Source organism: Gorilla gorilla, chromosome 7 (genome assembly GCF_029281585.2).
Source record: "Gorilla gorilla gorilla isolate KB3781 chromosome 7, NHGRI_mGorGor1-v2.1_pri, whole genome shotgun sequence".
In the NCBI taxonomy this organism is placed as follows: domain Eukaryota; kingdom Metazoa; phylum Chordata; class Mammalia; order Primates; family Hominidae; genus Gorilla; species Gorilla gorilla.
The window spans coordinates 47,336,666-47,408,754 of NC_073231.2; the positions used below are offsets into that span (position 1 = coordinate 47,336,666).

Genomic DNA, 72,089 nt, shown 5'->3' on the forward strand with positions numbered 1-72,089 from the left:
AGGGAAATCCCCCAACCCCTTGCACTTCCCGGGTGAGGTGATGCCCCATGCTGCTTCAGCTCACCTGCCGTGGGATGCACCCACTGTCCAACCAGTCCCAATGAAATGAACCAGGTACCTCAGTTGGAAATGCGGAAATCATCCGTCTTCTGCGTCAATCATGCTGGGAGCTGCAGACCAGAGCTGTTCCTATTCAGCCATCTTGGAACGGACCAAAAGTTTAAAAAATCAGCTGTGTGTGGTGGTGCGTGCTTGTGGTCTCAGCTACTTGGGAGGCTGAGGCAGAAGGATCACTTGAGCCCAAGAGGTCAAGACTGCAGCAAGCTGTGATTACATCACTGCACTTCAGCCTAGGTGACAGAGCAAGAACTTATCTCAAAAAAAAAAAAAAAAAAAAGGTTCACACCAAGGCATCTTACCATGAAATTCCAGATTATCAGATACCCAAGAATCTAAAATATTCCAGAGAGAAAAAAGTAGGTCATGTGCAAATAATCAGTAATTAGAATTGCATCAGAATATTTATGTAAAGCAACATTTGAAACTCGAAGACAACAGAGCAATGCCTTTAAAATTCGGAAAGAAAATGTTTTCCAAACTAAAATTCTATATCCTATAAAATTATTATTCAAATGTAAGGCAGAATAAGGATTTTTTCAGACATGCAAGATATGAGTTTTCCATTCTCTGTGCTTTTTCTGTGAAGGTACAGGAGGAGGTGCTCTATCTAAACAGGAGTGTAAACCAAGCAAGAGGGTCCAGGTAATAAGGAACACAACCTGGAAGAGAAATGAGGATCCCCAGAGTGCAGACGAAGGGCAAGGTAAGCCTGACAGCTTGCAGCAGGCCTGCAGAGCAGCCAGACTACCTGGGAGCAGGGGCAGGGATGGCTCCAAAAAACAATGCAATCTGAAGGAGGGCCTACATCTTTCATTATGTTCTGAGATTTTCAATTTGGTTGGAGAATTTGGAGATGAATAAGTGACATGTACATAGAAACTACACAGCTCAGGTGTAAAGAACAATTACAGAGTTAACATAATATGAACACTTACTACTGATTCAACAAAAACTGGCATAAACATGCTGAAGGAACTGGGGAGGAGAAGCACATGTGTGAGTGCAATGTGTGTATGTGAGGTGTGGCCGGGCACAGCATCCCATATAGAGGAGGTCAATAAGATGTTATCTCTGGCCAGGCGCGGTGAATCAACGCTTGTAATCCCAGCACTTTGGGAGGCTGAGGTGGGTGGATCGCTTGAGTCCAGGAGATGGAGACCAGTCTGGGCAACGTGGTGAAACCCTGTGTCCTTAAAAACAAAACAAAACAAAACAAAACAAAAAACGGTCGTGGTGATGCACACCTGTGGTCCCAGCTACTCAGGAGGCTGAGGTGGGAGAATTGCTTGAGCCGGGGAGGCAGAGGTTGCAGTGAGCTGAGATTGCACCACTGCACTCCAGCCTGGGCAACAGAGCAAGACCCTGTCTCTAATATTAATAATAATAATCATAATATAATATCTCAAACTGCAAAACAACAAACAGCAGTAAGAGCATGTTTCTAACAAATACAAAAATCAATAGCTAAGGGAAGAGCTAAAAGAGTTGAGAATGGTGGCTTTTAGGAAGCACCAAAGGGTAGTGAAAGGGAAGCGTGTTTTGCATTTTAAGCCATGTGGAACTATTTCAGTTTTAAAAGTGTGAACATGTACTACTTTCATAAAACTGGAAATAAAAGTTTCAGGATGAAACTGAAAATAAAAACATGATCAAAATATGAAGCTTAAATGTGGCATGATACTGAGCTATTGAGGGGGGAAACAGAGAACATTAATTTCCTTTGACGCTTTAGTTGTATGAATTTTGTAATATAGGATTACATTTTTAATGAGTCAACCACACTTCTAGGAACTAATGTGAATAATATACTATATAATCATAATACAGGTTTATTGGTTTCTGATTTTTTAGAATCTACCCACACATAAAGCACAAAATATTTAATTATAATTAGTGGACAGACTGTGTATGAATGGTGAAACCAAAACAAAACAAACCAGCCAACCAACTAACCAACCAACCAACCGCTTGACAATGAAATAGTCATAGCTAACAAAATGAGTGAGTGTTAACATTGGGGACTGCAGATTTCTAATTTCCCCATCTTACTCAGTAAAGCCAAGGAATTCCGTCTAAAGTCAATGGCATAAGAAAGAGTACCTTAAGCAAGTAAAAGGAGAGTAACATTGAACAAAGCATGGGAGGTGCATGGGGAAGGAGGAGGAGGGAGTGTGAGGAAGCTAAACGTCTCATCTTCATCTCAGGGAGTTACTGTAATAGGTTTCAAAAAAAAAATTAAAAAGCTAGGCACGGTGGCTCACACCTGTAATCCCAGCACTCAGGGAGGCCAAGGTGGGTGGATTGCTTGAGTCCAGGAGGCAGAGGTTGCAGTGAGTCATTGCACCACTGCACTCCAACCTGGGTGACAGAGCAAGACCCTGTCTCAAAACAAAACAAAACAAAACAAAAACAAAAACATAAAAAAGAAAGGAATGATCCAGAAATATAGAAAAGACTCTTTAAAAGGGAACTCAAGGGAAGCCGACTGAGGTGTGTTTTGCCTCTGTGCTTCTGCTGTGCTTCATACACATATAGCATGTAGGGGTCACACTGTGCCACAATTGAGAGGCCCCTGGGATGTGTTAAGTGTTAAACACGTTTGACCTACTTCCTATTCAAAATTCCAAATATATAATACAGAGATCATTTTTCTTTTCAGAATTGCTCATCACAGGATTCCTTTGAATAACAGCTCATCAAAGTTGTTGTTGTAACCACTTGGTAGAAGTAAAAAGGGCTGGGATGGCTGGGCGTGGTGGCTCATGCCTGTAATCCCAGCACTTTGGGAGGCCGAGGTGAGATGATGGCTTGAGGCCAGGAGTTCAAGACCAGCCTGGGCAACATGGCAAGACCCTGTCTCCACTAAAAATACAAAAAAATTAGCTGGGTGTGGTGGCAAGCACCTGTGGTCCCAGTTACTTGGGAGGCTGAGGAGGAGAATCACTTGAATCCAGGAGTTGGAGGTTGCAGTGAGCAGAGATCGTGCCACTGCAGTCCAGCCTGGGTGACAGCGTGAGACTCTGTCTCAAAAAAACAAAGACAAAAAAAGAAAAAGTAAGGCTTGGGGCTTGGGATAAGAGGAACATCAATCTGCTTGATGCCATGCCAACTGATCTATAACCAGACACAGAGGAAAAAGCATCTCTGAAATAATGAAAAATACACTTCTACTGTAGGTGCATTTGGGTGAATTCCCATACATTCTACTATCTGCTGCAGCTGCAGAGCTCCACGGGTATCGAGATCACAGGCCTGGGCTTCTTTATAACAAGCATATCAACATGTATAGAATAAAAGGGAAAAGAATTCTACCTGAATAATGAAAAGTTTTAATTGTGGACTATCAGCAAATAAAGTTCTGTCACTTACCAAATCAATTTTGGGCAAGTCAAAATAACTGAAGCTTGATTCCTTATCTATTACATGCAATTAACAATACCACTTTGCCTGTTACTACACCATTCTGCTAATTAATAATACCATTCATCAAAGTTCTGCAAGAATTAAATGAAATAATCCATGCAAAGCAAAACACTATACAAATCTGGGCTAAAACAGATGTGAGTTCCTTGAGGACTTATGTAGAAAGGGAAAAATTATGTATCGCTTTAAATTATGACTTGTAAATATCATCAAAACATTGCAAAATTATTACTCTTTTCCTTCGAGAGTTGTAGGTCATATAAACCATTGCATTTCTTGAGTCAAACTGTCACTTTTTTTTTTTTGCTCTTTCAATATAGATTTAAATGAAAACTTAATGTCATTTTGACATATGAAGGGGTGTGTGTGTGTGTGTGTGTGTGTGTGTTGGGAGTAAGTTGAAAAAAATAAGAGCACTTTATGTGCCAGTTATCAATATAATGGCTCTCAGCTCCAAATCCACCCTTCTCTGCCCTGCTTTGTGATAGATGTACATGGGCTGGACTCTGTAAACATCTGTCGACACAATGATCATTAAGCTTTACCAACAGAGGGCTTTGGAGGGTCTCTGGAGTGAAAGGACAGGAAGACCATTCCCTTCCAGTCCTGGTACTATCATTATTATTCAGTGGGGGGAGTGATGTGGATGAGTTCCAGTTGCCCCCAGGCCACCTTTCCACCCAGCCACACTCTCCTGGGCTGCTGTTCCAGGTTAGCACCACCTGTGCCCTCTGGCCAGTTTCTTCCCCGCTGCGGGCTGTGGTCCAGGTGTAGGCAGGTCCTCTCTTTGAAGAGGTCTGAATCTTAGCCTTGGAGGAAAGGGGGTCCTATACTTCTAACTTCCATTATTGTCTTCTCTTCCTCAGCAAGGGGGGCAGAAGTCAAAGCCCAAGGACACATTGAGATGGGAATAATTAAATGAGGACACTGAAAGACTACATTCTTAGGGGTAGACTGAACCAGAAGTCACCTCAAACCCTCCCTTAAGGCTCAAGGAACTGTGCAGCATTGAATGGGACTACGAGGTCATTGGCAGTCAGCTATCCTGTCTATTTGTAGCCCAAATTCTCATCACCAGGCTGATCTTGGAAAACCAATCTGTTAAGTTGTAAGTGGTTCCATACTTGGAAACTTCCAAAACTGGAAAAAAAGCCAAGAGAATTAAAAGAAGTTCCCAGACTCAGAAGTAATTTAACTGCTTGCCAGAACAAGGTCCAATGAATTTTAAAGGAAGGAAACACACTCTAGAATTCCACAGCAAAGGTCAGGAAACTATAACCTGTGGCTAAATCCAGCCTGTTTGTTGTTGTAAATATAGTTTTATTGGAACACAGCCATACCCACTCATTTATATATTGCCTATGGCTAATTTGAGGCAGAGTACACAGACTGTATGGCCCGCGAAGCCTAAAATATGTACTATCTGGCTCTTTACAGAAAAAGTTTGCCACGCACCTTCTGGCTTAGACCGTTAACATTTGATATAATTATTGATGTGGTTGGATTTAGGTGTACCATTTTATTTCTTCTGTTTGTCCCTGTGATTTTGTTTTTGTTTCACTACTTTTTGTTTCTGGGTTTATTAGTATTCCAAATAGAGTAATTTAGTATTCTATTGGCTATCTATCTATATTTTTGAAAAAATGCTTGCTCTAGGAATTAACAATATTCATACCTAACTTTTCATGGTTGACCCTTGCTGTCGAGTTCTAGATTGTGCTTCCTTCCTTTAAAATTCACTGGCCCTTGTTCTGGCAGGCAAGAGTTCATATTATTTCTAAAATCACACTTCATTGTGAAATGTAAAAGTCTAGCAGCCAGAAACTGGAAACAACTCTGAGACTAGGCATATACACGGACGATGGACGAGCTTCTGTGACAATAGAACTCTCACCCAGACCCTCTGCAGCAACCACTCCTGGAAGCCAAACCACAATCTCCCCAGTGATCCATTCAGAATGGTCAAGACTTACTCAGTTACTGCCATCATCCCAACATTTTGCTCCCTCTTCCAACATGGGACCAATCAGAGAAAGCCAAATAGGTTCCCCAAAGCAATCCTGTAAGACACCTGCAGTGAGGTGATCAGCCTCCAGCATCCTCATGCCAACACCCTCCAAGCAGAGCATTCCTGAACCTTGCCCCTTTCCCCCCACTATAAACCTATCTGCCTCTGAGTCTGCTAAACACAAGAGATCGTGGCTGATTCCTTTGCTACCGCAAGCTCTGAATAAAAAGTCTGTTTTTCTCATGTTTGGTCTTCAATTATTTTTACACTTCAAATGCTCATCAACAGCGTAAATTATTAATAGAATCATGTAGTGGATTAGTGTAGAAATAAAAATGAACAAGCTACAGCTACAATTTGAATTGTACAAACATGCTGATTGAAAGATGGCAAAGAATACATACAGCATTTCACTTAATTTCCTTAACTGTCATGAGTCCAAAAGAACAAAAGATACTGTTTCACTTTGAAAGGTTGAGGCAGGAGGATTTCTTGAGGCCAGGAATTAAACACAAGCCCAGGCAACAAAGCAAGACCATGTCTCTATTTAAAAAAAATAAAATAAAATAAAAAGTTAAAAATGATAATTCTCCCAGGCTTTGTAGATTCGTCCTGACTTGGGCATTCCTTCAGCGCTTAGCCAGGTCACCTAAATTCTGCTTTAGCTTCCACCTCCTACTTCTGTGGAGCCTAAAGATCAGTCAGAGGTGCAGGCCTAGAGTCCTCTCAGGTCTTTTCCAAAAATGTGTCCAGTGCTAGGCATGTGTGTGGCCTTCCGGACTAGCTAGTACAGACAAGGGCCCTTCTGAGCCTTCTCTCTCCCACATATCTTCCTCCCAGTTATTTCCTTCCCAAGCTTTTTGGTCTGTTTGCTGCTTGCCCCATTTGCCGTCCCCAGCCCCAGATGGCTGCAGGTAATGCTTCTGATAAGCACTGTGAGGCTGTTCTAGTGTGGAGGGGGCAAAACAAAGGCAACCCTCTGAGCTAAACCTTCAGGAACTGCCAGGCAGGTCAAAGCACATCCACATTTCTGTGAGAGCAAGATCTGTATTGCCCGTTCTGGTATCAAGATGCACTAGGAGCACAGGCCACTGTCCTCTCAGCTGTTGCCTGGCTAGGAGACAGGGCATGGTAGGTGCGTAAGCAAAACCACAAAAATTCTTTTACCAAAGCTAAATAGCCTCTTCATTAAGCATTCCTCTGGTTGTTGTTTTTATTAGATAGTAGAGATCCAAAAAGTTGATCTTAAGTTTTTGCTAGCAATGGTTGCTTCAGTGGAGGGACAGATCTTTGGAGCTCCCTATTTTGCTGTTTTTGGTGATGTCACTATATAAGATTTTTAAATGATTAACTTTTATAAATAGAGGATATGTTAGTGGCTGTCAGGATTTGGGGAAAGAGAGGTATGTGTGCTTACAAAAGAGCAATGTGAGGGATCCTCATGGTGGTGGATGTATGAACACAAGTGATAATACTGTTTAGATCTAAATACACAGAATACTAAACTGGGGAAATAAGTTGAATGGATTGTATCAATATCAATATCCTGGTGGTGATACACTATAGTTTTACAAAATATTAATATTTGGGGAAACAGGGCCAAGTGTACAGAGATCTCTATATTATGTCTTAACAATTGCATGTGAATTTACATTACCTCAACAGAAATTCTGACTAAAAAGAATTCAGGGGCCAGGGCTCAGTGGCTCATGCCTGTGATCCCAACACCTCGGGAGGTTGAGGTGGATGGATCTCTTGAGCCCAGGAGTTTGTGACCAACCTGGGAAACATGGAGAAGCCCTATTTCTACAAAGAAATACAAAAATTAGCCGGGCGTGGCAGCACATGCCTATAGTCCCAGCTACTTGTGAGGCCAAGGTAGGACAATCACCTGAGCCCAGGAAGTAGAGGCTGCAGTGAGCTGTGATTGTGCCACTGCACTCCAGGCTGGGCAATGAAGTGAGACCCTGTCTCAAAACAAAACAAAACAAAACAAAAAAAGGATTCAAAAAAATAGACTGGAGAAGATGAGGTTTTAGGAATATATTACCCAACTTATTTTGCTTACAATTTCTCTTTTTTTGTATCCACAAGTTATGTGATAAAAATCTTATGTTTAAATACATCTAAAATAGCTCTTCTAATAAGTAAAATTCAAAATAAGAAAGCACCATACTATAGTTGATACCGATTTTTCTTTTCTAGTTGTGCGTGAAATAACAGGACATCTTACAATTAATGGCAACTTAGATTTGATGATTTATAGCAGATGTTTGGAATGAGGTTGACTTAACAAGTCTATTTTGGCTCATGATGACAGCCTTGGCACTAATCATCAAAATAGCTCCAATAAATAGTGCAGTATCTTGTGGTGTAACAAGATAAAGGAGTCAGGAAGCATATGGTACTCATCCATGTTTCTGTTTATATATAGGATAACAAATTCAGAAACAATGGGAAAGTAATATATGAAACCTTAATAGGAAATACAATAGAGATTACAAAACACCACCATTTGATTTTTTATGCAAATACTTCAATATTCCAATATTTTTACTCACTTGCTAAATAAAGCACACGACTCAAAATGCTAAATAATTCTGTTAGTCTAAATCTTTTAAAGAATAAAATGTTGGTGAAAAACCAAAATTGTTTAGTAAGGTATGTATGACCTTGTTTATTATCTATCATAGACATCAAGATGATCATAGTTAATACCAATTTAAGCTTTACAGAATACTGTTTTAGGCCCAATATTGATATATTAAATGAAGGTATCAGAGAATCTTGTATTTATGGCATCAGGTTATAAAGATCTATTCAAAACCATTTTTGTCTAAGTTTAAACACTGGAACAAAAGTCAAATTGTTTCTAAATGAGACACAAAGTGATTCTTGCTAATAGTACAAATTTTGTCCCATGGGTAATACTATTTTCCTTTTTAAAAAAATTATTTCGATTTTTATTTTAGATTCAGGGAACACATGGTCAGGTTTGTTAGCTGAGTATACTGTGTGATGTTGAGGTTTGGGGTACGTATGATCCTGTCACCCAGGTAGTGAGCACAGTCCCCAGTAGGTAGTTTTTCAGCTCTTGCTCCTGCTCCCCACCCTACCTCCCCAGTGTCTATTATTCCCATGGGTCCTCAGGTATTACTATTTTCAAGTTTTTTTCTTTACATGAAACTACTGAAAGCAAAAGTATGTCATGCTTATAGGTTACTCTGTACATTTATCATTCTATTAATAAACATCTTCAGTAATTAAGTAGTATATTAAGGCCATAAACCAAGTCATTATCTTCTATCAAAGGACTACTGTTATTCAATCATCTAGAAAATTCATTTTAGGCAGGACGCAGTGGCTCACGTCTGTAATCTCAGCACTTTGGGAGGCCGAGGTGGGTGGATCATGAAGTCAGGAGTTGGAGACCATCCTGACCAGCATGGTGAAACCCCACCTCTACTAAAAATACAAAAATTAGCTGGGCGTGGTGGTGTGTGCCTGTAATCCCAGCTACTCAGGAGGCTGAGGCAGGAGAATCGCTTGAACCTGGGAGGCAGAGGTTGCAGTGAGCTGAAATTGCGCCATTGCACTCCAGCCTGGGCAACAGAGAGAAACTCTGTCTTAAAAAAAAAGAAATTGATTTTAATGGGTTATGTTACAGGGCTGAGGTCAGCCTACAGACACAAAATAGGTTAACTGAAACTTTTTTTTTTTCGTATCAGGTTTTAATTTTTTCATTGGAACAGGATTTGGGGGTGGGGATACTAAATGTGGCAGGGTTCAACAAATTTACATTTTATCAAAATAAGGTTCTTAAAGAATACAATGATAGCATACGCTTTAACTCTTGTAGCACAAACCCTCATATTAATTGATGGCCACAGAAAAATACTGTAATGCTTTAAACAAAAGTTTTAAATTACATCAATGACACAAGTTTCAAACAAAATGCAGTGATCAAAATACTTAACTGTCCTTTCATCAAGCTTTTACAAACACAATCAGTCTTCGCTGTCTGAGCAAATCAGTTTTAGTTTCTTCATGGTCCTCCATCTGTCTTTTAACATGACACTTGTCCGGTTGTTGAATTTATAATGCAACAGTATTTTAGACCAGTTTCCCTCTCCATATTTCCTCACGCCAGATCTCAAATTCTTGTCTTCTTCCCAAAGCCATGCCTTTTGATAAAAAGTAAAACAGTTATTTACAGAAACAATTATTCAAAAAGAAAATACCTACTATAAATGCCAGTTTTAAAAAATCAAAATAATGCTTAGTTTCTTAAAGACGGAAGACTTCTCTAAACATTTCTTAGATTTTAAAAAGATTTTACATTTATCATAACATTTTTAGGGGTCATTATTATTACTGTTCATTTTATGTAAGCTCAGCTGCCCAAGATCAGATAGCTAGAAAGTGGCAGTGCTACATGTCAACTGAATTTGTCTGACTTTAAGCCCACACTGTCTCTTAAAATGCTCTTCTACAATTGTTAATAGTTGTATTTATTATCCTCCAAATCTCCAAATAGGCTTTGTGAATGTTTAGTAGTTCACTAATGAACTCAGTGAAAAACCTGTTCTGCCTATGGTAGGGGAAGTATTACACACCCATATAAAACTCAAATCTTGTCTAAAATAGACTTTCAAAAACACAACTAACATAAACTAATTAAAAACATTTAATTTTATGCTGGGAGAAAATTCCTAAACATTTTTAAAAATCAAATTTAATACTATACACAGAAAAATTACTGATACTTGGCATTTGCTACAGGCAACTAACTAATTATTCCTTCTGTTGGCATGCTGAAAGAGCAATTTGACCATCTGCATGGTTATTTACTGTGTCTAGACTACAAGAAATTCTCCAGCACTTCACATTTTCTTTAAAAACCCGGTTCATCAACCCACCCTCATTCAGATGGCTGCTATCAAAAAAACACAAAATAAGTGTTGGTGAGGATATGGATAAATTGGAACCTGTGTGCACTAGTGGTGGGAATGTAAAATTATAGCACCACTATGGAAAACAGTATGACAGTTACCCAAAAAATTTTTTAAAAGGACTACCATATGATCCAGCAATTCCACTTCTGGGTACATATCTAAAAGAGTCGAGAGCAGGGACCTGAAGAGGTATTTGTACATCCATGTTCATAGCAGCATTATTCACAATAGTTAAAATGTGGATGCAACCCAACTATCCATCAACTGATAAATGGATAAACAAAATTATATTATATATTATATTTATATAATTCAGCCTTAAAAAGGAAGTTCCGACGCATTCTAGAACATGGATAAACCTTGAGGACATTAGGTTAGACAGAAAAAGAAAAATACTATGCTACTTCTGATATGAGGTGCCTAGAACAGTCCAACTCATAAACAGAAAGTAGAATGATGGTGGCAAGGGGGCTGGGGGGATGGAAATGGAGTTACTCTTTAATGAGTACGGTTTCAGTTTTGTAAGAGGAAGAGTGCTATTGATAGATGGTAGTGATGGTAGCACAATATGAATATATTTAATGCTACCAAACTGTACACTTAAAAATAGTTAAAATGGCAAATGGTAAATTTTATATCATGTGTACTTTACTATAATCGAAGAAAAAAAAATCCAGTTCAATTGTCTGATGCAATATTAGAAAGAATTCAAGGTGGCCTGAAGAATACAAACATGACATGAGAACCATCTCGTGTATGACTCAGTACCAAAAAGCTGGCAGTGACCGTAACCAAACCCAGGCAGAAGTTTGTTTGAGCTACCTTAAACCTGATCCCCTGTTCTTGCTATTCCTCTGCTTTGTGACTTAAATCCAAGATACGAACCTGGTCTCTTCTGTACGTGCTTTTGCTTTTGTCTGTCTGCAGCACACCTATCGGCAACTGTGCTGCTTACAAGTACATGGCTATTCAATTGCTAGACAAAGGCTGACAGCCTCCTATGACCATCTATTACTGCCTGACTCGGCCTTCACTCCTACAAAACCTCACTACACTGCTTGTCATTAACTGACAAAAACCAACAGATGCATTAATAAATTTTTCATGTGTGGGGTGACTGATTAAAAGCACTTCAACAGTGGGTTATTAATCTTTGGGGTCATATAAATCTTACAGACGTACTCCACAGGAAAGTATAGTATCTAAAATTTCATATACAAATTTGGGGGCCACATAAACTCTCTTTAAAGAGCCTATCAACTCCATGGTCTCCAAGTTAAGCATTTCTGTTCTTTCAAAAACTTGTCATATACATTATTCAGCTTTAAAAAGTAGTTTGTGGTTTAGACAAATTTCATACACATATACAGCATTGTTTTCTTGTTCTTATCTGAGCTGTAGTATTTTTAATAAGGTCCACAGACGACGTTTGATACAATACAAAAGCCCCTTTCTTTCAAGAAATGACCAATGTTTTCTGAATCCTATTTGGGGTCCTGGGTGCAGTATGTTTAAGCAGTATTTTCCAATGTATCATCTATAGCAGGGGACAGCAAGCCACTGCCAAAGCCCAGCCCAAGGCTGGTTTTCTACAGCCCCGGAGCTAAGAACCATATTAAAATTTAAGTCATTTAAAAAATATATTTAAAATATGTAACAGAAACTATGTATGTGAAATATACATAAAATACATTAGTAATAAATATATTATAAATCTTGCTCTTTATAGAAAAATTTTGCTCACCCCTAACCCAGAGGAAAGTAGTAATGTTGTCAGTATAGATTAACTGAAAACTAACAGTGTTTAGCATTAAGTATTTTATTTTTTTCTTCTATTGAAAAAGAGTAACTTTAGCTTGATATAGTGTTACTTCATGGTTGATTATGCCTTGATTGTTTTGCTTGATCTGAATGTTTTCAGTCTTTGCTTAATTTTACCTGTGACTGAAAGATTTTTGAAAACATCATACAGAATAAGCTATCGTCTGGCAAGTAAGGAAAGCTGTAATTTTTAAGTTTAGAGGTTCAAGTGGCCTAGTAGTCATTGGTACCAACTTCTACTTTCTATAGCTAGAGTTTAATGAGTGACACAACTGACCTGTGTCAGATCAGAAAGAAAACATAAGGGCAGTACTATTTCATAAAGTCTACTATTGTGCTTAAAACTTTCCATTTCCTCATTTTATACATTTAACTGATTGTACCAGATTCCACTGATAGTAATAATTAAGGGAAGAGTTTAAGATGATATATTTCTGGACATTAAACCCATACAACCCATTTCCTTTGTTTTATTGTCATTTGTCTTTTATTTTCTCAAAAAATCAAATACAAAATCGTAACAACCCCAGCCATGCCAATAGCCTGAAAAGATACAAAGAGCACATAACAAATTAAAACACACCAATCTTTTTCTTTCCCAAGGCTAGAGATTACATAACTCAGATCTGAACTGTATATCCATTCTAAAGAACAAATAATGCTTTTTAATGCCTTAAAATGATACTATGAATAGTAAAAGAAAATACTGCTACAGTATTTCTCATTACATACTGTTCATGGAAAACAGTTTGAAAGGCATTTACTTTTCTTCTTTAATGGAATAAGTTTATAAAAGGAGGGCTCTTTAATTCTGATAAGGAAGGAAGAAATATCTTTAACAGACCAATGCAGCAAAAGAAAACTGTCCAAGTAGACATGGGCTATTGCCGTAAGTTTTTTTTTTTTTAAAACCTCAATACAAAATAAAATTAAGTCTGTCACTTATCTTCTAAAACAAGTATTTTAACAAAAGGCCAACAACGGAAAGCTAAAAAATAAAACCAGGCCCTTGTGATATCCACAGAATTCTTTTTTGGCATAGGAAATGGTGATAGATATTATCACTGATTATGTGGTCGATATCCTACATTTCGTTTTGAATAGAAGAGAAACATCTGTTTTCTTCATATATATCTGTAAATAACACCTCATTTGGAATGGCTGCTGGAAGAACTACAGGGAAAGATCAGTTATATGTATAAGGCAGAGACTTCTGGTTTCCAATCTAACATGTGAAGAGCTTGGAAATCATCACACCAGTCCCCAGAAGAAAAAAGCTGTTGAACAAACTGAAACTCAGTAACTCTTCTTAGATACATCAAAGAACAAATGTCACAGGGCAAACTGCTGCCCTGAAAACTAAAGAAAGAGAGAGGCAGATTGAGAAAATCACAAGAATTACTGGGGACAGAAAGGCCAGGAGCAGAAGCTCACAGCTGGAGCCAATACTGGTAGGAGCAATTAACTGTGACTGAGGAACTGATGGAGGCTCAGTGTGGATAAGCTTGAGGGTTAAAAACTCCAAGGGCCCAGTTTCAGAGGGACTCACAAACTTTTGTGAGTTTTGTCTCCAGGAGCCCCCCCCAGGTCTCAGGGTAAAGATCACACAAAAATTCCTTCCTGCTTCTGACAGGCGGAGGGAAAAAGTAGCCATTTTGAAATACTCCCCAATTAGAAATACTCCCCATTTCAAAATAAATGAGGAAAGCGTTCTGGTCTCCTTAACAAAATCCTTTCCTCAAGAGAAACTAATTTTGCCAGAACCTAACCAACTGAGGTTTTACCAGAACCTAACTTACCTGTGGAAATACTCACTCCACCCCTCTCTAGCCTTCATGTCTCACCCAAGGGGTGGTGGGCTGAGAAGCACTTATGAAGGTCACAGCCTAGGACACAGGCTTACTAAAAGAAGGAGACCTATGCACAGGACTCCAGAACGCTTCACCTCCCCTTACCTTACCACCACATTTAGTCAGGATCCTGGGCATTATAGTTGAAAGAGGTCCCTCAGATTCTTATTAAAAAGCAGTCTCTAGGGAAACCCAGAGACAACAAGAGAGACAAAAACAGGACACTAAAGGAAATTTTAGCCTTTGACACCTACAGCTACAGCAAACGATAACTCCTAGCCAGATAAACATAAAACCTCACATTAAAGGATCATTTATCTCATTTCCTTTTACCTAATATATTATGTCTAGCTATCAGCAAAATATTATAAACATGCTAAAAAGCAAAAAACACAGTCTGAAGAGACAAAGCAAGCACCAGGACCACACTCAAGATATGGCACAGATTTTGAAATTGTCAGACTTGGAATTTAAAATGATTATGATCAATATGTCAAAGGATTTAATGGAAAAAGTGGACAACATGCAAGAACAGATGGGTAAATGTAAATGGAGAGATGAAAACTCTAAGAAAGAACCAAAGGGAAATGCCAGAAATCAACATGGTAACAAATGAACAATGCCTCTGATGGGCTCATAAGCAGATTAAACACAGCTGAAGAACGAATCAGTACATTTGAAGATATATTAATAGAAAGTTCTCAAACTGAAAAGTAAACAGAAAAAAGAATGAAAAAAGATAAAGGAATAACTAACAACAGTGGGACAATCTTAAAAGGTGTAACATTTGGAATCATAATGGGAACACCAGAAGAAGAAGGAAAGGAACAAAAGAAAGATTTGAAGTAATAATGGCTGAGCATTTTCCAAAACTAAAGACAGACACCAAACTATTTCCTGAGATTCAGGAAGCTCAGAAAATACCAAGCAGGATAAATAAACAAACTATATACATGTACTTCATATTCAAACTGCAAAAAAAATCCAGCACAAAACGTATGCATGACTGTGGTCGCATATGGTAGCATAAGGTTAGCATTTCCCTCTTCTCCTTTGGGAATTCACCCAAAAGCAACAAGAAATAAAATCCCAAACTCTAAAAAAGTTAAGAGAAATTTACAACCTGAACCATAATGTAGGTAGAAAGGGTATAAATAATCAGTGCAACTTAGGTGTATGAAAAAGCAACTCTGTCTACAGATCTCAGGAAGTGTGTGCCATCTGTTTTTCTAATGAAAATACCCTGAGGTACACCCCCCAAATCTCTGGTCAGCAACAGCAAGAGCTCCCCTCAACCTACTAAAGGCCAGAGATGGCAAGGCTAAAAAAGGGAATCACAAAGGCAAGTAATATGTATAGGAAGCAAATCAAAAGTAGAAGTTGCTTGCTATGTTCACTGGGGGAGAAATGAAGGGTAACATAACCTTGAGTCACAGAAGATATTCCGAGTAGCGTGCAACTTGACACTATCTTCAACACCTCAGTATGAACTATTTGCAATTAGCTTGTCAAAAAAAAAAAAAAAAAAAAAAAAGGCACCTTCGAGTAAGAAAACGGTTCCAGCCACAAAAGAAAACAAGGGCCTGACTGGGTGCAGTAGCTCATGCCTACAGTCCCAGCACTTTTGCAGCCCAAGGCGGGAGGATCACTCAAGCCAAGGAATTCAAGACCAGCCTGGGCAACATTGTGAGACACCATCTCTACAAAAAAAAGGGGGAAACACACACACACACACACACCACAAAAACAAAGACCAGATTTATCTATCTGCTGTGAACAACTAGACAATCAAAAAATACATAAAATAATGGTTTCAGACACTGGACAGATGGCACAAGACTACAGTCACTGAAAGGGGAAGCAAATGAATCAAGCCCTAAATTGACCCACCTTAATAAAATTTAGTGATCAAACGGTATCTTTTCTTTGTTTTTAAGTAAATAAAACTCTTTTTTAAACTGTATCCCTGTTAGGAAAATTTAAACATCAAAGCTTATAATGTTGAGTTAAGTCCCACCTTACATCTAATAAACAGATTTTATGATAGTATCACAATAATTCCAAACAGATGTCAGTACCAACACCCAACTGAAGACTTTTTAAATGTGGGTGAAGTATTTCATTTTGAATAGGCTGATTACTCACCTATCTAAGACAGCAAAATAAAAGATGGCAAAGGGTAAATATTTTACACTCAAAATTTTGGGGAGGTTGAACAGAAATAATCACAATTATTCAAGTTATAACTTTAATGTCCATAAGTGTTATTCGAGTATTAAAAAAACCAAATACCTGTCTTTTCCTAGCTCGATGTTTTTCAGGAGTTACCGGCTGACTCTTTGAAACAGGTATTCTGCTTTCAGTGGCTCTTCTGCTTTCTTTTTTCTTTTTTGTACCTAAAAGTAGAAAAATAATGTCATAAATATTGTTTTACATTAAAGAAAAAAGAGCAATTATATTTTTAATGATTATCATGAAATTCCTTTTTTAAGCTATTCTAAGAAAAAGTACTCTACATGTTTAATTTTTTCCTTCAAATCTGGAAGCAGCATGGTATAGTGCAAAGATCAGCCTTTGAAATCAGAGGGGGAGTGTTTTGAGTCTTGATTCTTTTATATGTCTTTAAATAAATCATTTCACATCCCTGAACCTGTCATTTCATTATCTGTTTAAAAAAAAAGGAAAAATATTTATTGCATAGGATCATTGAAATTTTCTTACGATAATGTTTTAGGAGTACTAAGAAGCATAATCCTTTCCTCACTCCTTCTTTCTTATTCATAGTCAGTTTGGTAAGACAAATATATGTAACTGAAAAGAAACAGAACTGTAATTACTGAAAAATGATAATTGTTTAGGCAGAAAACCTAACAGAATCTACAAATAGAATTAAAAGATCAGTAAGATCAATACACAAAAAGGATTTCATTCATTAGCAATAGGATTTCTATTCATTAGCAACAAACAGTTAAAATAATTTAATTAAAACAATAGAAAGATATTATTTACAATAGCCACAAAAAAATCTAACATTCTTAGAGATAACTTTTTTTTTTTAAGAGATAGGGTCTCTCTCTTTTGCCTAGGCTGAAGTGCAGTGGTATGATCATAGCTCAAACTCCTGGGCTCAAGTGATACTTCTGCCTTATCCTCCCTCACCTCAGCCTCCTGAGTAGCTGGGACTAGAGGCACCGGCCGCCATGCCCGACTAATTTTTTAAAATTTTTTTGTAAAGACATGGTTTCACTATATTGCACAGGCTGGTCTCTTAATTCCTGGGCTCAAGTAATCCTCCTGCCTTGGCCTCCCAAAGTGCTGGAATTACAGGCATGAGCCATCATGTCATGGCCTCTTAGATAACTTTAGCAAAAGTGATACATTTGTATGTAGTAAATTATAAAGCTTTACTATGTATATAAAACATGTTATGAGAAGCTTTATCTATCTATCTACCTATCTACTTACCTACCTACCTACCTACTGTTGGCCTTCTATATTCGCAGGTTCCACATCTGTGGATTCAACCAACCTTGGAATAAAATATTCGGGGGAAAAAAATATATATATTTTATATATATATAATATTTATACATATAATATTTATATATTATATTATTATACTATATAATATATATTATATAGTATATGTTATATATATTATATAGTATATATGTTATATATTATATAGTATATATGTTATATAATATATATTATATATGTTATATATAATATATATTATATATATATTTATATAATAAATTTATAATATGTTATATATAATATATAAAAATATATATATATATTTCCCCCCCTGAATATTTTATTCCAAGGTTGGTTGAATCCATAGATTCAACCAATATATAAATTTATTATATATAAATATATTTAATATATATTTATATATTATATGTTAATATAACATATATAATATACAATATATATATTTACATATATAATATATAAAAATTTATATGTATTTTTCCCCCCAAATATTTTATTCCAAGGTTGGTTGAATCCACAGATGTGGAAACTGCGAATATAGAGGGCCAACAGTTAGGTAGGTAGGTAGGTAGGTAAGTAGATAGATAGATAAAGCTTCTCATAACATGTTTTATATACATAGTAAAGCTTTATAATTATATATAATTATATTATATATAAATTATTATATTATATAATATGATTATATATAATATATATTATATATAATGAATTATATATTATAATATATAAATTATACTATATATTATATATGGGTTTTATATAATATATAATATATAATATATATTATATATAGTATAATTATTATATATTATATATTATAATGACATATATTATGTACATTATATATTATATATATTATATTATATATAAACCATACTGTGGGCCATAAAACAAATCTTTAAAAAAAAGTCTATGAAGCATATTCACAGACTGAAATAGAATGAAACTAAAAATCAGTAACAGAAAGATATTTGGAAATTAAACAACTTCCCTCATAGGTCATATATATATATTATATATATGTTATATGTAATATATATTATATATATGTTATATGTAATATATATTATATATATATGTAATATATATTATATATATTTATATATAATAACTACAATAATAAAAGTGATACAAATAAAAAAATATAGTCTAACAATTATTTACTACAATTTAGTTATTTATCATTTACATTGTTTTAGTTACTGTAAGTAATTTGGGGATGAGTTAAAGCATGTGGCAGGCGGGTGCACAGGTCTATATGCAAAGACTATGCCATTTCATGTAAGAGACTTGAGCATTTGAGAATTCTGGTATCCCTGCTGTGGGGGCGGGAGGATGGGTCCTGGAACCAATCCCCTGTGAAAACCAAGGGATGACTGTATATATAAAAACATGTTAGAGAAATGTATTTTGTTCATGCATAGGAAACTTAATGTAATGGTGTCAGTTCTCTGCAAAATCATCTATTGTTAACAATGCAATTTCACATAAACATCTCAACAGGGTTCTTTGTATAGTTTAACAAAATTATTCTAAAATTATGTGTTAAGACAGGTAGTCCACTATTGGCTCTGAGCACCCCTGCAATGCCTGTTGAATGTACAAAAGCCTTATTCATCTCCTGAAATAGTGCATTTTCTACAGCCAGTCAGATAGGCAATTAAGCAGGTCAAGGAAACCACAACATGATGACCAGGCCAACTGCTCTCTCCTGGGAGAGGGTACTGGCTTGTTTGCTATTTGTTACAATGTTTTGTTGCTTACTCAAAAAGCACTGGGCCCTTGGCTCTGAGTTTTCCTCAGCTGAAATATAACTTACTGCCTTCGCAGCATCCATTTAGGCCTGTTGCATAGTCCACCGGACTTGGGGTAGGGAAATCTGAACAACTACATCAATGCCATGTTGTTTGCTGTAATAATCTGTCTTACTCTAACTCATTAAGTCACTAAGTCTTGTTGTCTACCTTTTGTACCTATAAAGTAGCAGCAGGTTTACTGCTTATAAAGCCCTATGGCTAGGTTTTTTCCCTGACAATATGGAACACCAAAACACCAGAATAGTCAAGATACTCCTGAAAAATAATAAGATTACCCTACTACAAACATGGGATGTTGACATATATGGGATTTTGACATATATATTGGGTGTGTTCCAGTCAGGAAAATGGAAACCACACTAGCTCTGATGGAGAGATTTTAGCATTAGGAGAAATGTTTAAACAGGTGCTAGGGGACTAAAATAGCAAAAAGCAAATAATCACATAAATGTAAAGACAAATTCATAATTATATTTGGGAGATTTATCACTTTTCTAATTGATACAACAGTAGACAGGAAATGAGTACATATATAGAATACCTGAACAGCATTATTAAAAACTTGACCTAATTGACATTTTAAAACACTTCATTCAACAATGCCAGAATTCACGTTCTTCTCTGTGCACATCCAAATGGACCAAAATAAACCATACTGTGGGCCATAAAACATCTTAAAAAAAAAATCTACGAAGCATATTCACAGACTGAAATAGAATTAAACTAAAAATCAGTAACAGAAAGATATTTGGAAATTAAACAACCTCCCTCATAGGTCAGTAAAAGTCTCTACAAAATGAAAAAGTATTTTGAACTGAAAATCCAACATGGGAAAACAATGCTACAACTATTGATTATATAAAATATAACCAAGAAAATTTGGGGATTGGTGGAAGAAATTTTTGCTAAGGTCAATCAACAGACTAAAGTTGATTAACTAAAGTTGACTGACCTCTTAAAGCATTTCATATTCTTTATTTTACACCGATCATAAAGGTTACTGATAGATTTCTTGTGAAACCACCTTTATCTGAAGTACTGAACCCTTCAGTTTTACATATTAAAAATTAAATGTAAATATATTTTAAAGTAACATATGTAACTTGATGACGTTTTTCTAAAATTTGATTTGCTTTCAATCTATACATTCTTCTATTGAGGTAGTCCATCTAAGCAATTAAAGGCCTGGGCTCTGGAGTCAGACTGTCTGATTTCAAATTTTGGCTCCTGTTCTATTCATACACTGTGTAACCAAAGGCATTTTATTTACCTTTTTAAGTCTCAGCTTCCTCATCTGTATAATGGAGATGATAAAAAAAAAAAAGCACTAATCTCATAAGGTTGTTTTGAGGATTGAATGCATTTACCTATAAAAAGCTTTCAACTCAAATATTAATAATTTCGCTCAATGCTGGTGAGTTTTTCTGCACTGATGAAATCTGGATGGTTTGGCTTTTTCTTTCAACTTTTCTGAATTAACTTGATTTTTTTTCCCTAAGCATATGTCAATTTTACTACACAAAAATTAGTTTTTGAAAAAAAGGTTAGGGCTGGGAGCAGTGGCTCATGCCTGTAATCTCAGCACAATTACAGCGAGCAGATTGCTTGAGTTTGGGAGTTAGAGACCAGCCGGGGCAACATGGCAAAACCCCACCTCTACAAAAAACACAAAAAGGCCGGGTGTGGTGGCTCACACCTGTAATCCCAGCACTTTGGGGAGGCCGAGGTGGGTGGATTGCCTGAGGTTAGGAGTTCCAGACCAGCCTGGCCAACATGGCAAAACCCCGTCTCTACTAAAAATACAAAAATCTGCCGGGTGTGGTGGCACACTCCTGTAATCCCAGCTACTCAGGAGGCTGAGGCAGGAGAATTGCTTGAAACCTGGAAACGAGGTTGCAGTGAGCTGAGATCGATCCACCGCACTCCAGCCAGGGTGACAGTGCAAGACCCCATCTCAAAACAAACAAACAAAAAAATAGCAGGGTGTGGTGGCATGTGCCTGTGGTCCCAGCTACTTGGAAGGCTGAGGTGGGAGGATCAACTGAGCCTGGGAAGGTAGATGCTACAGTGAGCCAAGATCTCACCACTGCACTGCATTCCAGCCTGGGCAACAAAGAAAGACTCTGTCTCCAAAAACAGAAAAAGAAGAGAAAAAAAGGTTTAGCACAAACAAAATTATTATCCTCAAACTATAAAGAGGGGGTACCTGGGTACCACTGAAGTACACTGGATTTTTTTAAGAAAACGTACTTATTACTGACACCTAATAAAATGTGCTAAAACTCAAAGACCTTACAGACTCAATAGCCACAGTCACTGTTAAGCCAGTTTGCAAAGAGTTTATAGTCTTCGAGTTTGCTGATAAACCATGTTTTCTCTTTTTTGAGACAGTCTCGCTCTGTCACACAGGCTGAAGTGCAACCTCCACCTCCTGGGTTCAAGCTGGATTCTCGTGCCTCAGCCTCCTGAGTAGCTGGCATTACAGGCAGGCACCACCAAGCCTGGCTAATTTTTTCTATTTTTAGTAGAAACAGGGTTTCGCCATGTTGCCAAGGCTGGTCTCAAACTCCTGAGCTCTTCAGGCAATCCACCTGCCTCAGCGTCCCAAAGTGCTAGGACTATAGGCGTGAGCCACTGCGCCTGGCCTACATTTCCTTTTCTTTGAATTTCATACTATGAAATTACAACCCTAGGAAAATGCTCACATTATTCTCATTTAAAATGATTCCCAGCTGTCTTGCAGCAATAGGTATAGAAAACCAATCTTGGAACTCCACCAACATTAAGCACATAACTTTACTGAGTTTCTGTTTTCTCATCTTTAAAAATGGGAATGATATCTATGAATGTAAATATTTTAGAACTCTATTTACAATTATTTGCTAATGGTTGCCATGTCATCAGCCATCAGGTATGAACAAATTTATTCTATAATATTTACTGCAGGCCTATCATTTGCCTGGCACCAAGATGGTACCTTATGAGCATGGAGAAATAAACCTAATTTCATTATGTCTATTATTTTTATCAATAAGTATTTAGGTTTAGATCCATATTAAAAATCTCAGGGGGAAGGGGGGAGGGATAGCATTAGGAGATATACCTAATGCTAAATGACGAGTTAATGGGTGCAGCACACCAACATGGCACATGTGTACATATGTAACAAACCTGCACGTTGTGAACATGTACCCTAAAAAAGAATATAAAAAAAAAAATCTCAGTATCAGTTCAGTACCTAAAATATTAATGTGGGGTCAATAAACATTTGTTAAATGAATACATACCAAAAAGAAACTTGTAATTTGCTAAGTCAACGCTCTCAGACTTTATTAAACGTAACTACTGTGAATAACAAGAATCAACTGTACTTAATGTTTCTGAAAAGTAACTACAGTCATGGATTGCTTTACAAGGGGGATATGTTCTGAGAAATAGGGCGTTGGGTGATTTTGTCCTTATGTGAACATTATTAAGAGTACACTTACACAAACATACATATATATATATATATATTCATATAGAAAACCCACGGTTCCCAGTACCATTGCTAATTATCAATCATTTCCCCTACTTGATATGCAATGCCAATATCAAGTGCCACATTATCAAGTTTCCATATGTGCTCCATTACATTATTACAGGACCACCATCCTATATGCAATGCAGTCTGTCTTTGACTGAAATGTCATGATGTGGCTTCAAGTATATGACTATACTTGAAGTTGCTGAACACAGTGAAGGTAGAAAAGCAGTGTACCACCATAGCAAAAGAACCCTAAGCTAGACAGTCAAAATAGCTAACTTTCTAAATTAAACACTATCTCAATTAACTCTATGAAGTCAAGACTTTGTGCTTCAGTTTTCTGAAGTGTGTGTTTTTTTTGCTATAGTGGTAAAGTCAATGGCTGGATTGTTTGAGGACACATCAATTCTGCCCTTCTAAAACTGTTATAACAGTACTCACTTTGAAGAGTTCCTACTCTTCTTTCTTTCTTACTAAGGTCTTGTTGCTGGGTTCCACGTTGCAACTTAGATAAGAAAAGATTCTTGTGAGACCTAAAATAAAACATGAAAGTTTGTAATTGGTTCCAGAAAGATTAGTAAGGCAATGGAAAAAAGGTAAATGATTTGCCTTAATCTGTTCTAGGATCTTCTATTAATACTTTGGCCTACTTCCTTTGGTGCTCTCACTGCTTAGTGCCCCATCTTAACCTGTGGCCTCTTAAGATTTCTGTTGCCTGTCTCATCTTTCTCCATCTCATCTACTCCACAGAAATCAAGATGTTTTTTGATGTCTCAGAAGAAGCAGGCAAAAAAAAAAAAAAAAAAAAAAAGACAAGACTCTTTCGGCCTTCCAATTGGATACATCGAGGAAAAAAATCCTTAAACTACAAAGTATTAGCTTTCATTCTCTCTTATGGCTTTTATTTCCCCAAAGACGGATTCCAAAATTCCTTTACATAATGGCAGGTATCACTTGATTATCTTTACAGCTTCCAAAAAGAGTTTTGAAAGGTAAGGCTGTTTGGAAACACAGGATGTGGCATCATTTTTTTTGAAAACTCTGCCAAATTGGTATTATATTAATCCAATTTTATGAAGGAGCAAACTAAGATTCAAAAAGCAGTTCACCTAAGCTTAGGCAGCTGTATTATCTCCACCTAAAATGTAGGTTATTTTAGCTATACTTTTATCCCTATAGATACTCTAGGTGACCAGCCATCCTTTCTCTCTTCCCCTCTGTCCCTCCTTCCCAAGACTTTCTATTGTCCTTTCTAGAATGTCATTCTCAATCTCTTCACCCATTCCTCTCTGCTCTTTGCCTTGTCTAAAATCTAGCTTTCCCCTGGGGACAATGTTTCTCTCCTTGGTAGCCTTCTCAAGTAGAGATTGGCTTAATCTTCCACCCTCCATAAACTATAGGACTCCAGAGACAGCAGTTTTCATTTCCTAATGAATGCCACTTTCAAGATCCCGCTTCCATAGAAACTTCAGCCTTGAGGATTCATGCCACTGAGATGTATCACCTTCGATCATTCTTCACAGCCATTTACCATCCTTCCAAGCACTTCTTCATCATTCACAGATCTTTCTCTACACCTAAGTGCTGCTATTATGAATTATTTCAGTGTTCTCACAGACAATTCATATACCATCTTGGCCTCTCAATTCCTCATGTCCAATCACCTCCTCCACATGAAGTCAGCCACCTCCTCCCATGGTTCCACTTGTGATCCCAACTGCTCTGTGTTAGAAATCATTCATGCAGACTTTCTGCCCTCGGGACAGGTTGTATTGTCTGTCACAGTGATTCTATTAGATCAAATAAAGTTTTTCAAGTAACTTTCATAAAATTGGCATGGGGCATTCATTAGAAATGTAATTCCCATCCCCTTCCTGCCCCAGTATCGTTTCTTTGTTTCTATGACAGAGAAGTGTTTACTAAACATCTGTTTTAAGCTCAAGAACTCCCTATATGTGTATTCCAATAATGGCTTTGTAGAAACAATGTGAAACAACCCAGTCTCAGAGCAGGTCTCTACAGTTTGGAATTTTAAGATGTCTCAGAGTCGTGACTATCTGTTGGGCTAACTAGGACCCTGAGATACTCTTTCAATTGTACCATTTATGTGGTAGTTTTATTAGGTCTGCATGAATTGCTTCAATCAAAGATTTGAAAGACAAAGAAGAAAAACGTCAATTTACTTCACCTCAATAAGGATACTGTACCCTCTGAGGATTCAGTTACCGCAGACTGTTTGTCACTAACACTTTAAAAGAAGAAAAAATTTGTAAGAATGTAAACAAAAGAAACTTTTCATAAGGATAGTACTTTCCACATAGTCAAGGCATATTTCAATTTATAAAAAAATAACTTTGGAAAGAAACCTCGGTAACATCGGGACATATACAGTCCATTACAACATGGCTAATTTTTGTCCAGACATGCTTATAAGAGGTATTAAATCAAGTTTCTCCAAACATAAGCATAATTAATGGTGTAGTCAAGCATTTATAACACTCTTTCAAAAACTCTTCTACGGCACTTTATTTCCATGAATTCAAGTTTTAAAAACTACTTTATTAAGGTATAATTGATACATGAAAAGCATGGCACATGTTTAAAGTATACAATTTGATGGGTTCAATTTTAATTTATGGTTCTCCCCACCAGTCTCCAATTGAACTTTTGGGAATCGATTAAGTTCCCGTTTGTTATAGTTAAAATGGTTTCCACATACACACAGCATGACTATTTACACCTCCATGCTTTCACTAGCAATATTCCTCTCTCCTAAAATGATATTTCCTCTTCTATCCATCTGTAAAAATCTTAACCATCCTACAAAAGCCCCTGTTCAAGACTACTACCTCCATGAAGCTGTCCATCTCAACTATTTCAACACTGTGTTAGATATTTTAAGTAATCTAGAGATGATTTAAAGGATATGGGAAGATGTGCGTAGGTTATATGCAAATATTACACCCCTTTTTTTTTTGACAGGGTCTCGCCGAGGGTCACCCAGGCTGGAGTGCAGTGGCACAAACACAGCTTACTGCAGACCTGCCGGGCTCAAGCGATCCTCTCACCTAAGCCTCTTAAGTAGTTGGCACTACAGGCATGCACCACCAAGACTGGTTAATTTTTGTAAAGACAAGGTTCTGCCATGTTGCCTAGGCTGGTCTCAAACTCCTGGGCTCAAGTGATCCTCCTGCCTCAGCCTTTCAAAGTGCTGGGATTACAGGTGTGAGCCACTGTTCCTGGCTATTACACCATTTTTGTAAGACACTTGAGCATCCATGGATTTTGGTATTCATGAAGGATGGATGTCCTAGGACTAATCCCCTTCAAACACCAAGGAACAACTGTATAAGCTTTATCAGAGCAAAATATTTATTTCATCTAGTCTTCATAACATGGAGGTTTCCATTTTTCTAGGATTCGTCTGACCTCACAATCACACTTCTGATTCTATACTTGCTTTACTTGAATCCTTACTGGTAACTGTCATGACACTGGTGGTTTGATGCTTTATTTGCCCTGGTTCTGCTTCCACGATGGTTTTGGTATTTGCTCGATTCTTGATCTTTACCGTTTCTAGTTTTAGTTTTGTTCCCTGTAACTAGTGTACAGCAAGTTCTAATGTATGCCTGGTAATGAATTAGTAACAAGGATACCAAGCCAATTAAGATGCTTCAAAGCTAAGTAAGAACCTTCAAATAATTCTCAATCTATTGAAAGAATCAGGTAAACAAGTTACCAACGAAGATAAGTCCTTTTATAGAGATGTATGCTATGAAAGCACAGAAGTAACAACTCTGATTACAGAGCTGGGCAAGACTTCATATAGGTGATCTCTGAGATAGACTGAATGGCAAGGAAGAGCTTGCCTTGGAGAGAATAAAATGATAGGAATTCAAATAGAAGGAACAAAGCTTCTGTGCTGCTAGAAAGTACCATGTATGTGGACAGGGAGGAGTTCATGCTTAGGGATAAGACTGTATGTAAAAAAAAAAAAAAAAAATGGGTCTACGTAAGGCTTTATAAGCCATGCCAATAAATTCTGACTCATCTAGTAGGAAATAGGAGCCAAAAGGTTTTTAAGCTGGGAGTGAGTGATCTAAAGAGATTTATTTTTGTGGAAGCTAACTCTGGAAGTTATGTCAAGGATGGATTTGAATGGTACAAAGCTATATAGATAAAAATAGATTGGAGAAGCATTTCTGAGGTGGGGTTCCTAATACTTGGAGAGCAGCTGGATGTGTGAGGTTAAAGAGAGGCAGGGTGTAGAGAGGCAAATGAGAACATAAAGAGTTCTGTTTGGTACACACGGATTGCACTGTGTTTGTGTCTAGGAGAGCATCTGAAATAAGTGGGTAGTACTATATAAGGAGAGTCCACAGGAAGTGTGCTCATGATTATCTGTAAGAACCGTGGTATTAGCAATATTATCATGAGCAGGATGGCTTGGCCACAAGAATGTATTGGGTATTAGTATCATTAAACTTTGATTTTTGAAACAAAAGGAAGTAATTGGACCAATAAAAATGGAATCTCTACTTCTTAAATTGGAGTTTAGAAAAAAGTACATCAATGTGAAATAAGACTTCAGTACAGCCTTTGGAGAGATGAACCAGTGAGGAACAAGTCATGCTTTGACAGGCAGGAACAATAGGAGGGGCCACTATAAGATGACAGAACCTCAGTCCTAAGATGTGACAAATGCAGTGTAGATCCAACTTGAACCCCAATCTCCACCTCTAAATAAGTAGTTAAGATGGGGTCCCTGCAACACTTAGGTCATGGTCACAAGAAGAAAGTAATATTACATCCATTTCCAAATATACCCACCCAGAGACCACAGAGATTTGATTATCTGGCCTTGGTTTAAGGGTAGAAGAACAGAGAAAACAGACCATGGGTTCAACAGAAAAGATCTTTATAATGTTAAGAGTTATATCTTTCTCAATAGGGGAAGATACTTAAACTTCTAAAACAAAAGACAAAAATCACCCCTGAAAATCCCTAAAGAAAAAATAATTTTGGAGACTTAACAACTATCTCTCAATATATAGGACTGACACAACTTGTTTTCCTCCAGTATTAAAGCAAATCACTATTTCTTCAGTTGAGCACCAGATGAAGCAGTGAGCTTATGCTTAGAGAAGATATATGAATAATATCTTAAAATACTAGACTCTTAGTACAGTGAAACATGAATCACATAACGAGAACATGTAGAATCTAAACACAACTAAGGGGCCCAGGAGTCCAACCTCACCCTTGTTCCTAAGCATACCCCCAGTAAGAATGGTAAACTATCCACATTATTTAAACTGTAATATTTTCTTATTCTCTACTTTTGCTTAGCATATATAATTTGCGCAAGTCATGAAATAACTCTACAGTACTCCAGATACCTAAATGTTAATCAGCAAGATAACATTCTACTCAATAATTATTTTTAATAAAGACTCACATCAATTTTACATAAAGACAGAACATTCATAAAACAAAAAATATACAAATTGATTAAATTACAAACCTTTTTCTTGTATCCAAATTAGCTTCAGTTTCCATTTCAACATCATTACCACTAGGTTTATCTTGAGAAGTTATTGTTCTTGTCCTTTTGCTTTCTACTACTTTTGCCGCTGCCTTAAAAAATGGTGTGCGTGGAGGTAGGAGGACAGGAAGAAATGCAATAAGCCATTTTAAACAAATAGCATTAAATTAAGCCTTGTAATTCTTTGATAGTCATAGCCAATGTATCTGTTCACAGGCCAATGAAGGGCACTGTGTTGTTATTTTCACCAATAATTATGACACTGCCAGCAGCTACATTAGCTATCTGCTTGGTTTATCAGCGTTACGAAGGTGGTCTTTCCTTGTAAATATATTTGATAGACAAAATGCTCTCTAGGCAATTTTAAGAGAAAAGGCTGCACGAAAAAAATAAAAATAAAAATTCTAGATATTTTGAAATAAAAACTATCTCAGATCAATCAAGATGCTCCACTATAACACTGTCAACTTAAAACTTTGGAGGCCAAGACAGAAAATAAAATGTTATTAGAAAAATTTTATTGTTGTTTGTTTTGAGACAGGGTCTCACTGTCACCCAGGCTGGAGTGCAGTGGCACAATCACAGCTCACTGCAGCCTCAACCTTCTGGGCTCAGGTGATTTCCCACATCAGCCTCCTAGGTAGCTGGGACTACAGGCATGCGCCACTATGCCTGACTAAATTTTTGTAATTTTTTTTGTAGAGACGGGGTTTTGCCATGTTGCCCAGGCTGGTCTCAAACTCCTGGGCTCAAGCGATCCACCTATTTTGGCCTCCCAAAGTGCTGGGATTACGGGCATGAGTTACTGCGCCTGACCAGAAATGTGTTTTTTTTTGAGACAAGTCTCACTTTGTCACCCAGGCTGGAGTGCAGTGGTTCAATCACAGCTCACTACAGCCTCAACCTCCTGGGTTCAAGCGATCCTTCTGCCTCAGCTGCCACAAGTAGCTGGGACTACAGGCGTGTGCCACTATGTCTGGCTAAATTTTTCTATTTTTTTGGTAGAGATGGGGTTTTGCCATGTTGCCCAGGCTGGTCGCAAACTCCTGGGCTCAAGCGATCTACCCATTTCGGCCTCCCAAAGTGCTGGGATTACAGGCATGAGCCACTGCGCCTGACCAGAAATGTCTTTTGAGACAGGGTCTCATTTTGTCACCCAGGCTGGAGTGCAGTGGCTCAACCTCAGCTCACTATAGCCTCAACCCCACAAAGTAGCTGGGACAACAGGTGTATGCCACCATGCCCAGCTATTTTTTTTTTTCTTTTTGAGACAGAGTCTCACTCTGTCGCCCAGGCTGGAGTGCAGTGGCGCGATCTCAGCTCACTGCAAGCTCTGCCTCCCAGGTTCATGTCATTCTCCTGCTTCAGCCTCCTGAGTAGCTGGGACTACAGGCGCCTGCCACCACGCCCAGCAAATTTTTTTGTATTTTCTTAGGAGAGACGGGGTTTCACCATGTTAGCCACCTGACCGTGTGATCTGCCTGACCGTGTGATCCACCTGCCTTGGCCTCCCAAAGTGCTGGGATTACAGGCGTGAGCCACCGCGCCCGGCCCAGCTAATTTTTTTGTATTTTTTTGTAGATAAGGGGTTTCACCATGTCGCCCAGGCTAGTCTCGAACTCCTGAAACTTGGACTCCCAAAGTGCTAGCATTACAGGCATGAGCCACCGCGCCTGGCCTAGAAAAATTTTAAAAGGCCCTTCTTTAATATAATTCTATTTTTCCCCAAAAATATGTTTAAAAATGTCTTTAAAATTTACTTAAATTAAAATATTTGCTTTTGCCTATTTCTTATTTTTAATTCATTCTAAGTTTTCCCTTCAACTTTTTCTTTTGAAAATTTTCCCAAACTAATTTTGAAAAGTTACAAAAGTACATATCACTCATAAATCTTTTAATTAGGTCCACAAAATGTAACATTTTACCACACCTTTCTACAAAACCACAATGAAAAATTCTGATTAATTTTAAAGGATTTCTATTTCAAGTATTCTCGTTTATTATAACGTTTCCTTTAAGTTTATTATTAGAGTCACTCTTGAATAATATGTATACCTTCATTAGAAAGGTTGATGATTTTTCACTTAGCACATAATTCACATAACTCTTAATTTTCTCCATCATGTGGTTGTAGCTGAAGTGTTGAAAAAAGGAATGAAATGTATCTTTCTGAGAGATTATCATAAGCAATTTGCTTTTGAAAGGCTAAAGAAAACAGAAGAAATATATTAACATAAATCACACAAAGTTACAGATACAAGGATTTTTGTCATATATTATTTAACTGAAATCACTTTACAAACTCAAGAGACACAGATATTTTTAAAATTAAGTTTTAAATGGCATGCCAATGTACCTTTTTCTGACTTCTGATCTCTCCTCATTTTAAAAAATATTTTACATTTTAGAAAGATTCAAAAAGATATGTATTATAAACCAGAGTATCCATTACCCAGTTAAAGAAATAAAACATAATCAATATGGTTAAAAATCACTGTTTACTACCATAATCTGATTGTATTCCCTTTCCTCTCCTAACTGTAACCATTACCCTGAATTCAGAATTCACCATTCCCAGGAATTCCTTTACTTGCACTACATATGTATGTATCCACAAATATGTAGCATTGCTTAGCATGGTTTTAACTCTACAAATGGTGTTGTATGATGCGTATTCTTTTGAAACTTGCTATATTTCACTCAACTCTATGTTTACAACATTTATCCATGCTGATCTGATATTCCTAGAAGTAGTTATTTTTGCCATTGTAAAGTACTACACTGATCAAAAACATCACTTATTCATCCATTCTTCAAGCCTATTGAGGGATTTAGGCTACTTGCAATTATTGTATCGCTCTTCAACATTTTTCTACATTATCTTCTGTGCATTGTATGTGTTTTTCTTGGACAGTAGCTTTTTCAATGCTGGCTGCACAATAAAAAATGTAGAACTTTAAAAAAATTCTTAGGCTCAATCCCAGAGCAACTGTCTCAGGAAGGCCTTGGTTTTTGGTTGCCTTTAAAGCTTCATGGCTTTTAAAATATGCAGTTAAAAGTGAAACCAGCTATTCTAAGGTATTGTCTAGAAGTGGAATTGCTGGAATGCATGCTTAAAATATTTTGCTAAAATGATCTCCCGAAGAAGTACCAATTTATAGTCTTGAAAGGAAGTTATGGCAGGCAGTACAATAATTTCTCAATTTGTTGAGACAACTGTTGATATTCTAAGACATTTTAATTGATGCCAGTCTGAGGCATGGAAAGTGGTATTTCAATATAGTACTTAATATTGCCCTAATGAGGCAACATTAATACTAGTGAGGTTAAGTACTTATCTTAACCTCTTAATACTTCCTGGCCATTAAGTTTTCCTCTTCTGGGAGGTATAAGCAGAGTAGAATTTTCAGTAGTCTCATAGTGCTATGGAGAAAATATTAAGGGTAGGAAACCCAATAGACATATCAGGCTATTGGCTGAAATTTCTGAAGGGTTATACCCCAGGTACAGGGTTAAATTAGAGATAGATAAAGCCTTGCCAAAACTGCCCAACCTACTCTCTACTAGGCCCAGGTTCCTTATTGGATTAAGGTAGTCACTCTCCAACTCTATCTACTAACATTATCAAGGGAAGGTGCTCAATCTGATTATTCATCAGGGAAACAAATTAAAATCCAACAGGATAGCACTACATATTTGCCTGAATGGCTAAAATGAAAACCCAGATACAAGGTGTGTGGAGCAACTAGAATTCTTTCACACTACTGGAGGAACTGACATAACTACTTTGGAGAACAGTTTGGCAATATCTACTAAAACTGAGTATGTACACATCTTATGACTAATCAGTTCTACTCTTCATATAAACCCAAAAGAAATGCATATATTTGTTCCACGAAATGTATGGGGGAAAAAAATTGCACCTGTACTGAACACATACAGACTTTTTTGTATCTTTTTGTTCCTAAACAGTACAACTGTTTACATTGTGTAAGTTATTATACATAATCTAGAGATGATTTAAACTACACAGGAGGATGTACATATGTTATATGCAAATACTATACTATTTTATTATTTATTTATTTTTAGAGACAGGGTGTCTCTCTGTTGCTTAGGCTGGAGTGCAGTGGCAGCGTTATAGCTCACTGCAGCCTTGACTTCCTGGGCTCAAGCAATCCTCCCACCTCAGGACTACAGTATTGCGCCACCACACCTGCCTAATTTTTAATTTTTTTGTAGAGAACAGGGTCTCGCTGTGTTGCCCAGGCTGCTCTTGAACTACTGACCTCAAATGATCTTCCTGCTTCAGCCTCCTAAAGTACTGGTATTATAGGCATGAGCTATTGCACCGGGCCTCTTTTTACTTTTTTAATATGACTACTGGAAAATTTTATTTATTTTTCATTATTTATTATTCCTTCTTTTTGGAGAGATGAGGATCTCTCCATGTTGCCCAGGCTGGTCTCGAATGCCTGAGCTCAAGAGATCCTCCCACCTCAGCCTCCCAAAGTGCTGGAATTATAGGTGTAAGCTACTGCGTCCAGCTTATTAGAAAATTTTAAATCACATATGTGACTTGCGTAGTTTTTCTATTGCATGGTATTATTCTATCTGTTTAAAAGATAAAGCATTTCTTTTCTCCTCCAATTTTCTTTCAGTTTTCCTCACTCTACATAAACACTTCTAAAATTCTATGGTTTTAATTTAAATAATTACCATATGAGAATTTGGATCACCAAATATTCTTTCAAAGACTTCTTCTGCTTCTTTAAAGTTGCCATTTTCCATACAAACAGCTATAGCCTAAAAGATGAAAAATACCAACCTTAGACTGCGTTTAAAAATACCCAATAGTTATTTAATTATTAAGATAACTCAGTTAAGTCTGAAATCCTCTGTTGAGAACATTTTTATGTAGCTTAATAATTTTAATTTGATAAATGATATAAAATTATTTTTCAAAGACAAAATAAGTGTCGCTTGAAATGACATGAAAAATTTGCACTGGTCCCATGCACATTTATTCATAAATGCCCAGCATTCTATCTCTAATTTAGACCAAATGAAAAGTATGTATTAATAAATAAATTAGAAGCCATACCACACACATTTAGGACCCACCTAAATATTAATTTTGAGTAAAAGGGAAATGAGAGGAGGTAGATGATGTTTGTGATGATTAGGATACATAAAATTTGCTAGTCAGATCCCTGGAAAATATCTAATACACACCTAAGAAGCTAGATGGTTTTTAATGATCATTTTTTTCATGCATTGGCATTTTTGGTAATGTGGTAAAACAGGACCACTTACCATTTGGGTAGCTATGTAAACTTGGTAAGCTACTTAACCTCTTGGTGCCCCAGTTACCTTATATGTAAAATGGTGGAAACAATAGTACCTATTTCATAGGATTGTTATGAGGACGTAAGAGTTTTATGTGAAAGAGTTTAGAACAGTGCCTGGCAAATAGTAAGGAATATATTAAATGTTTGCTATAAACTTTGTCACCCATTTGACTTTACAGTAGTGTATTAAGAAAGACTTGCTTTCTCTAGCAGCCTAAAAGATTGCAATAACATGACAAATCTCTTTGCTCTGGGTTGAATTCATAAAGGAAGCAGTCGTTTCTCTGCCCATTTTCTTTTCCTCAGGTCCTAATTCTACTTGACAATCACCACACTAATTATTGGGAAGGTGGGGAATGACCTGGATTTTCTTTTATCCAACCTGAAAAGAAATTTTTAAAATTCTCAAAAGAGAAAGTTTATTTAACTAAGAAAGTACCTAGTATTTGCTTTGACTGCTAGCTATTGTATCTTTGAATGACGTTTTGGGCTACTTACTGTCTACTAAAATTCTCCCTACTTGGTTAAAATTTTATATATTCTTGATTACAAAATCTAAAATTTACCATTAATTAAAAATATTATCTACTTTTTACATAATCTTTAAGTATCAATTGGGAGTGCACAAACCCCTGGTTTTTAAATTTTCCACAACATAGGGGCAACATATGCTTAAGTATGGCACATTAAGTTCCAGCCCCCAGTGCTCATGTTAAGACTATAAACCAAAGGTCAAATTTCTGAAGAGAAACAATACATTAAATTTTACTACTGCTCAACTTCTACTAGGTTCCTCTTAATTTCTTTTAAATGTTAAATGTTCTTATTTTCTAGAAATATAATAAGCATAAAAGTAATTTATTCATACCTGAATTTTAATTAAATTCTGTATTTCTTCATGAAGTTTGTCATGTTCCTTTTCAATTGAACCCCAAATCATCAGGGCTGATTCCAAGGGTGTAATTCGTTCATCATTTTCAAACTGTGCATCTTTTAAAAACAGAACAAAAATAAGTAACTCAGAAAGCTAAGCTAAGTAGAACTTTGTCAGTTTTTAATAATGCATTCCTCTAAATATTTACTGAGTGTATACTATGTGCTAGGTACTCTTCTTGTTTATACCAGTTTAGAAGTGATTTTATTTTCTAAGTTAATTTGCTCATTAAGATCAATTTCAAATGGAAAAAGGTTGATGAGATTACAAACATTTGAAGATTTTCTTTACAAAAACATGAATTTTAAGAACGAAAGTAAACTATTTTACATAACATGTCATATAGCAACAGAATTCTTAAGTGGTTCCTAAGTCTAATGCATTATAACAAACCTCAAGACAGGCCACTTTTCTCACCTATAAAATGGTGACAATAAATACTATCTCACAGAATTTATGTGAATATATAATGAGATAATAGTTGTACTATTATTAAGCTTTCCTAAAAGAGTTGTGATCAAGTTATTCAGAACAAAGACTCACAACAGCTGATAACTAATTAGCAAATTACACAGCAACAACCCATTCGGACATTCAAGAGCCTTCATGATAATGTCTTACATGTCTAGCATCTACAGTCTACAATTCATTCAATAAATATTTATTGATCACTCAGTATATATAGGCACTCGCCTAAAAACTTGGAATGGCTCAGTGAATAAGACAAAATCCTGCTCTTATGATACTCACATGCTAATGAGAAATAAATACAGTCTCAGAGTAGTAAACAATACAGTTTCAGAGTAGTAAACAATACAGTTTCAGAGTAGTAAGGGCTAGAAAAAAGAAAAAAGGTTCTGGAAATGAAGAATGGTAGGGGAGAGGGAAGCTCTTTCAGACAGGTTAAAGACCTCTCTGAAGAAGTGACAGTGGAGCTGAGAAGAGCGTAATGTGAAGCAGAAGGAACAGTCACACAAAGATCTGGAAGAAAAACATTCCAGAGGGAATGGCAAGTGCAAAGGTCCTGAGGAGGAGTTTGATGTTCAAAGGGCAGGAAGAGCCAGGTGGGGGCATGTGCCTGTAGTCTCAGCTACTTGGGAGGCTGAGGTGGGAGGACTGCTTGAGCCAGGAGTATGAGGCTCAGTGAGCGATGATGACACCACAGCATTCCAGCGTGACCTTGTCTTGAAAAAACAAATACAAAGGGCAGGAGGAAGGTCGGTGGGCAAGCTGGATGCATACTCTTAGAAAGATGATGGAAGAGGCAAGTAGTTGTCTGTCTGTTTTGGAACTTATTTTGAATGTAGAATAGAATCTGCTAATGGACTGTATGTAGAGCATGAGGAAAAAATGGAGGACTCTTGGGTTTTAATAATTGGATAAATGGTGCTAACATTTACTATCATAGGAAGCCTGGGTGAGGACCAAGTTTATGAAGTTGTATATGGAAATCAAGAGTCTTATCCAGGTGAACTATAGTTTATTTTCAAAATAATGCTAATGTTTTCATTTTGTCTAGACTACCTTCCCCCCACCCCCACACCACATCTGAGGATGTGGATAGACTACCATTTTTATACTTTCTTTCTGACAAAATCTAGCAATTCTTACAGGCATAGTGCAAACTGCACCTCTTTCTTGAATGCTGTCCTTACCCCAGCAGCTAAGAGACTAGGAAATTTCCTTTCTCTAAATCTCCTGTATGTGCTTGCTTTGGCAGCAAATATATAAAAATTGGAAGAATGCAGAGATTAGCATGGCCCCTCGAGAAGGATGACACAAAAATTCATGAGCATTGCATTAATTAAAAAGAAACTCTTGTATCATTATTCATTTTTTAATGCCTTGCAGTACTTTATACTTACCTCAACAACCCTATTAGCTTTTACAGTGTCTTGAAGACAAAAAACTTCTTACTCTATAATGCATAATATTTCAAATTTTGGGGGGCAGAAGCCACTTAAGTGTATTTTTCTAAATCCCTGTAATTCCTAGCACAGTTGTAGATCCATAGCAACAAATAAGCATAATAAAGAGAATTTTTTATTTTTATTTTTACTTATTTATTTTTTGAGGCGGTGCTTTGCTCTTTTGACCAGGCTGGAGTGAAGTGACGCGATCTTGGCTTACTGCAACCTCCGCCCCCTGGGTTCAAGCGATTCTGCTGTCTCAGCCTCCCAAGTAGCTGGGATTACAGGTGCCCACCACCATGCCGGGCTAATTTTTGTACTTTTAGTAGAGACGGGGTTTTGCCATGTTGGCCAGGCTGGTCTCGAACTCCTGACCTCAGGTGATCCACCTGCCTCAGCCTCCCAAAGTGCTGGGATTACAGGCGTGAGCCACCGAGCCCGACTGAATAAAGAGAATTTTAAATAGCACATCCTTTTTTCCTTGAAAAACCAGAGTAAGCATGCAGTTTAAATATTCGTAGTTTCAAATATTTTTACTTTATTTCCTGTTGTCCTCTCCAAATTGTTTTTCCAACATTTTAGATATAAAAATATATTCATTCACATACTAAGTCTCTTTATATTCCAGATTCTGTGTCAGGTACTTAAGATACAAACATGAAAAAAAAAGTTCCTGACCTTGTGGAATTCACATCCTAGCTATGGAAGAAGACATGCAGACAAACCAATATAACTGGTACTTTAATGGAATTGTGCATTATGCCAATGGTTCTCAATGTTTGCTATACCTCAGAAACATCTGAAGAGCTTTTGAAAAATATTGATGCATGGCCAGGCGCGGCGGCTCACGCCTGTAATCCCAGCACTTTGGGAGGCCAAGGCAGGCGGATCATGAGATCCGCCAATCAAGAAATTGAGACCATCCTGGCCAACATGGTGAAACCCTGTCTCTACTAATAATAGAAAAATTAGCCAGGCATGGTGGCGCACGCCTGTAGTCCCAGCTACTCAGGAGGCTGAGGCAGAAGAATCGCTTGAACCCGGGAGGTGGAGGTTGCAGTGAGCCAAGATGGCGCCACTGTACTCCAGCCTGGTGACAGAGTGAGACTCTGTCTCAAAAAAAAAAAAAGAAAAAAAATATTGATGCCTATACCCATCTCCCAGAGATTAAATTCTCAAGCAGAGTCTAGTGTATTTGAGGAACATGGTATTAACTCTAAGTAGGAATAGCAGAAGTGAATCCCTCATGAAACAGAAGTCATCCAAATTGGGGCATTAAGGATAAACAGATGAAAACTAAGTGTAGACCACAAGGATGGGAAGGAGAACACTTCAGGAAAATGGAGCAGCATAAGGTAAGAAAGAGGTGTACAAAAGATATTCATGCTAGTAACTAACACTGAGTGTCAGGCACTGTGGCACTTGTTTTATACAGTAAGATCTGAGAGCTAGAGGTCACACACCAAGCAAGTAGTACAAGCAGACACCAAGACACTTAAATATCACTTACTGTGCCTCAAAAGTAGTGAAACGAAAATGCAAAGGTAGACTGCCTAATTTTTCTTCCTCATTTTTCATCTGCTTGCTTTCTTTCAAGAACTAATTTCAACACACACTTTCAAATAAGTATTTCTTGACTGACATTACTTAACCCTTCTCACTTATCTGCCTTCCTTCTTATAAATGTGACATACAGAAAAATGTATGTTAGATCTTAGCTTCAAAAAATTTATAGTACAGACATTCACTTCCAGGTGGGATGTAGTATATACTCCAGCAAACAAAACACTCACACTACAACTAGAAAACAGTCAGATAAACTCCAAAATCACATTACTAAAGACATGGGATAGCCATGGAAGCAATGAAAATGAGATGAACTAAAATTCCAGAGAGAATCCCTTCTGAGGTGAGCTGCCGATTTGCTGATTTTGGATAAGGCTGAGGATCCAGTGCACTCCAGCCAGAGAGACTTTATTTACTGGAGAAAGACAAATAAGAACAGCTTCTGGCGGTTTCCTTGGGGCTGGCACATCGACTGGAAACTAGAGGAACTGCAAACATGATTGGCTTTTCTTCACAAGACATGTGCTGAGTTCCAGAACAATGCAATAGGCTGCAGTGGAAAGGCACATTAAGTCTCCCAGAGTTTTGGGAGGCCTAGGCGGGAGGGTCACTTAAGGCAAGGAGTTCAAGACCAGCCTGGACAACATGAGACCTCGTCTCTACAAAAAATTAAAAAATTAACTGGGCCTGATGGTGCACCTGTAGTCCTAGCTACTCAGGAGGCTGAGGTGGGAGGATCACTTGAGCTCAAGAGTTTGAGTCTGCAATAAACTATGATGGCACCACTGCATTCCAGCCTGGGCCAGAGAGACACCCTGGCTTAAAAAGAAAAAAAGCTTAAAGTTCCATAAGAGGAGGATGACAAGCATTTCCCCTTTAAGATATCTGCTGTATTTCAGAGCGACGTGGGGGTCTACAGCCACATCACCCCAAACATGTCCAATCTTGTCAAACCTATGTGGGGTAGGAGACTAAACCCAATATGGTAGCTACTAGCCATACATGATTACTGCACAGCTAAAATATGGCTAGTTTGAATTGAGATGCACCTTAAATATAAAGTACACATGAGATTTCAAAGACTTACTCCAAAAAAAGGTAAAATATCTCATTTGATTTTTTTTAAGAGATGGGGGTCTTGCTGTGCTGCCCAGGTTGGGGTGCAGTGGTGTGATCATAGCTCACTGCAGCCTCAAACTCGTGGGCTCAAGTGATCCGCCCACCTCAGCCTCCCAGAGCTGGGATTACAGGTGTGAGCCATGTGCCTGGCCTTACTAACATTTTTTACACTGACTACTTGTTGACATAGTGTTTGAGAAATATTGAGTTAAATAAGATTATCAAAATTATTTTTTAGCTACACCTGCTGGAATGGGAATTTCTAAATTTCATGACAGGATTTCATTCTGTCACTCAGGCTGAAGTGAAGTGGCACAATCACAGCTAACCACAGCCTCAACCTCCTGGGCTCAAACGATCCTCCTACCTCAGTCTCCAGAGGACCACACGTGGTTAACTTTTTATTTTTATTTTTTTTTTGTATTTTTAGTAGAGACGGGGTTTCACCATGTTAGCAAGGATGGTCTCTATCACCTGGCCTCGTGATCCGCTCACCTCAGCCTCCCAAAGTGCTGGGATTACAGGCGTGAGTCACCACGCCCAGCCAATTTTTTAAATTTTTTGTAGAGACAGGGTCTCGCTATGTTGCCTAGGCTGGTGTCAAATTCTTAGGCTCAAGCGATCCTCCTGTCTAGGCCTCCCAAAGTACTGGGATTACAGGTGTGAGTCACTATGCCTGGCCTACTTTTCTTAACATAGCTATTAGAAAATTTTAAATTAGACATGTGACTCACATATCTCTATTAGGCAGTGCCACTATAGAGCAAAATTAAAAAAAAAAAAAAGCAAAAGGGTTATGTATAGCCAAAAATCCAATATATAAAATTTTAAATGCTGCCTCAGTTGAGTGCATTATGGTGAAATATATTGATTCTTGACAGCTGACCCTGGCCTATTATATCTAAGATATATCCAAAAGAGTATCCTGGTAAATTCCAAGATTAAACCATGAGATCACACATAAAATCTGGATTCCCCCCCCGCCTTTTTTGGAGAAAAGGTTATCCAGGAAGCAACTAAGATGTGCTGAACAACTGCTATGTGTAAAGCACTGCCAGGCACTTTAGAATACTTTTCCACCTTAATTTAGAAAACAACCCTGTTAACAACAGTTCAACTTATAGTCTGCATGGTCTGGAATTTTGCTCCAGCCTGCTACTTCTCCAGCAACTGGCCCAGGCCTACCTATGGCTCTGTCTCTTTCACAACTATTCTGCCTCTATCTAGTTCTATCCATTTATGGTCCTGGCACCAACTCCAGACCTACCCTCACCCCCCAAACAAAGCAGACTACATCAGCCAGAGCTACTTTAGTGAGGGCCTTGACAGTGGTGCTAATACACTGGTATTTTATGTAAGACAACACTTCAATAAGCAAGCAGTTTTATGTAAGTACTGCCCACTACTCAGGATTGTTGGAAAAGTATTTTGTAAATTATAAAAACCAATCTAAATACAAAATTATTTGCATCACATAGCCTTTTAAAATGACCATGTTGTAAATACCAGCCATTACTGATAAACTGAATCAGCCTTGCCCATTACAATCTAAAATGGAACTACAGAGACAAGGGAGAGAGATTACAGCTATAAACTGTACTTCTTACATAAGTGCTGGCATCAAGTTCAAATAAAAGGTTTCAAATATAATAGTTGCCAGTAAAAAACAGAGTGTGTATGATTGGAGTCACCACAAAGTTAGCAAATAGAGTCAATGAAACACACTTCCCCAAGAGTAGCATCAGAATCACCTGGGAATTTATTAGAAATGTACATTTCAGAGCCCCATACCCATCCTACTGAATCTGAAACTCATGAGAGTTAGGGAGACTCAGCACTATGTTTTTTTTTTTAATAAGTCCTTTAAGTAATTCTGGAGCAGGCTAAAGTTTGAGAACCAATGTTCTAAGATGACAGGGACTACATTTCTTTTACTTGCTTTAGATATGACTGTATGTGTACACACACACACACACACACACACACCCCCAACACCCCTATGCACCAGACACGTGTAGGCAAACTTCCCCCAAAAACGTCTGTTTCTTCCCATTGTCTTACATTAGAAACAGACTGAAATATTTCCAATATAAAATAAAAACACATATTTACCAAGGGTTTTTCCTGCTGCAATTCTTGTCAAAAACTGACATATGTATATCGTTCTCAACTGGTAAGCTGTTAGACTGGATAGTCCATGAATAATAGCTAAAAAAGAAAAAAAGTAAATTTTATTAAAATCAAACTTGATCCAGTAGTGCCACTGTGTGGTTTGTTGAGTAATAGGCTACAAACATATTGTAAAAATTATCATAAATTTAGAGTTGTACATTTAAGATCTGATTAAAATTCAGAACAAAAAAAAAGAATAGCAATGAAGACATTTCTTACAAAATATAACTTTCACATGTAGAATAAAAATTGTTGAAAATTCTTTCAAAAGTAGCAGTCTACATTAACAAAAAAGATTTAGATACAAACTGTAAAATGTGTAAAATCATTGGTTGGAAACTTATACCTAGAAACATTTCATATAATAGAAAATATTTTATATTATTTCTATCTAGGTTTCAGTTAAGTGAGTCTGTTTAGCTTACAAAGTTGTATTTTAAAACCTATTAATATTAACCTCCCCAAAACTTGAATGCCCACCCAGATGTTGAGTCAGGCAGTGACTACATACAATACCAAGTAAGCCATACTCCTGGACCACAGTGAGCTTTTTACCATGTAGCAATGAGAGACAAGCAATTGAACTACTGAAGTAAACGTGGTGAAAACTTTAAAAAGACAAGTACAGAACGCTTTGGAAGCATATAACAAGAAATCTGTGTGTTTAAGTATCTTCTGCACAGAGGAGGTGTCAGGGAAGGCTTCTCTGAGGAAATAATGTCTAACCTAAGACCTGAAGGTGCCACTACTACCATTATACTTAACCCAGGGCTTGGTTGGTGTATATAAAAAACTTAAATAACTAGCAAACTGAAAAGCAGTTCTGTAGCAATTAGGCATATAAGACAAATATATTTTTACCCAATTTCCTCCCTCAATTCTAACATAATCTTATGCTACACCAGAGATTATCTGGACCATACACAGTCATAATAGAATTTAACAGGATTTTAAGAGAGCACAAAATTTATATAGAATTTAAACACAAGCCATTCAATATTTACTGAACATCTACTGCCAGCCTGTGTTAGGAGGTGATGACTTAAGATAGCCAGTCTCTGCCCCCATGAAGGTTTTAATCTGAGAAGACACAATTAAACAAAAAGTTATATAAGTAACTAATTAAAATTTTAATGAGTACCACGAAGGATAGGTGCAGAAATACCTCATTTTATTGTGCTTTGCAGATTGCATGTTTTTTACAAATTGAAAGTTTACCGCAGCCCAGCTTGAGCCAAGTCTAACGGCACCTTTTTTTTTTTTTTTTGAGACAGAGTCACACTCTGTCGCCCAGGCTGGAGTGCAGTGGTGCATCTCCACTCACTGCAAGCTCCGCCTCCCAGGTTCATGCCATTCTTCTGCCTCAGCCTCCCGCATAGCTGGGACTACAGGTGCCCGCCACCAAGCCTGGCTAATTTTTTTTTGTATTTTTTTAGTAGAGACGGGGTTTCACCATGTTAGCCAGGATGGTCTCGATCTCCTGACCTCGTGATCCACCCGCCTCAGCCTCCCAAAGTGCTGGGATTACAGGCATGAGCCACCGCGTCCGGCTCATTTTTCTAACAGTACCTGTACCTGTCACATTTTGATAATTCTTGCAATATTTCAAACTTTTTCACTATTATTGTATCTGTATGGTGGTCTGTGATCAATAATCTCTGATGTTACTATTGTAAAGGTTCTGGAGTACCACAAATCATGCCCATATAAGACACAAACTTATTCCATAAATATTGTGTGTGTTCTAACTGCTCCACTGACCAGCCCTTCCCCTTACTCCCTCTCTTCAGGCCTCCTTATTTCCTGAAACACAACAATATTGAAATTAGGCCAATGAGTAACTCTACATGCCCTCCAAGTGTTTCAGTGAAAGGAAGAGTTGCAAGTCATTCACTTTAAATCAAAAGCTAGAAATGATTAAGCTTAGTGAGGAAAGGATGTCAAATGCCATGATAGGCTGAAACACTGGCCTCTTGTGTCTAACAGCCAAGTTGTTAATACAAAGGAAAAGTTCTCAAAGGAAATTAAAAGTTCTAATCCACTGAACACATAAATGATAAGAAAGTAAAAGAGCCTATTGCTCATATAGAGAAAGTTTGACTTGGATAGAAAAAAAATCAAACCAGCCACAACATTCCTTTAAGCCACAGCCTAATCCAGAGCAAGTCTAAGAAGGCTGAAAGAGGTAAGAAAATTGCAAAAGAAAAGTTGGAAGCTAGCAGAGGTTGTTGGTTCATGAGGTTTAAGAAAAGAAGCCATCTCTGTGACATAGAAGTGCAAGGTGAAGCAGCAAGTGCTGAAGTAAAAGCTACAAGTTATTGAGAAGATCTAGCTACAATCACAAATGAAGGTAGTTACACTAAACAACTGATTTTGTTTTTTTTTTGAGACAGAGTCTCACCGTGTCACCCAGGTTGGAGTGCAGTGGCGTGACCTCGGCTCACTGCAGCCTCCACCTCCCAGGTTCAAGTGATTGATTCTCGTGCCTCAGCCTCCTGAGTAGCTGGGATTACAGATGTGTGCCACAATGCCCAGCTAATTTTTGTATTTTTAGTAGAGATGGGGTTTCGCCATGTTGGCCAGGCTGGTGTCTCAAACTCCTGACCTCAAGTGATCCAACTACCTTGGCCTTCCAAAGGGCTGGGATTACAGGTGTGAGCCACTGTATCCAGCCAACAACAGATTTTCATTGTAGATGAAACAGCCTCATATTAGAAGAAGATGTCATAGAGAACTTTCATAGCCAGAGAGAAGTCAATGCCTAACTTCAATATTTCAAAGGACAGGCTGACTCTCTTGTTAGGGACTAATGCTGCTGGTGACTTTAAGTTAAACCCATTGCCCATTTCTCATTCTGAAAATCTTAAGGCCCTTAAAATGATATATCAACTTTGCCTGTGCTCTAGAAATGGAACAAGATGACAGTACCTCTGTTTACACCATGGTTTACTGAATATTTTAAGCCCATTATTGAGATCTACTGCTTGGAAAAAACATTCCTTTCAAAATACCATTGCTCATTGATAATGCGCCTAACCACTCAAGAGCTCTGAGGGAGACGTACGTACAAGGAAATTACTGTTGCTTTCATGCCTGATAACACAACATCCATTCTGCATCCCATGGATCTATTGTTCTGTCTCCCTGTCCCAGCCTTACAAGTAACTGTGAAATAACCAATCTTCTTTTTGTTCTGTTTCAGCTTCCTTAAGTCCTTACTGTCTATAAAGCCAACCCCCAACTGCTCAATTCATTGAGCACTTATTTTATGGAATAAAGTATTACCTGAATCCAGAATCACAATAAAGCCAAGTGAGGTCTTTAAACTAAACTTAGTTGTAAACAAGATCTGGGTGCTAGGTGTACTCATTGTTACTAGAGTTAGGTTGCTTCTGTGCCCTTTTATCTGACAGAGTAAGGAAATACATATTTGTATAGTAACCTATGTCAACACATGCATATGCAAATATTTCTAAGTCATCTATACCTACATGAGCTAAACAGTTCATACTGATGTCTCCAACTCTAAGAGAACTCTAAGAGAATTCTGAGGAACTAGCTTCATTCCAGGATTTAACTTTCTACTTAATGTTAATTATCCCTGGCTCCAGTGTTAACCGCAATACAGAGGAAAGATCCTTGAACTGGAAGATAAAGCATGGGGCTGAAACACTCCCTTTTAACCTATCAGTACCTTAAAACTAAGATTATTTGCCTAACTCACAGGATTATGGTGAAGATGAAACGTGTCAAAATGTCTTTCTAAGAATTCTATTAAATAGCATAATTATACTATTATAAATATATACTTGCACAGTAACTTTAGCGCCAACTATGAATGAAGTACCAGAACATCTTTCTGTTGTTTTTCAAAAAGCTACACTAGGCCAGGCGCGGTGGCTCACACCTGTAATCTTACAGCTGCGGGTGGTGGTGCACGCTTGCAGACCCAGCTACTCCAGAAGCTGAAGCGGGAGGATACCTGAGCCTGAGGAGGTCGAGCCTGCAGTGAGCTGTGATGGCGCCACTACACTCTCCAGCCTGGGCGACAGTGAGACCCCATCTTGGGACGGGGGCGGGGTGCAGCAGATTTCATGAACAGTTTCATTCATTCATTTATTTATTCATACAGGGTATCACTCTGTTACCCAGGCAGGACTGCAGTGGCACGATCTCGACTCACTGCAACCTCTGCCTCTTGGGTTCAAGCGATCCTCCCACCTCAGGCTCCCAAGTAGCTGGGACTTGCAGGCATGTGGCCAACATTTACTTTTATTCTGAGACTATACAGAATAAAAGTAACTGCTGTAGAGCCAGCAGGTCAAATGAGGTTTAATAGCTCACAAATTAACATAAAACACTGATGCCTGGGGGGTCACTGGAGGCCACAGGGACTGCTGAATATTACTACAGGAATACCTGAGTAGAAAGCGCCAAAAGAGACAAAGGTACTGGGTTGAGTGGAACTGTATATATTTTAACTCATTTAATGCTTGCATCAAACCTGAACAGGGTCTTATTTTCATTTTATCGAAGAGGAAATCAATCTGAGAAAAACTCAGGTGCTGACAACGGGCGAACCGGGATTCGAACAAAGTTCAGCCCGGAGCCTCGGACTCCCAGCTAATCGGCCGCAGCAGACCCTCTCTCCCGACCTCCCTCGGCGACGTAGGGAACCAGCCCTCTGCCGCGCACCACGGAGCCCGCATCGGCCCCCGGCGTAGTCCCGGCCCGGACGCGGTCTGCCCTCACCCTCTGCGCTGTTGCGGGTCCTGCGGAAGTCCTCGGAGCGGCCGTCGCGGAAAGCTCGGCAAAGAGAGAGGCAGAGGAAATCGAGCATCCAGCCGGCAGCCACGGCCTCGGCCTCGGCCACCAGGCCCGCGTCCTCCTCCTCCTCCTCCTCGGGGGCCCCCACCTGCACCTGGCACTCGAGCAGTTCCTGGCATTCGAACTGCTCCTCGTCGTTTCTCTCTGTTTCTGCCATCTGCTTATCGGTGGGGTCGGCATCCCTACCATCCGCACAGCCCCGCGGGCTCGGGGCCGCTGAGGAGACGTCCTCCGCCATGTTAAATGGCTCGCTTGGGTACTGCCCCTTCAGGCGCCGAGCAACGATTGGCTCGCATTCGAGGGCGCGGGGCGTGGCCGCGGAGAGTCTCTTCCGCCGGCGGGACATAGGCGAGCGGTTCAAGCCTGGCTTCTGATTGGCCGACACCTGTTCCGGCTTCTGATTGGCCGACATCTGTTCCGGCCTCTGGGCGTTGAATTTGCCGCCAGTCTAGGGCAGGGCTTTGTAGGTAAACCGGACGACTCCATACTGAGCGAGGAGTGAGATTAGGTTAGGAGGAGGCGTCTTTATCTTCCTTATTCCTTGTAAAATGCAACCTTGACTGGAACAACAACACGGTTATTTAAAATGAAAACGCATTTGCCTGCAGCCTATTTCAGAAAGAGATAAGTAATGAGAACTTGTCACTATTAGACAAGCGTAACACTTTTAAACCCTAGTTTTCATCTAACAGTTACTACGTGATCACGAACAACAACTATTACAACTGACAATATCCATGCTTCTCCAACCTTAAGATGCATCAGAATCAGCCTGGGGGCTTGCTAAAACACAAATTGCCGGGCTCCACTCCCAGAATTCCTGTTCTGCTGGTCTAGCTTGGGATCCTTGAATTTGAAATTCTAACGCTACTTGGCTGGGCACCACATTTTGAGATCAGTGCTCTAGAAAGAGTATACTATAATGGAAATGTATCTCAATCAAGGTTTGAGATCGACTACAGAATGCAGTTTGTAGAAAACAAGTGAATGCTTATTTTGAATTTTGAAACTTAGCACAAAAGGAAATTCTAAATGGGGATGGGTGGTCTGGTTATTGTTTTTGTTTTTTGTTTTTTGTTTTTTTTTTCCTTTGAGACAGGATTTCGCTCTGTTGCTCAGGCTGGTCTCCAACTCCTGGCTTCAAGTTATCCTCCTGCCAAAGTGCTGGGTTTACAGGCCTGAGCCACAACGCCCGGCTCCGTTTTCTGTTCCTTGATGTGGGTTCACTTTATGAAAATTCACTGAACATCGTTTATGCACTTTTCAGTATGTGTGTCATAATTGAATAAAAAGTTTATTTTAAAAGCCTTTCTGTTTATAACGCATCCAGCATCATCAAAGCCTTTCCACATTTTCACACACTTCTTGTTATTGTCTTTAAGGTGGTACAGTTTAAGTGTTGAGTAACTAAGGCACTGTATTCTAGTATTAAGAATGCTTAGGTTGGAATATGCCCTACCAGTTACTCACTAGCTGTGTGACCTTGGGTAAATTATGTCTCAGTTTTCTTGTCAGTATAATGTGAATAATAATAATACCTGCACGATTAAAGGGCTTGGTAAATGTAAAGAGTTTAAAACAGCCGGGCGCAGTGGCTCACACCTGTAATCCCAGCACTTTGGGAGGCTGAGGCGGGCGGATCACCTGAGGTCAGGAGTTCGAGACCAGCCTCAACATGGAGAAACCTCGTCTCTACTAAAAATACAAAATTAGGCGGGCGTGGTGGTGCATGCCTGTGATCCCAGCTACTCGGGAGGCTGAGGCAGGAGAATTGCTTGAACCCGGGAGGCGGAGGTTGCGGTGAGCTGAGATCGGGCCACTGCACTCCAGCCTGGGCAACAAGAGCGAAACTCCGTCTCAAAAAAAAAAAAAAAAAAAAAAAAAGATTTCAAAACGAAACCTCAGCCAGGCACAGTAGCTCATTTTGTAATCCCAGCACTTTGGGATGCCAAGGTGGGAGGATTACTGGAGCCCAGGAATTTGAGGCCAGCCTGGGCAACATAGTGAGATCTCATCTCTACCGAAAAAAAAAAAAAAAGCCAGGGAAATAGTAAGTGCTCAATTAGTATTAGCAGGAAAAGCAGACTATTTGTGCTGCCAGGAAAAATGATGATGCATCAGAAGAGATCTCTTCTTCAGGCTCTAATTGTCCCATGGGAAGTAAGGTCTGTTTTGAAATAATACAGTGGAATGGGGATAGAGGCTAAGGGAATAAGGGTTACAGCACATTATGAACCTAGTATTATGGACTGCATATTTGTTTTCTCCCCAGATTTACATGCCGAAGCCCTAACCCCCAATGGGATGGTATTGGGAGGTAGTGCCTTTGCGCTGGAGTGGGTTAGGAAAGAGAATCCTGTGTGATTTCGGTGATTTAAAAATCATCCCTTGAGTAAAATTATGTTTCTTGCAAACCTGAGTTCATGGAGTAAGACTCGCAAGTATAGTTGACTTTACCTCATTTAATGGGACTGTTATGAGGGGAGAAATTCAATCTGTTTTGTGATGATCCTAAGAGCACAACCTGAAACCAAAGTTTGAAGGTTTGGGGTGGCAGATTTGACTTCATATCCCACATGGTTCCTAATCATTCAGGCTTTCCCACAATAAAGTGCCGATTTCTACTGCCAGGTACTGATTTCTCACCACTGGAATCATTAATGATCCTGTGATCATGGTATCTCCCCTGCCAGGTAAGTATACCTCTATGATTCTGGATGCCAGTAGTCAGAGATACTGTGGAAAGATTCCCATAAAGCCTAGATGACATTCCCCATGCTGTTGCATTTCCCAAGACTGTTTTTGATTTGGACTATTTCCTAAACAACACTTTGAAATCTATAAGTTTCCTAAATTCTTATGTCTACCATATTAAATAATTGTGTTTTAACCCATATTTTAGTCTATCCCATTGCTAATATAAGCTAATGGTCTCATTATGAATTATATACATTGCTTTATTTTTGCATTTATAAATGTCTCGTGAATATCCAAACTACATATGTACTTTTGAAACATCCTTTATTGAGTACCTATTATGTGAAATGTACTGCGCTACGATGGTGCATGGTAAATACAAAGATACTACTCCTCTCCATAAAGAATTATAGACCAGTTGGTAAGACAAGCAACACACAGACACATTGTACATAAACATCAGACTAATGAGTGATGCTAACAGTAACCCTAATAGGAGTTTGGTGGGGGTGCAACCACCCAACGGGTTCACCTTGCTCATTGCCTAGACAGGCTGATTTATCAAGACAGGGGAATCGCAATAGAGAAAGAGTAATTCATGCAGACCCGGCTGTGTGGGAGACCAGAGTTTTATTATTACTCAAATCAATCTCCCCGAAAACTCAAGGATTGGTGTTTTTAAGGATAATTTGGTGGGTAGGGGACCAGTGAGTCAGGAGTGATAATTGGTCGGGTCAGAGATGAAATCGTAAGGAGTCAAAACTGTCCTCTTGCACTGAGTCACTTTCTGGATGGAGGCCACAAGACTAGATGAGCCTGTTTATTGATCTGGGTGGTGCCAGCTGATGCATTGAGTGCAGGGTCTGCAAAATATCTCAAGCACTGATCTTAGGTTTTACAATAGTGATTTTATTCCCAGGAGCCATTTGGGGAGGTTTACAATCTTGCAGCCTCCAGTTTCATGACTGCTAAACCATAACTTCTAATCTTGTAGCTAATTTGTTAGTCCTGCAAAGGCAGTCTAGTCCCCAGGCAGGAAGGGGGTTTGTTTGGGGGAAAGCGCCGTTATATTCTTTGTTTCAAAGCTAAACTATAAACTAAGTTCCTCCCAAAGTTAGTTTGGCCTACACCTAGGAATGGACAGCTTGAATGTTAGAAGAAAGGTAGTATCGGTTAGGTCAGACCTCTTTCACTGTAATTTCTCAGTTATGATTTTTGCAAAGGCGGTTTCATAGGGAGAGTGTCTAAGCCAGTGGGATTTCATTAAAAAGGTGTGAACAGAGATGCGGAGGGGAAGTACCTGGGTATGAACTGATTTTTTTTTAAAGTAAATTTTACAGGGCCTAAAACACTAGTTTCGCTATCCTCATAAATAGTTCTCAACCTCGACCGCACGTCATATGTTCTCAGCTGGCTGAGTTATACTTTGTATTCACTAAATCAGAATTTCTAAGGGCAAGGCTCAAGCATATGTGTTTTTCAAAGTATCTCTAGGTGATTCCAATATAGAACCAGGGTCGCTAGCTACCAAACCATACAAATAAAATGAACCACTCCATTTCGAGGTAGTGGACATAGTATATAATAATGATAAAGAAGCACACTCCTACTCATGAAGACTTCCTCCCTTTTCAGAATCAATAAGGCAATGCTGAAGGACTGAAGGAATGTTTTGAGTTTAAAACAAAGCAGGTTTCAGGAAGAGAAACGTTATCTTAGGCAGTTCTAATCATTTAGAGCTTTTAACGTATTTAAAATATCTTTGTAGCCTCTTGAGACTTTTTTTAAGTTGTTTTATGCATTACAGGATCCGTGTGTAGCCTGGGTCTGACAGAATACAGAATACAGGCACTGTGGTGGTGCGGGCTCACTCTGCAAGAAAATGCAGTTAGTTGAAAACTGGAACCCAGGACTGACTCTCCATGGTCATTTTGTTTGATCGTTTTGTTAAAAAAACAAACAAACAAACAAAAAACAAGGCCAAGTGCGGTGGCTCGTGCCTGTAATCCCAGCGGTTTGGGAGGCCAAGGCGGGCGGATCACCTGAGGTCGGGAGTTCGAGACCAGCCTGACCAACATGGAGAAACTCCGTCTTTACTAAAAATACAAAATTAGCCAGGCGTGGTGGCGCATGTCTGTAATCCCAGCTACCCAGGAGGCTGAGGCAGGAGAATCGCTTGAACCCAGGAGGCGGAGGTTGAGGTGAGCCAAGATTGCACCATTGCACTCCAGCCTGGGCAACCAGAGTGAAACTCCATCTCAAAAAACAAACAAACAAAAAACAGACAAAAAACCTTCTAGTGTATGCCATTAACAAGTCCCTGATTAGCCATTATTTTTAATAAAACACATCTCCCAAAAGCAAAAGCAATAACATTGTGTGTAAGTAAAAGAATATGACTACAAACAGCTGGGGACCTAGGGGAAGAATCCCGTTTCCACCCCCTAGAAGTAAACCAATGCCCAATAAAACAATGCACCCTGGTGATGTTTTCTACCCTTGAATAGAGAAATAACAGGAAGTACCTTGACCTTGACAGCACTAAGAAAGAAAACCATGAACAGCCTCTACTTTTTGAAGCAGCATACGAACCACATATATGTAATTTTTAATTTTCTAGGAGCCACATTAAAAAGCATAGAAAGAAACAGGTGAAGTTAATTTTAATATTATAAATATATCCCAACTATTATTTCAACATGTAATTTTAAAACTTGGATATTTTACTTAAAAAAACAGTTTTCAAAATCCTGTGTGTATTTTACACTTACACACATCTCAGTTTGGAGTAGCCACATTTCAGGTGCTCAAATAGCCAAGTATGACTAGTAGCTATCATACTGGACAGCAGAATCCCATGCAGTTAGGATTTCAGGCTCTGGAGTCAGAGTTCTAGATTTGAATTTTTCTTTCTTTCTTTCTCGGTTTCTCTTTCTTTCTTTTTTCTTTTCTTTCTTTCTTTCTCTCTTTCTTTCCCTCCTTCCTCCCTCCCTCCCTCCCTTCCTTCCCCCTGTCTCCCTCCCTCTCTCCCTCCCTCTCTCTTTCTTCTTTTCTCTTCTCTTTTTTTCTTTTGTTTTCTTTTCTTTCTTGATTAGTCTTGTTCTGTTGCCCAGATTGGAGTGCAGTGGCACCATCTTGGCTCACTGCAAACTCCACCTCCCGGTTCAACTGATTCTCCTGCCTTGGCCTCCCAAGTAGCTGGGATTATAGGGGCCCCCACCACGCCGGGCTAATTTTTGTATTTTTAGTAGAGAGAGGGTTTCACCGTGTTGACCGAGCTGGTCATGAACTCCTGACCTCAAGTGATCCTCCTGCCTCAGCATCCCAAAGTGCTGGGATTACAGGCATGAGCCACCATGCCCGGCCTAGGTTCGAATTCTTTCTCTACCAATTTCTCTTTACCCTTGAGCAAATCGATTAGACACTTTACTCCTATGTTCTTATTTGTAAGGTAAGAATAACAACACCTGCTTTAAAGAGGTGTTTGGTGGTTGAAGGACTCAATGAATAGTTGTGGTTGTTGATAGTCTTATCCAGTGTTATCTTTCCACTATACCAAGTGAAAATCTAACTCATCTGAATGTTTGCATTTAATCTACCTCTTTCACTGAGTAGCTTTGTGTGATTGTGGGGATGATTCTTTACCTCTCTATGCCTCTTTTTTTATCTGTCTCATTGGAAATAATGGTTCCAAACTCAGAGGATTGACATCAGAGTTAAATGGAAAAATACATCCGAAAGTGCTCTGTAAACTGGCAACAGTCATTTTTAAAGTGGAATTAGAGCCATTGATAGATGGCATGATTTGTGACTTAAAAACAAGTGGGATTGCAGGGGTGGTTATGTGATTGTGTAAAAAACTCAGAATTGTACCCCTAAAATGGTTGGATTTTCCTGCTCGTAGGTTATTCTCAATCTGATTTTTAGGAAAAAACAATTTGGGGGATTCCTGTTTTTAAAAGGTAGAAGTTTTCTTTTCTATGGACTTCTCAGAGCTTTAAATACACTAATGTGGATCATGAATTTCTGAGTGAAACATGTCCCATAATTGATCACTGCACTCCCTTTTTTGCAGAACATCCTATATAATTATCGTACTCTGGGAACCATAGGTTCTTGACCACTGAAAGCTTCACTGAAAAATCACTAACATAAGGCAGATTGATTAACAGAAGAAAAGGCATACAAATTTATTTAATGTGTGTACATGGGAGCCTTAAGAATGAAGACCCAACATCCTGAGCCACAGTAAAGAATACAGACTCAGAGGGTGGCCAGAAACAGGTTATGTTGATAAATCAGCAGGTGATGAGGGAGAAAGTAACAATCTTGGCTAGCAAAGGTGGCCTTGTTATGTAAATGAAACCTCCCTTGGAGAGAATAGATGGTAAATGTTTCTTTTCAGACTTTTAAAACGGTCAGACACTCAGCCTCTCCTGGATTCAAGAAAGGCATAGAAAGGGGAGGGGGCATGGCGGCATTAATGGAAATTCTCTACAGATGCATATTTTCCCCACAAAAGACAGCTTTGCAAGGCCACTTCTATTTGCTGGCCAGGTGGCAGCCATTTCAAAATATGTCAAAGAAATATATTTTGGGGTAAAATATTTTGATTTCCTTCAATATCAACAAACACAATTTGAGAAATGCTGCTGTAAACTACCAGGCAAATATATGCAGCTAACAGTTATTAAGTTTATTCCATGATATCTAAAGATTATAGAAGACTCAGATCACTTGACCCATTTGATCATGCCCTCCTCCTGGATGCATTTTCTTTATTTGACTTACAGGATAACATCCTTTGCTGGTATTCTTCACACCTCACTAGTCACTTCTTAGTATTCCTTGCTGACTATATCTCTTCTTGTTAAACTCTAAATGTTGTAGTGACCTTAACCTCAGCCTTTGAACTTCATTCCCTAGTTGATCTTATCTACTCTCTCTGTTTAATATCATCTAGATCCTGTTGAGACCCAAACATAAACCTCCCTCTCTAAAATTTCTGCTGAGCCCCCCCACATCACTGCTTGGATTTTTGTGCATCTAAATTGACAAGTCCAAATATAACCCATACCCCATCAAACTAGACCACGCTTGTCCAACTCTTGGCCTGTGGGTGGCATGCAGCCCAGGACAGCTTTGAGTGCGGCCCAACACAAATTCATAAACCTTATTAAAACGTATGAGATTATTTTGTGTTTTTTAAAGCTCATCAGCTATTGTTAGTGTTACTGTATTTTATGTGTGGCCCAAGACAATTCTTCTTCCAATGTGGCCCAGGGAAGCAAAATGATTGGACACCACTGAACTAGACCTTACCTCATCTTTCCCATCGCAGTCAATGGCACTGCCATTCACTTAGCCAATTAATTGGGCCAAAGACACAAATTTCATCTTTGATTCCTTTTTTTATTTCACACATCAGATCTAGTCCTTCAACAGCTTTGGTCAGCTCTACCTTCAAAATAGATCCATAATCTGACTATTTACCATGATCTGCATCTCCACCCTCAGCCAAGTGACTCTCATGTCTCATATGGCCCACATAGTAGCCTCACAATAGCTCTCCTTGCTTCCACTCTTGCCCTGACATGGTCTATTTTTTTGTTGTTGTTGAGCCAGAGTCTCGCTCTGTCACCCAGGCTGGAGTGCAGTGGCACAGTCTTGGCTCACTACAACCTCTACCTCTTGGGTTCAAGCAATTCTGCCTCAGCCTCCCAAGTAGCTGGGATTACAGGCACCTGCCACCACACCTGGCTAATTTTTGTATTTTTAGTAGAGATGGGGGTTTCACCATGTTGGCCAGGCTGGTCTCGAACTCCTGACCTCAGGTGATCCATCCACCTTGGCCTCCCAAAGTGCTAGGATTATAGGCATGAGCCACTGCACCCAGCGATTTTTTACACAATTATCTGAATGGCCTTTCTAAAATGTAAATCACAACTTGTCATTCGCCTCCTCAAAACCTACCATGATATGTGATCATTTTTAGAATAAAACCCAAACTCTTTATTAAAGACTACAGGGCCTTACGTGATATTTTCCCTACCTAGTTTTTAACCATATCTATTAAAAATTCTGTCTGTTGCCACCACTGCTATAGCCATTCTGGCCTTCTTGCTATTCCTCAAATAGGTTAAGCTTGTTCCTGTTCCAGGGTCGTTGCACTTGCTTTGATTTGATTGTTTTCTCCAATATTTGTATTGCTCCCTGCCAACCCATTTCATTCAAATGTCACCTTTCTTCAGAGATACTTTCTTTGACTATTTAAATATTTTCTCTCTGCAGTACTCTACATAGCATGTTTCACTAACTGATGGTATTTTAGTTTTCTCTTTGTCAGTCTCATTAAAAAGCAAGATACGCTAAGGAAGGCATTTTTGTCTGTGTTGTCCACTACCATATCCCCATGGCTAGAAAACTGCTTATCATGTGGTGGACATTCAGTTGATATTGAATGAATCTGTTACATTTTTCTTAGACATGGCTAGAAGAAAATTGATACTCAAAGAGTAGAAAACATTTTTATCAGTGAAATTCCTTATAGATTTGAAAACATCAGCTATTAAGAACTCAATAGTACTCTCAGATTTGCTGTTTATCCACAAAAAGCAGAACCTTCAGTTTCTATCTTTGCCCCCTTTCCCAATAGGAGGGCAGACCAAGTCCCCTGAGACAGATACTAATGATGATAATGATAATCATCATATCAACCACACTGTTTTAGTCTAATTGAGCTGCTATAACAAAATGCCACAGACTGGGCCATTTATAAACAATAAAAATGTATTGCTCAAAGTTCTGGAGGCTGGAAAGTCTAAGATCAAGGCACTGATTGTTGAGGTGTCTGGTGACAGCATGTTCTGTTTTTCGAAGATGGTGCTTTCTTTTTGTGTTTTTAATTGGCAGAAGGGGCAAGGCAGGAGTTCCCTTCAACTTTTTTTTTTTTTTTCTTTTTTTGAATAGACCAGGGTCTTGCTATGTTTCCTAGGCTGGTCACAAACTCCTGGGCTCAAGTGACCCTACTTCCTCAGCCTCCCCAATTGCTGGGATTATAGGCATGAGCCACTGTACCCAGCCCAACCTCTTTTATAAGGACACTAATTCCATATACAAGGGTGATGTTCTCATGACTTAATCAGTTCCCAAAAGGCTCTCCTTTTTTTTTTTTTGAGACAGAGTCTTGCTCTGTTGCCCAGGCTGGAGTGCAGTGGCATAATCTCAGATCACTGCAAACTCTGCCTCCCAGGTTCATGCCATTCTCCTGCCTCAGCCTCCCGAGTAGCTGGGACTACAGGTGCCCACCACCACACCCAGCTGATTTGTTTGTATTTTTAGTAGAGATGAGGTTTCACGGTGTTAGCCAGGATTGTCTTGATCTCCTGACCTCATGATCCACCTGCCTTGGCCTCCCAAAGTGCTGGGATTACAGGCGTCAGCCACAGCACCCAGCCTGCTCTAACTCTTAATATATCATGCTGGATATTCTGTTCCAACATATGAATTTGAGGGTGACACCACAATTCAGACCATACCACATACTTAGCATTTATTGCATGTATAATAGGTGCCAGCAACTTTCTCTCTCTCTCTCTCTCTCTTTTTTTTTTTTTTTTTTTTTGAGACAGAGTTTCACTCTTGTTGCCCAGGCTGGAGTGCAATGGTGTGATCTCGGCTCACCACAACCTTCACCTCCCGGGTTCAAGGGATTCTCCTGCCTTAGGCTCCCAAGTAGCTGGGATTACAGGCATGTGCCACCACGCCTGGCTAATTTTGTATTTTTAGTAAAGATGGGTTTTCTCCATGCTGGTCAGGCTGGTCTCAAACTCCCAACCTCAGGTGATCCTCCCACCTTGGCCTCCCAAAGTGCCGGGATTACAGGCGTGAGCCACCGCGTCCGGCCAGGTGACAGCAACTTTCTAACTGTACCATATGTATTAACTCATTTAATCTTCATAGCAAGTTTATTAGGTAGATATTACTATTATCTTATAATTTTGTAAAGGATGAACCTGCAGCACAGAGAGGGTTATTAAATCACCTGAGGTTGGAAAGTGAGAAAGCTAGTTAGCAAGTTAGGGACACACAACTTGAAACCAGACACTCAGATTCCACATTTTCACTCACGTCTGTGTGAAGAGACCACCAAACAGGCTTTGTGTGAGCAATAAAGCTTTTTAATCACCTGGGTGCAGGCGGGCTGAGTCCAAAAAGAGAGTCAGCGAAGGGAGATAGGGTAGGGCCGTTTTATAAGATTTGGTTAGGTAAAGGAAAATTACAGTCAAAGGGGTGTTGCTCTCTGTTGGGCAGGAGTGGGGGTCACAAGGTGCTCAGTAGGGGAGCTTTTGAGCTAGGATGAGCCAGGAGAAGGAATTTCACAAGATAATGTCATCACTTAAGGCAAGGACTGGCCATTTTCACTTCTTTTGTGGTGGAATGTCATCAGTTAAGGCAAGGACCGGCCATTTTTGCTTCTTTTGTGGTGGAATGTCATCAGTTAAGGCAAGGAACAGGCCATCTGGATGTACACGTGCAGGTCACAGGGGATATGATGGCTTAGCTTGGGCTCAGAGGCCTGACACACATTATTCTCTTTTCTCCCAATAAGGCCTCCCCAAGGGGAGTAGACATTAGCCAGAGTTCATGTTCCTCGTCTCTGTTCCTTACGGCTGGAGATCCATCTCCTCTTTCTGCTAAATACTTAAAGCCAGAAGCTCTCTTGCATATCAACTTTTGCAGATAAGTGCGTGGGTGTATGAAGCAGGGCTGCCAGATCCTCCCATTTAGTGACTTAGGATGTCACAGCATGATAAATTATTCTTCGTCACAACAGGATTATTTCAGATGGAAAAGGATAATATTTTGTCTTATTTTAGAGAAGGTTTACGATCCAGAAAAAATATTTTTAACTTGTCTCAGGTCACAGTTGTTGGAATCAGGAACAAATCTTATTAATAGCTTCTGATGCCAAGGGACAATGAAGTTGTGCATGTAAGAGGATGCTCAAGTTCTGGCCAGTTAAATCTCTGAAAAGAGACAAGAGGACCACTCTCAGCCCCGTTGTGAACCTGGCTGGGGGTCGTAGAAAGCCACGAGGAAGGGGCATTGTGGAGTTCAAGTGCATCAGCAGCAGCAAGTGATTGGTTTATAGGGGTGCTTCTTGTGGTGCTTAGAATTCTTCACGGGGCTTCATCTACATATCATATCGCATTCAGAGCAGGGAGTGACTGCAGGTCCCGCTACTCAGATATGTGACCTTAGACAAGCTAGCAACCTCTTTGCCTTGGTTTCCTTCTTTGTAAAATGGAGGTCATGATAGAAGATATTGCATAGAGTTGCTGTGAGGATTCAATGATTTAAAGAAAGCACTTATAAGTGCTCAATAATATCAGCTACTGTTGGTTTTCTCCATTGTCCTGGTTTTCAAACATTTTTGTACCTGATCTCTTTTGACAACTTTACCTTACCTACCTCTATTATGATTTGTGTGTGTGTGTTTTGTTTGTTTGTTTGTTTTGTTTTGTTTTTTTGAGACAGAGTCTCACTCTGTCACCCAAGCTAGAGTGCAGTGGCACGATCTTGGCGATCTCGGCTCACTGCAACTTCCACCTCCCAGATTCAAGTGATTCTTCTGCCTCAGCCGCCTGAGTAGATGAGACTACAGGCACCTGCCATCATGCCTGGCTAATTTTTGTATTTTTTTAAAGTAGAGACAGGGTTTCACCATGTTGACCAGGCTGGTCTCGAACTCCTGACCTCAAGTGATCTGCCCGCCTCCACCTCCCAAAGTGTTGGGATTACAGGCATGAGCCACTGCACCCGGGCCATACCTCTATTATGAAGGGACATATTTTCCCTATCAGTTTATTATTTATTTATTTTAAGAGACAGGGTCTCCTCATGTTGCCTATGCTGGTCTGGAACTAGACTCAAGCAATCCTCCCCGTTCTGACTCCCAAAGGACTGGGATTACAGGTGTGAGCCAACAGGCCCAGCCCTCCCCATCAGTTTAAATCTCAGGGTTTTGTTTTTTGCCCTGGGGAAGGGGGACATGATCTCAATAATGGGCCAATTCAACCAGCAAAAAATTGTAAAATTTGTAATTATATATATGTTATTCCATTTATTTAAAAACTTAAAGCTTGCAACACAATATCCTATATTCTGTATGAATACATATGAAGGAGAAGTATGAAAAGATTCAGGGGAAAGATGTACACCAAGCAGTGCTGCCTGCCTTTTTTTTTTTTTTTTTTTTGAGACAGGGTCTTGCTCTGTTGCCCAGGCTGGAGTGCAGTGATATGATCATAGCTCATTGCAGCCTCCACCTCCTGGGCTCAAGTAATCCTCCTGTCTCAGCCTCCCAAGCAGCTGGGACTATAGATGCACACCACTATGCCCAGCTAATTATTATTATTATTATTTTGTAGAGACGATTTCTTACTATGTTGCCCAGGTTGGTCTTGAATTCCTGGGCTCAAGTGATCCTCCTGCCTCAGCCTCCCAAAGTGCTGGGATTACAGGTGTGAGCCACCCCACCCAGCTAAGCAATGCTCTCTGGAGAGGTGATAAAGGGACTATTTTCAGGAAGTCAGGGTATAGAGGCTTCACATGTGTGTAACTGTCTTATTTTTTAAAAAAGATGTTGGAGGCCGGACGCGGTGGCTCATGCCTGTAATACCAGCCCTTTGAGAGGCCAAGGTGGGCAGATCACAAGGTCGGGAGTTTGGGACCAGCCTGGCCAGTATGGTGAAACCCTGTTTCTACTAAAAATACAACAATTAGCTGGTAGTGGTTGCAGGTGCCTGTAGTCCCAGCTACTCGGGAGGCTGAGACAGGAAAATCCCTTGAACCTGGGAGGTGGAGGTTGCAGTGAGCAGAGATCGTGCCACTGCACTCCAGCCTGGGGGACAAAGTGAGACTCCATCTCAAAATAAATAAATAAATAAAACATAAAAAAGATGTTGGTCCTACCTACTTGGGAGGCTGAGGCAGGAGGATTGGTTGACCTCAGGAGTTCTGGGTTACAGTGGGTTATGATCACACCACTGCAGTCCAGCCTGGGTGACAGAATGAGACCCTGTCTCTAAAATAAATAATTAATTAATTTTAAAACTCTGGATAAAGAAGACAAAATGTTAAGACTTGTTAAGTTTAGGTGGCAAGTATGTATTTATTATATTATCCTCTATATCTCATATGTTTGAGATATTTTACAAAATCTTTTTGAAAATAAACATATTGAGAGTACAACTGGGCCTTAACAATTCTAAGCAACATATTTGGCTAGCATTGTCTTTCCATATTAGCCAATTCCTTGACTAAACAGACTAAATTGTCTTTTGTCAGCCCTGGTGATGCATTTATTCTGCCAGTAGAGGTCACCATGCAATGAAATATTTCGTTAAACAATAGACTATGTGGTATAATGCAAAGATTTTTCAATCTTCCTTTTTCTTTAATCTATAAAATTCGTTCTTACACGTTCACATGTAACCCCAATATGCCAAAGGGCTAAACACAAAATGGGGCGGAGGCCTGAGATCCCTGAAGCTGGTTTGAAAGCAACTGTGCAAATACAAGTAACATTTGTGACTGCAGCATATTATGTTTGCTTTTCTGGCCTTAAAAATTTCTGCTGATTTCAAAATCTAAGTTTACTCTATTTGTTCTCCACAGAGCACCAATGTGGAATCTTTTGGAACTAAGTCTATCAGAGGGAGCCGAGGAGCATGGAACCACCCTTTCAGAGGATGCCTTGGTGGAAAAGGCCAAGGTGGTACCCACTGGCACCCCACGCTCCCACTAGTATTCTCCTTTGCCTCCCAGAAGGGTCCTTTCAATGCTCACTCTGCATCAGGGCTGCTTTTATTTTTACTTACAACTATTCTCTTTTCTTTCTATCATAGATAATTTACCTCTCTCCTTGGATCATTTAGCATGATTTTGGTTGAAAACAGCAGAAAACCTCATTTACGATAGTTCAAATCACAAGGAGAATGTATTATATCATATAACAAGAAGGCTGGGTGTGGGTCACTGCCAACGTAGGTCAATCATTGGCTCAGCAACATCATCAAAGGCCCAGGTTCTTTTCATCTGTCCACTCTACCCCACTCAGTGCATCCCTGCCTTCTTTTTGAATGCTCCCCTTCATCGTATAAGAAGATTGGCCAGAGAGAATTCCTCTTGCATCGTGTAGAACAGGCATCCCCAACCCCCGGGCCGTGGACTGGTACTGGTCTGTGGCCAATTAGGAATGGGGCCCGCACAGCAGGAGGTGGATGGCAGGTGAGTGAGCAAAGCTTCATCTGTATTTACAGCCACTCCCCATCACTTGCATTACCGCCTGAGCTCCCCCTGTCAGATCAGTGTGGCATTAGATTCTCATAGGAGCGCTGTATTAGTTAGCTTTCTCTAGAGGGACAGAACTAATAGGATAGATCAGCTATATATATATGAAGTATATATGAAGGGGGGTTTATTAAGGAGTATTGACTCACACAATCGCAAGATGAAGTCCCACAATAGGCTGTCTGCAAGCTGAGGAGCAAGGAAACCTGTCTGAGTCCCAAAACCTCAAAATAGGAAGCCAAAAGTACAACCTTTGTGGCCAAAGGCCCAAGAGACGCTGGCAAATCACCAGCAAGAGCACAGAAGATGTGCTTGGGCATTGTCTTCTCCCTGGGAGGCCCCTGACCAATGACCGGTGGGGCAGGAGTATGAAGTCTAGCTCCCTTGCCTTCATGGGACAGCTCTGTGGTGAAATGTACACTTCCAGAGTTCTGTGGAATCAGTGAGAGTCACCTTTGCTTGGTCTCCTCCCCTTCCCTGTCCTGCTTCCTCCACTTCCTCTCTTGTCACACCTGGGACCACTTCCATGATAAATTATTTGCACATAAATTCCCATCTTGGTGTTAAACCTGACCTAAGCCACACACCTTTAATTTGAAAAGAAATTCCCACAGGAGACCCCCAGCCAACTTCCCCTACCTCTCATTGACCACAAGAGGGTCACATGCTTATGCCTTAGCCAACTCTACCTCAAGAGAATGAGATCCCCAAGGCTGACCTAGAGAGTAATCACACGCCGTGTGTGGTGGCCCCCATCTGTAGTCCTAGCACTTTGGGAGGCCAAGGTGGGAGGATTGCTTGAAGCCAGGAGTTCCAGACTGGCTTGGTCAACATAGTGAGACCTGTCTTTAAAAAAAAAAAGAGAAAGAAAAGAAAAAGACCAATCACGATTTACCTCTGGAGCTGGAGCTGGGGGAGTTCAGAGTCTCCTGAAGCATATGGCTGTGGATACTGGGGGGTGAGAGATGTGGGGGTGGATATCAGGCTTTGGCCTGCGGGAGAATTGAGGCAGAAAAAGGCAACCAACAGTGCCTTTTTCTCCAGGGTCTGACTCTCCATATGGGAGGTAACTATTCTTGCCTAAAAATGCAATAATTCTCCCTTCCCATTGAAATGATAGTTTGAGTACAGGATGCACAAGTGGAAGTAGCTGGAAGATATTGCTCATTGTCTTTTAGCTTCCAGGAATACTATAGAGAGATCTGATACATTTATAGTCTTTAATCCTTTGTTTGGAAACTATTTTTTCCTGTCTGGGAGGTTTTATAATTTTCCCTTTATCTCTAGTCATCTGAAATGTCATGATACCGTTCTCTCATGTAGTTTTATTTTTATTTATCGTACTGGACCCTTGGTGGTTATTTTTAATCTGGAAAATTATATTATTTATTCTATCTTATATGTTGATAAATTGTGTTATTTCTGGTAATTTCTTTCTCTCCATTTTTTTTTCTGTTCTCTCATTCTGGAACTCTTGATAGTCATAAAATGGCTCTCTGACTAAACATTTCAGTTTTTTAAATCCTTTCTTTCCATAAGAATTGTCTCTTGACTGGGCATGGTGGCTCATGCCTATAATCCCAGTGCTTTGGGAAGCCAAGGCAGGAGGCTCTGTTGAGGCCAGGAGCTCAAGACCAGCCTGGGCAACACAGCAAGACCCCATTTCTACAAAAAAAACAATTAGCTGGGTGTGGTGGTGCATGCCTGTAATCCTAGCTACTTGAGAGACTGAGGTGGAAGGATCACCTGAGCCCAGGAGTTTGAGGCTACAGTGAGCCATGAACACACCACTGCACTCCAGCCTGGGTGATAGAGTGAGACCCTGTGTATTAGTCTGTTTTCATGCTGCTATGAAGAAATACCCAAGACTGGGTAATTTATAAAGGAAGGAGGTTTAATTGACTCAGTTCTGCATGCTGGGGAGACCTCAGGGAACTTACATTCATGGTGGAAGGGGAAGCAAACACTTCCTTCTTAATATGGCAGCAGAAGAGAGAAGAATGAGAGGCAAGCAAAGGTGGAATGCCTTATAAAAACCATCAGATCTCATGAGAACTTATGATCCCAACATCAGTACTGGGGAAACTGCCCCCATGATTCAATTACCTCACACTGGTAATTGAAGGGTCCACCACATATGGGGATTATGGGAGCTACAATTCAAGATGAGATTTGCGTGGGGACATAGCCAAACCATGTCATTCCACCACTGGCCCCTCCCAAATCTCATGTCCTCACATTTCAAAACACAATCGTGCCTTTCCAACAGTCCCTCAAAGTCTTAGCTCATTCCAGCATTAATCCAAAAGTCCAAGTCCAAAGTCTTATCTGAGACAAGGCAGTCCCTCTGCCTAGGAGCCTGTAAAATCAAAAGCAAGTTAGTTACTTCCTAGATACAATGGGGGTACAGGCACTGAGTAAACATACCTATTCTAAATGGGAGAAATTGGCCAAAACAAACAGGTTATAGGCCCCATGGAAGTCCAAATCCAATAGGGCAGTCCTCAAATCTTAATGTTCCAAAATAATCTCCTTTGACTCCATGTCTCACATCCAAGTCATGTTGATGCAAGAGGTGGGCTCCCATAGCTTTGGGCAGCTCCACCCCTATAGCTTTGCAGGATACAGCCCCACTCCCAGCTGCTTTCACAGGTTGGCATTAAGTGTCTGCAACTTTTCCAGGTGCACAGTGCAAGCGATTGGTAGATCTGTCATTCTGGGGTCTAGAGGATGGTGGCCCTCTTCTCACAGCTCTACTAGGAAGTGCCCCAGTGGAGACTCTGGGAGCTCCAACCCCACATTTCCCTTCTGTACTTCCCTAGCAGAGGTTCTCCATGAGGGCTCTGCCTGTGCAGCAGACTCCTGCCTGGACATACAGACATTTCCATACATACTCTGAAATCTAGGCAAAGGTTCCCAGACCTCAATTCTTGTCTTCTGCCCACAAGCAGGACCAACACCACGTGGAAGCTGCCAAGGTTTGGGGCTTGCACCCTCTGAAGCAATGGCCTGAGCTGTACTTTGGCCTCTTTCAGCCACGGCTGGAGCTGGAGCGACTGGGATGCAGGGCACAAAGTCCGCAGGCTGCACAGAGCAGGGGAGCCCTGGACCTGGCCCAGGAAACCATTTTTCCCTCCCAGGCCTCTGGGCCTGTGATGGGAGGGGCTGCATTGAGGTCTCTGACATGTCCTGGAGACATTTTCCCCATTGTCTCATCAGCATTTGGCTCCTTGTTACTTATGCAAATTTCTGCAGCTGGCTTGAATTTCTCCCCAGAAAATGGGTTTTTCTTTCTGTGGCATCAACAGGCTGCACATTTTCTAAACTTTTATACTCTGCTTCCTCTTGAATGCTTTGCTGCTTAGAAATTTCTTCCACCAGATATCCTAAATCATGTCTCTCAAGTTTAAAGTTCCACAGATCTCTAGGGCAGGGACAAAATGCTGCCAGTCTCTTTGCATAGCAAGAGTCACCTTTACTCCAGTTCCCAACAAGTCTCTCATCTCCATCTGAGACCACCTATAGCCTGGACTTCATTGTCCATATCACTATCAGCATTTTGGTGAAAGCCATCAAACAAGCCTCTAGGAAGTTCCAAACTTTCCCACATTTTCCTGGCTTCTTCTGGGTCTCCTCCAAACTATTCCAACCTTTGCCTGTTATCCAGTTCCAAAGTCACTTCCACATTTTTGGGTATCTTTACAGCAGCACCACACTACTCCCAGTACCACTTTACTGTATTAGTTCTTTCTCACGCTGTTAATAAAGGTATACCCAAGACTGGGTAATTTATAAAGGAAAAAGGTTTAATTGACCCAGTTTATCATGACTGGGGAGGCCTCAGGGAACTTACAATCATGGCGGATGGGGAAGCAAACACGTCCGTCTTAACATGGGCCACAGGAGAGAGAAGAATGAGAGCCAAGCAAAGGAGGAAGCCCCTTATAAAACCATCAGATCTCGTGAGAACTCACTATCATGAGAATTGCATGGGAGAAACTGCCCCCATGATTCAATTACCTTCCACCAGGTCCGTCCCACCACACATGGGGATTATGGGAACTACAATTCAAGATGAAATTTGGTTGGGGACACAGCCAAATCATATGACCCTGTCTCAAAAATAAATAAATAAATAAATAAAAGGAAAGAAAAGAAAAATTGTCTTTTTATCTTTTTACTTTCTGTGAAATAGTCTCAGTTTAAACATTTCTTTTGAAATCCTTATAGCTATTTTTTTTAAATATCCAAGAGCTCTTTCTTTTCCTCTGAATATTCCTTTTTAAAAGTGGCTTAATGTTCTTGTTTCACAGATGTCAGATCTTTTTTTATCTTTCTCAAAGTATGTGTTATATAGTTTGTCTCTAGCCTGATTACTTCAGTGTTCCCCTCTGACTTCTTTGGTTATTTGCTTGTCTTGGTTTCTTCTTTAATATTAAATATTTTCCTCAAGTACCTCACAACCCTTGTCCATATTTGAGAATGGAACACTGAGACGTGAGTTGGGGCCAGTTGTGGTGGCTCGCACTTGTAATCCCAGCACTTTGGGAGGCCAAGGTGGGCAGATCACTTGAGGTCACGAAGTTCGAGACAAGCCTGGCCAACATGGTGAAACCCCGTTTCTACTAAAAATACAAAAATTAGCTGGGCGTGGTGGCACATGCCTGTAGTTCCAGCTACTTGGGAGGCTGAGGCAGGAGAATCTCTTGAACCCTGGAGGCAGAGGTTGCAGTGAGCCGAGATCACGCCATTGCACTCCAGCCTGGGCAACAAGAGCAAAACCCTGTCTCAAAAAAAATAAATAAATAAAAGTGAGTTGGAAGCTGTATATGTTGTTGTTGGGGCTGGTCTACTGTGGGCCATGCTGTAGAATGATTGAGAGAGACCTAGATATTTCACTGGAACCCTAACCTCTACCAATTTTTAGTATCTAGAGGTCTTTTTTTTTTTTTTTTGACTTGGATGGCTTCTTTGGAGAGGAACCCTTCCTGTAATTTCAGCCAGAATGCCCATGGTCTGGGAGCCAAACTGAGGGAAAGAGCGGGGGTTTAACATTCAGAATATTGACTTTCACACAAAATCTCTGTTTTTAGCACAGTGCCCTACCCTACTTCAGATGGGCCTATGTAACTGAGGATGTGGTGGTGAATCCAGTTGTATACCTGGTAGGGCAAAGCATCTGAATTTATCTGAACTTTTTTTTTTTTTTTTTGAGACAGTGTCTTGCTCTGTCACCCAGGCATTGGTGTAGTGGTATGATCACAGCTCACCACAGCCTTGATCTCCCAGGTTCAAGTGATCCTCCCACCTCAGCTCCCACTTCAGCCTCCTAAGTAGTTGGGACTACAGGCGTATGTCACCACACCGGGCTAATTTTTAAATATTTTTGGAGAGATGGGTGTCTTGCTTTGTTGCTCAGGCTGATCTTGAATTCCTGGGCTCAAGCTAGCCTCCCAAAGTTCTGGGATTACAGGCATGAGCCACTTTGCTCAGCCTATCTGTATCTTTTTGAACCTCACACTTTATTTCTGCTGTTAGAGGAAACTGGTTTGTCTAATTTCTTAGGTTTTCTAGAGTTCTGAAGAAGAATTCCCTCATCCCTGACTTCAGTTTCACGCTTCCGTGATGTGCTAAGTTAATGACCTCTGATTCATCTACTTTCCATAATTCTGTAGACATCTGTTATCTACTGCTATTTCCCCATCTATTCTCTATGTTAGCAAGGGCTCTGCCTTTTTATTAAATCACTTATTTACTTTCATTTCGGAGGCATTGCAGAGAGGTGGTAAAAATGCGTTCACCCACCATTTTTAACCTGAATTGTTTCATTGAGTAGGGTTTTTGTTTTTGCCATATTACATATGAGAATGTTAAAGCTCAGAGAGATTAAATATCTTGACTAAGCTAGTAAGTGACAGAGAAACTAGCACTTACTCTTATAAACCTTTCTAATAGGGGATAGAAGACAACGTTATGAATATCCACAGAACAGGACAATATTAGTGATGTGACTTACGTGTTAACTACAGTTGTGAGCTGTGTAGTTTTTGGGAAAACTTTCAATCTTGCTGTGAACTTCAAGATCCATTTTCTATTTTGCCTTCCCTAACCTTTATAGGAAATTATTAAAGCAGGGATCACTTTGAAATAACCAAGTAGAAGGAACATTGTTAAATGTTTTAAACAGGTCTAACAACATATTGGTTCCCAGAAAAAGTTACTTATAAACCACTTTTTGTTAGTTTAATGTTTTTACTCCTGACTGATTAACTCAGGGTTGTTTTGTCTTAATTGACATTTGGCTTTCAATTATTAAGACATTCTATAATTTTTTATTTAAAATCCTATCTTCTCCTAGGTTTTCAGCTTTGTTTGTAATCTTTAATTAAATATATAACATATATTAAAATTCCAAGTGAAGTGCTGCCAAAAAATAATAAATATGAAATGCTAAAGTGAGGGACCGAATAGCCATTAAGTTTTCAGGTTTTCAGAGGAAATAGCTAAGAACCTATTCTAATTTCCCTCACCTACTTTAAGATTACACAAAAGTCCCAGATAATGGAAAAGGGGAGATTTTGTGAAAAAATTTCTTTGTACAGAACTGTTATATCATGAGCCTGTACCTCTTTATTGGAAAAGGTATGGGAGGTAGTTTCTATTTCCTTCACATCAGGTCTAATGAAGCTTCCTCAGACACCTGGTGAAGTTTCTCTTACAGGAACCTTAACTTGTGACCAAATAGTTGAAGGAGTAGTAGACGGAGAGTTACTCCTTTTTGGGAAGTACGGAGGGCAAGAAAAGAGCTCTTGCTTTGGTGGGGGTGGCTAAAAGTCACTGTTTTGTTGATTTTGTTGTACAAAGGAGGTGTGAGCGCTCCCTATGGACCAGACGTAGACAGCACTCAACTGAACCACTGTGGAGTGGTCTTGAGTCCTGACCACTAGGGCTGCCTTGAGTAGTGAAAGCACTTCAGCAGCAAGAAGCTGAAGGTGAATTCTTAGAAGCTGAGGAAGCTGTGGTTAGGAACAAGCTTTGGTAGAGAAACACCTGCAATTTATCAAGGGAGCAGAGAAGTATTGTTGGAGGATATTTTGGTAAAAACTCAACTGGTGTGTATTATAATACAAGTCTAACGCTAACCACCTGGAGTTAGTGTCAGAGACTCCACAGATTTAAGGGCATGCTCTCCAACAAGACTGGTCCCCAGGCTACCTGTACTTCCTACCCAAAGGACTATATATTTGAAGGTTCTCATGACCCACTCAACTGACAATTTTCTGTAATGACTCACAGAACTCAGGAAAGTGCTATACTCATGGTTACAGTTTTATTATAAAGGAAATGTATAGAGTGAGGTCTAGGGGAGAATGCAGAGTTTCTATGACCTGTCCCCATTGAGTCAAGGCAGGTTACCCTCCTAACACATGAATGTGTTCAACAGGCAGGAAGCTCCTCAGAGTTTCTCTGTCTAGTTTTCGTTGATGTTTTATCCCCTAGGCATGAATAATTAAATCAATGGCCACATCTTTGAACTCAATCTCTAGCCCCTTTCCTCTCCCTGGAGGTCCAGCTGGCCCAAAGTCCCAACCCTCCATTCACATGGCTGGTCTTTCTGGTGACTGGCCCCCATCTTAAAGCTACCTAGGGACTACCACAAGTCACCCCATTATCATAACAAAGTCATCTCTATCACTCAGAAAATTCCAGGATTTTTAGAAGCCATGTGCCAGGAACCGAGGACAAAGACCATACAAATAATTATTATACAATAAAGGGTTCAGTAGGAACCTCTGAAGAGCCCAAGAAAGCACCAGGAGAGAGAGATCCATTTTTTAAACTTCTGCCAGTCCCAGAATGTGAGAAAGCAGCTGTTAATGGTAGGAGTTCAAGCAAGACCTTTGCTACTTTTTCCTTTCTTCTCTTCCAGTGTGCCAGCCCTTTAGGGGTAAAACTTAGGACCTAAGAGAAGCGAGAACAGAGAAACAGAGAACCAAGAGACAATGATGCCAACCAACAGCCTCCCACCCTCACCCCATGACCCCACCCCCACCACCACACCAGACTGCCATTCTGAACTCAAGCTAGGGCAAGAGATATTTGGAATTATATCAAATTCAGAGTTTTGATTAAACTTCTGGACTGAATATGCTAATTTGGCCTGTGTTTGTCCATTAAAGTGGCCATAGGACCTAAGAGTGAAGACCAGAAAAGTCAGGGAACTGTTGATAATTTTCATCAAGAGTTGAGCTGCATTATTGCGTGCTTGATACTTGCTCCTTTTGATCATGGTGATCTAGAGGGTGACTTCACCGGGGCGGGGATGCTTGCATGTATAATCTTACTAAGAGCCAATATAAAGGCTAGGACCAAATCTATTTGTTTATGGGGCAGTGTGGGCCCAGAGTACAATTATCCACAGTAAGTAACATTTAAAAGAAAGATGGAATATAAAAAGTAGATAGGTTTTGATTATGTCGTAACTAGTGCTTTTTCAACATACCAGTTTCTTTTTCTTTTTTTTTTTTTTTTGAGATGGAGTCTCACTCTGTCACCCAGGCCAGAGTGCAGTGGCAAGATTTCAGCTCACTGCAACCTCTGCCTCCTGGGTTCAAGTGATTCTCCTGCCTCAGTCTCCCTAGTAGCTGGGATTACAGGCTTGCGCCACCATGCCCAGCTGATTTTTATATTTTTAGTAGAGGTAGGGTTTTGCCATGTTGGCCAGGCTGGTCTCGAACTCCTGACCTCTTGATCCACCCGCCTCGCTCATGATCCACCTGCCTCAGCCTCCCAAAGTGCTGGGATTACAGGCGTGAGCCACTCTCGCTCTGTCGCCCAGGATAGAGTGCAGTGGCGCAATCTTGGCTCCCTGCAGCCTCCACCTCCCAGGTTCCAGCGATTCTCCTGCCTCAGCCTCCCAGGTAGCTGGGATTACAAGCATGCACCATCACACAGGGCTAATTTTTGTATTTTTAGTAGAGACAGGGTTTTGCCATGTTGGCCAGGCTGGTCTCGAACTCCTGACCTCAGGTGATCTGCCCACCTTGGCCTCCCAAAGTGCTAGGATTACAGGTGTAAGCCACCATGCCCGGACTCAATATATCAATTTCAAATGTACTTAAACACATGTTTTTGAAATTTTCTATTTAAACTAGGATTTCTCAACCTTAGAACTCTTGACATTTTAGGCCAGATAATTCTTTGTTATGGGTGCTGACCTGTGCATTGCAGGGTGTTTAACAGCATCCCTGGCCTCTATCCACTAGGTGCCAGTGTCACTCCCCCTTGGCTGTGACAACCGTAAATATCTCTAGATATTGCCAAATGTCCCTTGGGGGAGAAACTGCCCCAACTTGGGAACCACTGACTGAAAGTAATGCTTTTCTAAATCAAGGAGTTTTTGTGATTCAAATAATCATCCTCTATTTGTTTTGTAAATCTAAATGGTTGTATGTATGCTTTTTTGTTTTTTTGAGACGGAGTTTAGCTCTTGTTGTCCAGGTATCCAGGCTGGAGTGCAATGGCACGATCTCAGCTCATTGCAACCTCTGCCTCCTGGGGGTTCAAGTGATTCTCCTGCCTCAGTCTCCCTAATAGCCGAGATTACAGGCATGTGCCACCACACCTGGCCAATTTTGTATTTTTAGTAGAGATGGGGTTTCACCATGTTGGTCAGGTTGGTCTCGAACTCCCGACCTCAGGTGATCTGCCTGCCTCGGCCTCCCAAAATTCTGGGATTACAGGCATGAGCCCCCATGCCCAGCCTGTATGTATGCTCTTTAAAAGTAGGACATAGCTGCAATCCCACTTTTGTCACTGTTCTTACTTTGAAACAAATTCATAAGCCTCTTGTGGAAAATTTGTCTCACATTGGTCAAAAACCCTGACGGAATTTTGAATAGTCTTTGTTGCTTAGTAGTTATATTATTACAATGTCTTTAATCTTAATAACTGAAAACTTAAATAACCAATGCTGGCTTTTGTTTTGTGAAATATCAAATTATGATTACATTATACCAGTTTGTTATTGTTATTGGACTTTTACGTCAACAGCTTACCCAAGCAAATCCTCTTGCACTGTCTGACGCAAGGAAGAAAACTTAGGCATGGCTTTTGTGTGTGTGTGTGTGCGTGTGTGTGTTTGTGTGTGTGTGTGTGTGAAACTGTTTTTAAGAAATTTGCTATGCCTTGGAAGCTTTGACACAATAGTATTGACAAACTGTTTTGGCAACACAGATCCTTCCTTTCATATGTCTTGACAATAGTAGGAAGTTAGAGAAGCTAAGGTAGTTGGAGTGAACCCTGCCACCACTTGCTAATCCAGAGGCTTGGATCCAGAAAATTCCTTTCAACATATCAAGAGCACATTTATTTTTAGAGAGAATTAAGTGATACATACAACTAGTTTTCATGTTTCAACATACTCTACCTCCCTTATCCCATTCATTGCTTTATTTGTGGCCAATATTTTAGTTTACTACTATATTAGAAAAAAAACTGTGAAAGCTCTGAGATTTTATACTTCTTACAAATTAGCCTGTTACTATTTCATAGATGGTAGCAGAAGGCATGACGATTTGGGATCAG

At 39.6% G+C, this 72,089-nt stretch overlaps 1 protein-coding gene and 1 pseudogene across 5 annotated transcripts; one reads left to right on the plus strand and one right to left on the minus strand.

Annotated features, from left to right (window-relative positions):
* Positions 1-8,200: 8,200 nt before the first annotated feature.
* TERF1 (telomeric repeat binding factor 1) lies at positions 8,201-46,785 on the minus strand. 5 transcript variants are annotated; one of them, XM_031013863.3, is made up of 11 exons: positions 46,374-46,785; positions 41,562-41,657; positions 34,789-34,910; positions 33,289-33,375; positions 30,625-30,774; positions 28,549-28,661; positions 25,213-25,272; positions 23,466-23,557; positions 16,899-16,988; positions 16,470-16,573; positions 8,201-9,735 (listed from the first exon to the last, which is right to left on the minus strand). In XM_031013863.3, the coding sequence occupies exons 1-11, from the start codon at positions 46,684-46,686 to the stop codon at positions 9,559-9,561; spliced, it is 1,404 nt and encodes a 467-aa protein (XP_030869723.3). In that variant the 5' UTR covers positions 46,687-46,785; the 3' UTR covers positions 8,201-9,558. The 5 variants fall into 5 exon arrangements, with proteins under 5 accessions (XP_030869723.3, XP_018888251.4, XP_030869724.3 ...); XM_019032706.4 differs by lacking the exon at positions 16,899-16,988 and having other exon boundaries at positions 46,374-46,771; XM_031013864.3 differs by lacking the exon at positions 25,213-25,272 and having other exon boundaries at positions 46,374-46,731.
* Positions 36,563-36,662, plus strand: LOC115935659 (uncharacterized; annotated as a pseudogene).
* Positions 46,786-72,089: the final 25,304 nt, after the last annotated feature.

What these genes read in the sequence shown, in the direction of transcription:
- TERF1 (XM_031013863.3), bottom strand. Translation starts at nt 46,686, where the DNA reads ATGGCGGAGGACGTCTCCTCAGCGGCCCCGAGCCCGCGGGGCTGTGCG. An exon ending in TGCAGCAGGAAAAACCCTTG is followed by an intron (nt 34,911 to 41,561) that starts GTAAATATGTGT and finishes TGTTTTTAAAAG; the next exon opens with ATGCACAGTTTGAAAATGAT. An exon ending in AATTTGGATACAAGAAAAAG is followed by an intron (nt 25,273 to 28,548) that starts GTTTGTAATTTA and finishes CTTCTTTTAAAG; the next exon opens with TGTTAGTGACAAACAGTCTG.